The 72089-nt window shown below is 45.7% G+C and overlaps 1 protein-coding gene and 1 long non-coding RNA gene across 3 annotated transcripts; both read left to right on the top strand.

Moving 5' to 3' along the window:
* The first annotated feature begins 18249 nt into the window (after positions 1 to 18249).
* LOC135051171 (uncharacterized) lies at positions 18250 to 55194 on the top strand. The gene is made up of 5 exons (XR_010242092.1): positions 18250 to 18297; positions 21935 to 22018; positions 24325 to 24408; positions 31476 to 31696; positions 55046 to 55194. It is a non-coding gene; the product is annotated as an uncharacterized LOC135051171 (long non-coding RNA).
* A 3699-nt stretch (positions 55195 to 58893) lies between these two features.
* LOC135051169 (uncharacterized) lies at positions 58894 to 63097 on the top strand. Of its 2 annotated transcripts, none has more exons than XM_063957295.1 (2): positions 58894 to 59020; positions 62238 to 63097. In XM_063957295.1, exons 1-2 carry the CDS (start codon positions 58924 to 58926, stop codon positions 62984 to 62986), a joined length of 846 nt encoding a protein of 281 aa, XP_063813365.1. In that variant the 5' UTR covers positions 58894 to 58923; the 3' UTR covers positions 62987 to 63097. The 2 variants fall into 2 exon arrangements, with proteins under 2 accessions (XP_063813365.1, XP_063813366.1); XM_063957296.1 differs by having other exon boundaries at positions 58894 to 59037.
* The last annotated feature ends 8992 nt before the right edge of the window (positions 63098 to 72089 follow it).

Below are 72089 nucleotides of genomic sequence, written 5' to 3'. Positions count from 1 at the left end.
AACTGGACTGCGGGTGCTCCTTCCAGCACTTGCAGGGGGCATGCAAATAGTGGAAGGCGCATGCTCTTCACGTCCAGTGTTGGGAAGGTCAGGCATCGCAAACGACACAATTGGACTCTCCTTGTGGATTTGGGATTTCAAAGAACGCACAGTTCTTTGCGGTGCTTTTGCCAGCTTGAGTCTTTTCAGTTTTCTAGCGAGAGGCTGAGTGCTTCCATCCTCATGTGAAGCTGAACCACTAGCCATGAACATAGGCCAGGGCCTCAGCCGTTCCTTGCCACTCCGTGTGGTAAATGGCATATTGGCAAGTTTACGCTTCTCCTCCGACAATTTTATTTTAGGTTTTGGAGTCCTTTTTTTTCTGATATTTGGTGTTTTGGATTTGACATGCTCTGTACTATGACATTGGGCATCGGCCTTGGCAGACGACGTTGCTGGCATTTCATCGTCTCGGCCATGACTAGTGGCAGCAGCTTCAGCACGAGGTGGAAGTGGATCTTGATCTTTCCCTAATTTTGGAACCTCAACTTTTTTGTTCTCCATATTTTATAGGCAGAACTAAAAGGCACCTCAGGTAAACAATGGAGATGGATGGATTGGATACTAGTATACAATTATGGACGGACTGCCACGGTTAGGTGGTATAAAAAAACCACGGTTAGGTGGTATATATTGTAATACAATTATGGATGGACGGACTGCCTGCCGAGTGCCGACACAGAGGTAGCCACAGCCGTGAACTACCGCACTGTACACTGGTTGATAAAGAGATAGTAGTATACTCGTAACAACTAGTATGACACTATGACGGTATAAAGAATGAAAAAAAAACCACGGTTAGGTGGTATATATTATAATACAATTATGGATGGACGGACTGCCTGCCGACTGCCGACACAGAGGTAGCCACAGCCGTGAACTACCGCACTGTACACTGGTTGATAAAGAGATAGTAGTATACTCGTAACAACTAGTATGACACTATGACGGTATAAAGAATGAAAAAAAAACCACGGTTAGGTGGTATATATTATAATACAATTATGGATGGACGGACTGCCTGCCGAGTGCCGACACAGAGGTAGCCACAGCCGCGAACTACCGCACTGTACACTGGTTGATAAAGAGATAGTAGTATACTCGTAACAACTAGTATGACTGACTATGACGGTATAAAGAATGAAAAAAAAACCACGGTTAGGTGGTATATATTATAATACAATTATGGATGGACGGACTGCCTGCCGACTGCCGACACAGAGGTAGCCACAGCCGTGAACTACCGCACTGTACACTGGTTGATAAAGAGATAGTAGTATACTCGTAACAACTAGAATGACACTATGACGGTATAAAGAATAAAAAAAAAACCACGGTTAGGTGGTATATATTATAATACAATGATGGACGGACTGCCTGCCGACTGCCGACACAGAGGTAGCCACAGCCGTGAACTACCGCACTGTACACTGGTTGATAAAGAGATAGTAGTATACTCGTAACAACTAGTATGACACTATGACGGTATAAAGAATGAAAAAAAAAACCACGGTTAGGTGGTATATATTATAATAATACAATTATGGATGGACGGACTGCCTGCCGACTGCCGACACAGAGGTAGCCACAGCCGTGAACTACCGCACTGTACACTGGTTGATAAAGAGATAGTAGTATACTCGTAACAACTAGTATGACTATGACGACGGTATAAAGAAAGAAAAAAAAATACCACGGTTAGGTGGTATATAATTATACAATTATGGATGGACGGACTGCCTGCCGAGTGCCGACTGCCGACACAGAGGTAGCCACAGCCGTGAACTACCGCACTGTACTGTGTCTGCTGCTAATATAGACTGGTTGATAAAGAGATAGTATACAACAATATACTACTATACTGGTGGTCAGGCACTGGTCACCACTAGTCACACTGGCAGTGGCACTCCTGCAGCAAAAGTGTGCACTGTTTAATTTTAAATTAATATAATATTATGTACTCCTGGCTCCTGCTATAACAACCTGCAGTGCTCCCCAGTCTCCCCCACAATTATTATAAGCTTTTATACATTGATGTGCAGCACACTGGGCTGAGCTGAGTGCACACAGACTGAGTCACACTGTGTGACTGCTGTGTATCGTTTTTTTCAGGCAGAGAACGGATATAGCAGAGAACGGATATATTAAATAAAAGTTAACTTAACAACAACTGCACTGGTCACTGTGGTAAACTCTGTCTGCACAATCTCTCTCTCTCTCTCTCTCTTCTAATCTATTCTAATGGAGAGGACGCCAGCCACGTCCTCTCCCTATCAATCTCAATGCACGTGTGAAAATGGCGGCGACGCGCGGCTCCTTATATAGAATCCGAGTCTCGCGAGAATCCGACAGCGTCATGATGACGTTCGGGCGCGCTCGGGTTAACCGAGCAAGGCGGGAAGATCCGAGTCGCTCGGACCCGTGAAAAAAAAAGTGAAGTTCGTGCGGGTTCGGATTCAAAGAAACCGAACCCGCTCATCTCTACATTTTACACAGTTCCGAGGTGGACTCGAATCTTCCCGCCTTGCTTGGTTAACCCGAGCGCTCCCGAACGTCATCATCTCGCTGTCGGATTCTCTCGAGATTCGTATTCTATATAAGGAACTGCACGTCGCCGCCATTTTCACTCGTGCATTGGAGATGATAGGGAGAGGACGTGTGCAGCGTTCTCTCAGTTGTGTTCAGTGTGCTGCAAATATCTGTGCTCAGTGTGCTGCAAATATCTGTGCTCAGTGTGCTTGCAAATATTTGTGCTCAGTGTGCTGAAAATATCTATGTTCTCTGCCTGAAAAACGCTCCATATCTGTGCTCAGTGTGCTGCAAATATCTGTGCTCAGTGTGCTTTATTGTGGGGACTGGGGACCACCAGTATTATGTAGTAGGAGGACAATGCAGAGTTTTGCTGACCAGTGACCACCAGTATTATACATTCTCTGCCTGAAAAAGGCTCCATATCTATGCTGCATTGTAGTATATAGTAGAAGGACAGTGCAGAATTTTGCTGACCAGTGACCACCAGTATTATATCAGTATGGTACAGTAGTCCACTGCTCTACCTACCTCTGTGTCATCAAGTATACTATCCATCCATTCCTGTGGTGCATTTTAGTTGTTGTGCGCAGTATATATAGTAGGAGGACAGTGCATAATTTTGCGGACCACCAGTATATAATATATAGCAGTACGGTACAGTAGTCCACTGCTCTACCTACCTCTGTGTCGTCAAGTATACTATCCATCCATACCTGTGGTGCATTTTAGTTTTGCACAGTGTATATAGTAGGAGGACAGTGCATAATTTTGCTGACCACCAGTATATAATATATAGCAGTACGGTACAGTAGTCCACTGCTCTACCTACCTCTGTGTTGTCAAGTATACTGTCCATCCATACCTGTGGTGCATTTTAGTTGTTGTGCCCAGTATATATAGTAGGAGTACAGTGCATAATTTTGCTGACCACCAGTATATAATATATAGCAGTACGGTACAGTAGTCCACTGCTCTACCTACCTCTGTGTCGTCAAGTATACTCTCCATCCATACCTGTGGTGCATTTTAGTTGTTGTGCGCAGTATATATAGTAGGAGGACAGTGCAGAATTTTGCTGACCACCAGTATATAATATATAGCAGTACGGTACAGTAGTCCACTGCTATTGATATATTACTGGCATATAATTCCACACATTAAAAAATGGAGAACAAAAATGTGGAGGGTAAAATAGGGAAAGATCAAGATCCACTTCCACCTCGTGCTGAAGCTGCTGCCACTAGTCATGGCCGAGATGATGAAATGCCATCAACGTCGTCTGCCAAGGCCGATGCCCAATGTCATAGTAGAGAGCATGTAAAATCCAAAAAACAAAAGTTCAGTAAAATGACCCAAAAATCAAAATTAAAAGCGTCTGAGGAGAAGCGTAAACTTGCTAATATGCCATTTACGACACGGAGTGGCAATGAATGGCTGAGGCCCTGGCCTATGTTCATGGCTAGTGGTTCAGATTCACATGAGGATGGAAGCACTCATCCTCTCGCTAGAAAACTGCAGTGCCACTCCTAGATGGACCAGGTGTTTGTGTCGGCCACTTGGGTCGCTTAGCTTAGTCACACAGCTACCTCATTGCACCTCTTTTTTTCTTTGCATCATGTGCTGTTTGGGGACTATTTTTTAAATCTGCCTTCCTGTCTGACACTGCAGTGCCACTCCTAGATGGGCCAGGTGTTTGTGTCGGCCACTTGGGTCACTTAGCTTAGCCATCCAGCGACCTTGGTGCACCTCTTTTTTTCTTTACATCATGTGCTGTTTGGGGACTATTTTTTAAATCTGCCATCCTGTCTGACACTGCAGTGCCACTCCTAGATGGGCCAGGTGTTTATGTCAGCCACTTGGGTCGCTTAGCTTAGCCATCCAGTGACCTTGGTGCACCTCTTTTTTTCTTTGCATCATGTGCTGTTTGGGGACTATTTTTTGAAGTGCCATCCTGTCTGACACTGTAGTGCCACTCCTAGATGGGCCAGGTGTTTGTGTCGCACACTTGGGTCACTTAGCTTAGCCATCCAGCGACCTTGGTGCACCTCTTTTTTTCTTTGCATCATGTGCTGTTTGGGGACTATTTTTTGAAGTGCCATCCTGTCTGACACTGCAGTGCCACTCCTAGATGGGCCAGGTGTTTGTGTCGGCCACTTGGGTCGCTTAGCTTAGTCACACAGCTACCTCATTGCACCTCTTTTTTTCTTTGCATCATGTGCTGTTTGGGGACTATTTTTGGAAGTGACATCCTGTCTGACACTGCAGTGCCACTCCTAGATGGGCCAGGTGTTTATGTCAGCCACTTGGGTCGCTTAGCTTAGCCATCCAGTGACCTTGGTGCACCTCTTTTTTTCTTTGCATCATGTGCTGTTTGGGGACTATTTTTTAAAGTGCATCCTGTCTGACACTGCAGTGCCACTCCTAGATGGGCCAGGTGTTTGTGTCGGCCACTTTGGTCGCTTAGCTTGGCCATCCAGCGATCTTGGTGCACCTCTTTTTTTCTTTGCATCATGTGCTGTTTGGGGACAATTTTTTTAAGTGCCATCCTGTCTGACACTGCAGTGCCACTCCTAGATGGGCCAGGTGTTTGTGCCGGCCACTTGGGTCGCTTAGCTTAGTTATCCAGCGACCTCGGTGCAAATTTTAGGACTAAAAATAATAGTGTGAGGTGTTCAAAATAGACTGGAAATGAGTGGAAATTATGGTTATTGAGGTTAATAATACTATGGGATCAAAATGACCCCCAAATTCTATGATTTACGCTGATTTTGAGGGTTTTTTGTAAAAAAAATACTCGAATCCAAAACACACCCGAATCCGACAAAAAATTTTCAGGGAGGTTTTGCCAAAACGCGTCCGAATCCAAAACGCGGCCGCGGATCCGAATCCAAAACCAAAACACAAAACCCGAAAAATGTCCGGTGCACATCACTAGTTCTAAGACTGTATCGCAAATCCCCAAGGAGAGTCCAAGTGTGTCGGCGGTTGTGATGCCTGACCTTCCCAACACTGGACGGGAAGAGATGGCTCCTTCCACCATTTGCACGCCCTCTGCAATTGCTGGAAGGAGCACCCACAGTCCAGTTTCTGATATTCAAATTGAAGATGTCACTATTGAAGTACACCAGGATGAGGATATGGGTGTTGCTGGCACTGAGGAGGAAGTTGACGATGAGAATTCTGATGGTGATGTGAATTGTTTAAATCAGGCACCGGGGGAGACACCTGTTGTCCGTGGGATGAATAAGCCCATTGTGATGCCTGGGCAAAATACCAAAAAAGCCACCTCTTCGGTGTGGATTTATTTCTCCACAAAACCGGACAACAGGTGTCAAGCCATTTGTTGCCTCTGACAATCTGTAATTAGTAGGGGTAAGGACGTTAACAATCTAGGAACATCCTCCATTATACGTCACCTGCTGCACATTCATCAGAAGTCAGTGTCAAGTTGTGAAACTTTAGGTAAGAGCATAAGCAGTCCACTGACACCTAAATCCCTTCTTCCTCTTGTACCCAAGCTCCTGCAAGCCACACCACCAACTACCTCAACTTCCTCCTCAGTCAGGAACATCCGTAGTCCTGCAGGCCATGTCACTTTCAAGACTGAGGAGTACTCTTCTAACCGGGATTCCTCCGAAGAATCCTTGAGTAGTACGCCTACTGCTGGTGTTGCTGCCGCTGCTGGTGTTGATACTGGGAGTCAATCGCCATCCGAGAGGGGAAGTCAGAAGACCACTTGTACTACTTCAAGTAAGCAATTGACTTTCCAACATTCCTTTGTGAAGAAGATGAAATATGACAGCAGTCATCCTATTGTAAAGTGGATAACTGAGGCCTTGACAGCTATGTTGGTGTTATACGTGCATCCAGTATCCGCCATTAGTTCAGTGGGACTTAGCGAATTGATGGAGGTAGTGTGTCCCTGGTACCAAATCCCAACTAGGTTCCACTTCACTAGGCAGGCGATACCAAGAATGCAGAGACGTCAGAAAAAGTGTCCTCAGTGTCCCAAAAAATGCAGTTGTACCCACTGTCCACTTAACCACGGACATGTGGACAAGTGGAACAGGGCAGACTAAGGACTATATGACTGTGACAGTCCACTGGGTAGATGTATTGCCTCCCGCAGCAACAACAGCAGCTGCACCAGTAGCAGCTTCTCGCAAAGGCCAACTTGTTCTTAGGCAGGCTACGCTATTATCACAGCTTCCTGTAAGAGGCACACAGCTGACAACCTCTTACAGAAATTGAGGGACATCATCGCAGAATGGCTTTCCCCAATTAGACTCTCCTGGGGATTTGTGATATCGGACAACGCCACTAATATTGTGCGTGCATTACATCTGGGCAAATTCCAGCACATCTCATGTTTTGCACATACAATTAATTTGGTGGTGGAGAATTTTTTTTTAAATGACAGGGGCGTGCAGGAGATGCTGTCGGTGGTCCCAAAAAATTGCAGTCTACTTCTCTACATTCAGCCATCGCGTGCCGAAGACTGGAGCGTCAGCAAACCCTCCTGAACCTGCCCTGCCATCACCTGAAGCAAGAGGTGGTAACGAGGTGGAATTCAACACTCTATATGCTTCAGAGGATGGAGGACCAGCAAAAGGCCATTCAAGCCTATATATCCACCTACGATATAGGCAAAGGAGGGAGAATGCACCTGACTCAAGTGCAGTGGAGAATGATTTCTGTGTTGTGCAAGGTCTTCCAACCTTTCGAACTTGCCACACGTGAAGTCAGTTCAGACACTGCCAGCTTGAGTCAGGTCATTCCCTCATCAGGCTTTTGCAGAAGCAGCTGGATAAATTAAAGGAGGAGCGATTGCGCAAAGTATGTGGGACTTGTGGATGGAGCCCTTAATTCGCTTAACCAGGATTCAAGGGTGGTCAATCTGTTGAAATTAGAGCACTACATTTTGGCCACCTCGCTCGATCCTAGGTTTAAAGCCTACATTTTATCTCTCTTTCTGGCAGACACAAGTCTGCAGAGGTGCGAAGACCTGTTGGTGAGTAAATTGTCAACTCAAGCTGAACGTGACCCGTCAACAGCTCCTTCTTCATTTTTCCCCGCAACTGGGGTTGCGAGGAAAGGGATAAGATTTCCTAGCCCACCCGCTGGCGTTGATGCAGTGCAGTCAGGAGCGAGTGCTGACATCTGGTCTGGACTGAAGGACCTGCCAAATATTACTGACATGTCTACTGTCTGTAACTGCATATGATTCTGTCACCATTGAAAGAATGGTGGAGGATTATATGAGTCCAAGTAGGCATGTCAGACAGTCCGTATGTATACTGGCAAGAAAAAGAGGCAATTTGGATGCCCTTGCACAAACTGGCTCTATTTTACCTAAGTTGGCCCCCCTCCAGTGTGTACTCCAAAAGAGTGTTTAGTGCAGCCGGTAAACTTGTTAGCGATCGGCGTAGGAGGTTACTTCCACAAAATGTGAAGAAGATGATGTTCATCAAAATGAATGAAAATTCCTCCGAGAAGACCTTTACCAGCAATTGCCTCCTGAAAGTACACAGAGACCTGTGATGGTGGATTCCAGTAGGGACGAATTAATACTTTATGAGGAGGAAGAGGATGTACACACTGAAAGGGGTGAGGAATCGGAGGATGAGATCGACATCTTGCCAGAGCCAGTTTGTGCAAGGAGAGATTGATTTCTTCTTTTTTGGTGGGTGCCCAAACAAACCAGTCATTTCAGCCACAGTCATGTGGCAGACCCTGTCGCTGAAATGATTGGTTTGTTAAAGTGTGCATGTCCTGTTTGTGTTTATACAACATAAGGGTTGGTGGGAGGGCCCAAGGACAATTCCATCTTGCACCTCTTTTTCTTCTTTGCATCATGTGCTCTTTGGGGACTAGTTTTTTAAAGTGCCATTCTGTCTGACACTGCCGTACAACTCCTGGGGTACTGCCGTATAAGTCATGGGGTACTGCCGTATAAGTCCAGTCCAGTGTTGCTGTGTTGTGCTGCATCAGTCCAGTGGTGGTGTCCTGTGCTGTATATTATTTACTCCAAATAAAAGTTTTATATACTTTACTTATATTATTATCCAAATAAATTTACAGAGTTTGCCCTGTGTGGTGTAGGGGTACGCTCGCCTGTGCTGCATATTATTATAATAGCTCCAAATAAAAGGGTTATTATTATCCAAATTAATTTTACAGGCTTTGCCGTGTGTGTGGTTTAGGGGTATGCTCTTCTGAGCCACCAATATTGTGAGTGTATTACATCTGGGGAAATTCCAGCACGTCCCATGTTGTTTGTGCCGCACACTTGTGTTGCTTAGCTACCTCATTGCACCTCTTTTTCTTCTTTGCATAATGTGCTGTTTGGGGACTATTTTTTAAATCTTCCATACTGTCTGACACTGCAGTTCCACTCCTAGATGGGCCAGGTGTTTGTGCCGCACACTTGTGTCACTTAGCTTAGCCATTAAGCTACCTAATTGTACCCTCTTTTTCTTCTTTGCATCATGTGCTGTTTGGGGCCTATTTTTTAAATCTTCCATACTGTCTGACACTGCAGTGCCACTCCTAGATGGGCCAGGTGTTTGTGCCGCACACTTGTGTCACTTAGCTTAGTCATCCAGCCACCTCGGTGCAACCTTTTGGCCTAAAAACATTATTGTTTGGTGTAAAGTGTTCAGAGTAGACTGTAAATGAGTGGAAATGAATGTTATTGAGGTTAAAAATACAGTAGGATCAAAATTACCCCCAAATTATGTGAATTTAGCTGTTTTTATGTTCTTTTAAAAAATCATCCAGATCCAAAACCAACACCAAAACCAAACCCGAAAGGGTGGTTTTGGCAAAACCAATCCAGATCCAAAACATGAGCATGGGAGGGACCAGAACCAAAACTAATACACAAAACACGAAAAGTGCCCTCAGCACATCTTTAATAAAAATCATTACAAATTTGAAAAGGAGTCGTTGCCACATGTTGAAGGGGCGTGACTACGTTCCTTTTCCTATACTGTCAATGGAAGTTTAGAGATCCAAAGTCGGTACAGACCATAAAAAAAGGTACTGTGCCTGCCAAAAAGGTACAGTTGGAGGGTATAAGACACTGTGACCTGGCAGTGACCCCACATCTATAATACACTGCCTGATAAGCCTCATAAGGCCCAGCCTGTCTGCATGGGATTCAGTCAAAACAGAAAACCCTCCCTTTCCCCCTTCCCAGTGCAAAGCAGACAGAATGTCAGCCTTTTGTCTCTCCCTGTGGGACAATGGCATTGGTTCCCCCCTCCCCATACACACACATACAGACATACAAAGAGGGGTAAGCTGATAAGTGACCCATCAATGAGCCAGCAAATAATAGAGCAGCTCCTGAATGGGACAATACAGAATACAGATGGTTGATGTGCTCCCAGGCTGCTGGTATGTGGATGCTGGGCTCGCTGGGAGCGGGGACGTCACACACACTGGAGGGAAATGCTCTATGCTTTTGGAGGCAGAGCTGTGAGGGGAGCATGCAGCGGAAGCCACTCCCCTCACACTCACATGGGGTCCACCTCCTCCGCGGCAATACAGGAACACAACAGCCGAGCCGAGGACGTCGCTCACTCAGCTGTTGTGATAGTGGGTGGCACACAGAAACTTTAGCTCTGTGGCTCCGGCTTGAGCTGCGACGGCTGTAGTTATCTGGCATTTGGGGGAGCACGGCCACTAATGTGCGCAAGGAGGTTCAGCCCACCTGCAATCCATCCAGGCACACCGATCCGCCCGTGACCACTATCACATCTAATGCAGCAGGGAGCTCTGCCACAGCAGCTCCCTGTACAAAGCATCCCACTCCTCACTTTCTGCAGTGACCTGGCTACCTGTATTCCCCTTTCAGCTGGGACCTTGGTATGTGTGTAGAGTATGTTTGCAAGTATGTACAGTATGTGTGTGGTGTGTTAAGTACTGTATGTGTGTTATACATACCTCCCAACATGACCCTCTCCAGGAGGGACAGAATACTCTGCTTCTGGACTTCACTCTTAATTCATGATTGCCGGCACCTGTGTTGAACAGGTTAATGAATAAGAAAGGTGCCTTACCACAGGTGATGGTAATCATAAATTAAGAGAAAAGTCCAGAAGCAGAGCATTCTATCCCTCCTGGAGAGGGTCATGTTGGGAGGTATGGTTATATGTTATGTATGTGTGTGCAATGTATGTACATACCTCCCAACATGACCCTCTCCAGGAGGGACAGAATGCTCTGCTCCTGGACTTCCCTCTTAATCTATGATTGCTATCACCTGTGCAGAAACACCTTTCTTATCCATTAACCCAGTGGTTCCCAAACTGTGTGCCTAGGCACCCTGGGGTGCCTAAGCACACAGTGCCGGTGGCTGTCAATCATAGAATATGTGGACAAACACAATCATACCCTGTCCCTCACCACATAACTGACCCTAAGGATGACATATAAACACTATTTACTTCATTTAATATTTCTTTCTAAATTTATCAATCAGAAAATTTGGCCTTGGGGTGCCGTGAAAAAAATTCTGATACTCTAGGGCAGTGGTTCTCAAACTCGGTCCTCAGGACCCCACACAGTGCATGTTTTGCAGGTAACCCAGCAGGTGCACAGGTGTATTAATTACTCACTGACACATTTTAAAAGGTCCACAGGTGGAGCTAATTATGTCACTTGTGATTCTGTGAGGAGACCTGCAAAACATGCACCGTGTGGGGTCCTGAGGACCGAGTTTGAGAACCTGTGCTCTAGGGCGCCATGATTAAAAAATGTTTGAGAACCACTGCACTAACCTGTTCAAAAGTAAAACAGGTGTCGGCAATCACACATTAAGAGACGTCCAGAATTGGAGCATTCTGTCCCTCCTGGAGAGGGTCATGTCGGAAGGTACAGTATGTATGTGTGTTTGTGTGTGTGTGCAATGTGTGTGTGTGAGAGAGGGAGACATATATAGATATTAGTGATGTGCACCGGACATTTTTCGGGTTTTGTGTTTTGGTTTTGGATTCGGTTCCGCGGCCGTGTTTTGGATTCGGACGCGTTTGGCAAAACCTCCCTGAAAATTTTTTGTCGGATTCTGGTGTGTTTTGGATTCGTTTTTTTTTTACAAAAAACCCTAAAAAACAGCTTAAATCATAGAATTTGGGGGTCCTTTTGATCCCATAGTATTATCAACCTCAATAACCATAATTTACACTCATTTTCAGTCTATTCTGAACACCTCACACCTCAAGATATTATTTTTAGTCCTAAAATTTGCACCGAGGTCGCTGGATGGCTAAGCTAAGCGACACAAGTGGCCGACACAAACACCTGGCCCATCTAGGAGTGGCACTGCAGTGTCAGGCAGGATGGCACTTCAAAAAAATTGTCCCCAAACAGCACATGATGCAAAGAAAAAAAGAGGCGCACCAAGGTCGCTGTGTGACTAAGCTAAGCGACCCAAGTGGCCGACACAAACACCTGGCCCATCTAGGAGTGGCACTGCAGTGTCAGACATGATGGCAGATTAAAAAAATTGTCCCCAAACAGCACATGATGCAAAGAAAAAAAGAGGCGCAATGAGGTAGCTGTGTGACTAAGCTAAGCGACCCGAGTGGCCGACACAAACACCTGGCCCATCTAGGAGTGGCATTGCAGTGTCAGACAGGATGGCAGATTAAAAAAATTGTCCCCAAACAGCACATGATGCAAAGAAAAAAAGAGGCGCAATGAGGTAGCTGTGTGACTAAGCTAAGCGACCCGAGTGGCCGACACAAACACCTGGCCCATCTAGGAGTGGCATTGCAGTGTCAGACAGGATGGCACATCAAAAAAATTGTCCCCAAACAGCACATGATGCAAAGAAAAATAGAGGCGCACCAAGGTCGCTGTGTGACTAAGCTAAGCGACACAAGTGGCCGACACAAACACCTGGCCCATCTAGGAGTGGCACTGCAGTGTCAGGCAGGATGGCACTTCAAAAAAATTGTCCCCAAACAGCACATGATGCAAAGAAAAAAGAGGCGCACCAAGGTCGCTGTGTGACTAAGCTAAGCGACACAAGTGGCCGACACAAACACCTGGCCCATCTAGGAGTGGCACTGCAGTGTCAGGCAGGATGGCACTTCAAAAAAATTGTTCCCAAACAGCACATGATGCAAAGAAAAATTAAAGAAAAAAGAGGTGCAAGATGGAATTGTCCTTGGGCCCTCCCACCCACCCTTATGTTGTATAAACAGGACATGCACACTTTAACGAACCCATCATTTCAGCGACAGGGTCTGCCACACGACTGTGACTGAAATGACTGGTTGGTTTGGGCCCCCACCAAAAAAAGAAGCAATCAATCTCTCCTTGCACAAACTGGCTCTACAGAGGCAAGATGTCCACCTCATCATCATCCTCCGATTCCTCACCCCTTTCACTGTGTACATCCCCCTCCTCACAGATTATTAATTCGTCCCCACTGGAATCCACCATCTCAGGTCCCTGTGTACTTTCTGGAGGCAATTTCTGCTGGTGAATGTCTCCACGGAGGAATTGATTATAATTCATTTTGATGAACATCATCTTCTCCACATTTTCTGGAAGTAACCTCGTACGCCGATTGCTGACAAGGTGAGCGGCTGCACTAAACACTCTTTCGGAGTACACACTGGAGGGAGGGCAACTTAGGTAGAATAAAGCCAGTTTGTGCAAGGGCCTCCAAATTGCCTCTTTTTCCTGCCAGTATACGTACGGACTGTCTGACGTGCCTAATTGGATGCGGTCACTCATATAATCCTCCACCATTCTTTCAATGGTGAGAGAACCATATGCAGTGACAGTAGACGACATGTCAGTAATCGTTGGCAGGTCCTTCAGTCCGGACCAGATGTCAGCACTCGCTGCAGACTGCCCTGCATCACCGCCAGCGGGTGGGCTCGGAATTCTTAGCCTTTTCCTCACACCCCCAGTTGCGGGAGAATGTGAAGGAGGAGATGTTGACGGGTCACGTTCCGCTTGACTTGACAATTTTCTCACCAGCAGGTCTTTGAACCCCTGCAGACTTGTGTCTGCCGGAAAGAGAGATACAATGTAGGTTTTAAATATAGGATCGAGCACGGTGGCCAAAATGTAGTGCTCTGATTTCAACAGATTGACCACCCGTGAATCCTGGTTAAGCGAATTAAGGGCTCCATCCACAAGTCCCACATGCCTAGCGGAATCGCTCTGTTTTAGCTCCTCCTTCAATGTCTCCAGCTTCTTCTGCAAAAGGGTTGCAGAACCTTGCACAACGTTGAAATCATTCTCCACTGCGCTTGAGTCAGGTGCATTCCCCCTCCTTTGCCTATATCGTGGGCAGATGTATAGGCTTGAATGGCCTTTTGCTGCTCCTCCATCCTCTGAAGCATATAGAGGGTTGAATTCCACCTCTTGCTTCAGATGATGGCAGGGCAGGTTCAGGAATGTTTGGTGGTGCTCCAGTCTTCGGCACGCGGTGGCTGAATGCCGAAAGTGGCCCGCAATTCTTCGGGCCACCGACAGCATCTCTTGCACGCCCCTGTCGTTTTTTAAATAATTCTGCACCACCAAATTCAATGTATGTGCAAAACATGGGACGTGCTGGAGTTTGCCCAGATGTAATGCACGCACAATATTGCTGGCGTTGTCCGATGTCACAAATCCCCAGGAGAGTCCAATTGGGGTAAGCCATTCTGCGATGATCTTCCTCAGTTTCCGTAAGAGGTTGTCAGCTGTGTGCCTCTTCTGGAAAGCGGTGATACAAAGCATAGCCTGCCTAGGAACGAGTTGGCATTTGCGAGATGCTGCTACTGGTGCCGCCGCTGCTGTTCTTGCTGTGGGAGGCAATACATCTACCCAGTGGGCTGTCACAGTCATATAGTCCTGAGTCTGCCCTGCTCCACTTGTCCACATGTCCATGGTTAAGTGGACATTGGGTACAACTGCATTTTTTAGAAAACTGGTGACTCTTTTTCTGACGTCTGTGTACATTTTCGGTATCGCCTGCCTAGAGAAATGGAACCTAGATGGTATTTGGTACCGGGGACACAGTACCTCAATCAAGTCTCTAGTTGCCTCTGAATTAACGATGGATACCGGAACCACGTTTCTCACCGCCCAGGCTTCCAAGGCCTGAGTTATCTGCTTTGCAGCAGGATGACTGCTGTGATATTTCATCTTCCTCGCAAAGGACTGTTGGACAGTCAATTGCTTACTGGAAGTAGTACAAGTGGTCTTCCGACTTCCCCTCTGGGATGACGATCGACTCCCAGCAGCAGTAGGCGTTACACTCAAGGATGCATCGGAGGAATCCCAGGCAGGAGAGGACTCATCACACTTGCCAGTGACATGGCCTGCAGGACTGTTGGCTTTCCTGTGTAAGGTGGAAATTGACACTGAGGGAGTTGGTGGCATGGTTTGCAGGAGCTTGGTTACAAGAGGAAGGGATTTAGTGGTCAGTGGACTGCTTCCGCTGTCATCCAAAGTTTTTGAACTTGTCACTGACTTATGATGAATGCGCTGCAGGTGACGTATAAGGGAGGATGTTCCGAGGTGGTTAACGTCCTTACCCCTACTTATTACAGCTTGACAAAGGCAACACACGGCTTGACACCTGTTGTCCGCATTTGTGTTGAAATAATTCCACACCGAAGAGCTGATTTTTTTTGTATTTTGACCAGGCATGTCAATGGCCATATTCGTCCCACGGACAACAGGTGTCTCCCCGGGTGCCTGACTTAAACAAACCACCTCACCATCAGAATCTTCCTTGTCAATTTCCTCCCCAGCGCCAGCAACACCCATATCCTCATCCTGGTGTACATCAACAGTGACATCTTCAATTTGACTATCAGGAACTAGACTGCGGGTGCTCCTTCCAGCACTTGCAGGGGGCGTGCAAATGGTGGAAGGCGCAAGCTCTTCCCGTCCAGTGTTGGGAAGGTCAGGCATCGCAACGGACACAATTGGACTCTCCTTGGGGATTTGTGATTTAGAAGAACGCACAGTTCTTTGCTGTGCTTTTGCCAGCTTAAGTCTTTTCATTTTTCTAGCGAGAGGATGAGTGCTTTCATCCTCATGTGAATCTGAACCACTAGCCATAAACATAGGCCAGGGCCTCAGCCGTTCCTTGCTACTCTGTGTCGTAAATGGCATATTGGCAAGTTTACGCTTCTCATCAGACGCTTTCAATTTTGATTTTTGGGTCATTTTACTGAACTTTTGTTTTTTGGATTTTACATGCTCTCTACTATGACATTGGGCATCGGCCTTGGCAGACGACGTTAATGGCATTTCATCGTCTCGGCCATGACTAGTGGCAGCAGCTTCAGCACGAGGTGGAAGTGGATCTTTATCTTTCCCTATTTTAACCTCCACATTTTTGTTCTCCATTTTTTAATGTGTGGAATTATATGCCAGTATCAATAGCAATGGCCTACTACTATATATACTGCGCACAACTAAAATGCACCACAGGTATAGAATGTAGATGGATAGTATACTTTGACGACACAGAGGTAGGTACAGCAGTGGCCTTCCGTACCGTACTGCTATATATACTGGTGGTCACTGTGTCAGCAAACTGCAAAACTAAAATGCACCACAGGTATAGAATGTAGATGGATAGTATACTTGACGACACAGAGGTAGGTACAGCAGTGGCCTTCCGTACCGTACTGCTATATATACTGGTGGTCACTGTGTCAGCAAACTGCACAACTGAAATGCACCACAGGTATAGAATCTAGATGGATAGCATACTTGACGACACAGAGGTAGGTACAGCAGTGGCCTACCGTACCGTACTGCTATATATACTGGTGGTCACTGTCAGCAAACTGCAAAACTAAAATGCACCACAGGTATAGAATGTAGATGGATAGTATACTTGACGACACAGAGGTAGGTACAGCAGTGGCCTTCCGTACCGTACTGCTATATATACTGGTGGTCACTGTGTCAGCAAACTGCATAACTGAAATGCACCACAGGTATAGAATCTAGATGGATAGTATACTTGACGACACAGAGGTAGGTACAGCAGTGGCCTACCGTACCGTACTGCTATATATACTGGTGGTCACTGTCAGCAAACTGCAAAACTAAAATGCACCACAGGTATAGAATCTAGATGGATAGTATACTTGACGACACAGAGGTAGGTATAGCAGTGGCCTTCCGTACCATACTGCTATATATGCTGGTGGTCACTGTGTCAGCAAACTGCAAAACTAAAATGCACCACAGGTATATAATGTAGATGGATAGTATACTTGATGACACAAAGGTAGGTACAGCAGTGGCCTTCCGTACCGTACTGCTATATATGCTGGTGGTCACTGTGTCAGCAAACTGCAAAACTAAAATGCACCACAGGTATAGAATGTAGATGGATAGTATACTTGACAACACAGAGGTAGGTACAGCAGTGGTCTACTGTACCGTAATGCTATATATTATATACTGGTGGTCAGCAAACTGTGCAAAACTGAAATGCACCACAGGTGTGGATGGATAGTATACTTTACGACACATAGGTAGGTACAGCAGTGGCCTTCTGTACCTTACTCCTATATATTATATACTGGTGGTCAGCAAAATTATGCCCTGTACTCCTACTATATACTGTCTACAATGCAGCACAGATATGGAGTGTTTTTCAGGCAGACAACGTATACTGGTGGATACTGGTCAGCAAAACTCTGCACTGTACTCCTCCTATATAATATTATACTGGTGGTCCCCAGTCCCCACAATAAAGCAGCACACTGAGCACAGATATGGAGTGTTTTTCAGGCAGACAACGTATACTGGTGGTCACTGTCAGCAAAACTCTGCACTGTACTCCTGCTATATAATACAGCTGCTCCCCAGTCCCCACAATTAAGCAGTGTGAGCACAGATATATGCAGCACACTGAGCACAGATAAGGAGCGTTTTTTTCATGCAGAGAACGGATAAAACTGGTGGTCACTGATCAGCAAAACTCTGCACTGTACTCCTCCTATATTAATATACAGCTGCTCCCCAGTCCCCACAATTAAGCAATAAGTAAAGCAAGCACAAATATTTGCATCAACAATACACGGAGAGGATGCCAGCCACGTCCTCTCCCTAACATTTCCAATGCACGAGTGAAAATGGCGGCGACGCGCGGCTGCTTATATAGAATCCGAATCTCGCGAGAATCCGACAGCGGGATGATGACGTTCGGGCGCGCTCGGGTTAACCGAGCCATACGGGAGAATCCGAGTATGCCTCGGACCCGTGTAAAAAGGGTGAAGTTCGGGGGGGTTCGGTTTCCGAGAAACCGAACCCGCTCATCACTAATAGATATATATTTTTAGACACACACACACACACACACACACACACACACATAAAATATACATTGTACTGTAATTTATGATTGGAAGACCCCAGCACTGATTTTGCCTATTACAGTGACAATAAATATTTGAATTGGTTCTTGATCACCCCTGCAAGCGTCTATTTTTATTTTTGACATTTACCAGTGTCTGTGAAACTGATCATAGATGTGCTAAATTTAGCACATCTACGATCTGATCTGAATTAGGCCCCAGGTGCGATTTGCACCTTGTGAAATGTACAGTAAACCATGAGGGTATGAATGCTTTTGTTTGATTACTGCTGGGGACAATGGTAATGCTGTGGCCAATGTGTTTAATACAGGCACCCCTGGACCAATTCCTCCGCCGCCGGCATTTGCGGACCCGCCTCGTCCTGGTAAGACATTTTTGTTAAGTTAAGGCTCATTTCACCACTGTTTCTAAACCTTATTCCCCACCCTGTGCCTCTTATCCTACACCTCCCACTGTGCCTCAGCTTCCCCTTTAGCCTTTCCCTGCTCCTGTGGCTGAGCCTCCCCATGTCTCTGCTGTGGACCATCATGATGTCACGTAAACTGTGCTTTATAGGGTTCCTTGGGGGCCTGGTACAGTACAGTATTTACAGTCATTTATCTTTTTTCCCATAAAACAGGTACCGGCCAAGTTCCAGTGCCTATTACAGTGACAATAAATATTTGATCACCCCTGCAAGCGTCTATTTTTATTTTTGAGATTTACGGGCATTGCATAGGAGTCACTTTATAAGCGGGACATAAGGGGCACTCCTGGGGACATAAAGGGCACTACTACTGGGGGCATTTCTTTTATGGGCTCTACTGTACATAAGGGGCACTAACAGTACAGTGGCCATAGCATAAGGGGCAATACTACTGTGGGCATTGTATAAGGGGCGGTACTACTGTGGGCATTATGTGTATTAGGGGTGCTACTGCTGTGGGCTTTGTGTATGAGGGGCACTAATGTGTGTCATAACATGAATAAGGGACACCCCTACAGTACAGTATGTATGTGGAGCCTCCTTTTACACAGTATGGCAGGCGGAGCCCCCTTTTAGACATTACGGCAGGTGGAGTCCCCTTTTAGATATTACGGCAGGCAGAGCTCCCCCTTTTAGATATTATGGCAGCATTTGAAGTGACATATGATAATTTATAATATAAGGGAGCCGTGAACTTAGGCACACTGATATACAGTATGCAAGATAATATGCTGTATATCCTTTTTGCATTTGATACCCCTCATGCTGGCAACATTTATTTTAATGCAGGTGTAATAAGCCATGCACACCATCCAGGCTGCCACAACACCTGCTGCCAACTCTGATCCTGGGGTGACAGGGGCAGCCCAGCAGCAGTGATAAACTGCTGCAGCTGCTCCTCTCGGTTTATGCTCCACTGCCGCCCGCTGCCCTGATGATCAGTACCACTGCATTGTTACTCGGCAAGTAATGCTTCAGCCATTGCCAATCAGCTCCTAACTGTCATGGTACAGACTGTTTTTGAAAATTGACAGTTACTGTATGAGCTGATTTGCTGGTGCAATTTTTCACTCACAGAGAAATGTATCACAAGGAGGGCTTTCTGTTTGCTAAGAAATGTCATTTACAGTATTCTATACAGCAGGCTTTTTCAACCAGTGTGCCATGGCACACTAGTGTGCCGCGACCAGTTGCATGGTGTGCCGCGGAGCCAGAGCAGTGTCCTGCACCTTCAGAGTGAACTGTTGGCCCGGGCTCTTTTTAGAGGATCAGTCATGCTCCGGCCGTGACCTATGACTTGAAGACGCGGCGGTGTGATATCATAGGTCACTGCTGCCGCGTCTACCACCCAGCCAGCCCACTTGCCTGTTTACACATCTTCCAGTTCCCGCCTGCATACACAGCTTTCCTTGCCAACCCACATCTACACCTGCCCAACCGCCCCCTGCTCAGTATTTGCAGCACTCCACTATGAACGCCCGCAACCGAGGGACAGGGAGGAGGACAGCTGACCGGTAGGGGCTAATATGTGTTATTTTATTTCTCCTGTGGGGAACAATAAGATTTATGTGGGGAGAATAAGGATTTATATGGATTTATGGGGGGAACAATGTGAATAATTAATGTGGGGAGCAATACGATTTATGTGGGGAGAAATGTGATTGATTTATGTGTGAGCAACATGATTTATGTGGGGAGCAACTGTGTAGGCCAATGTATGTGTGGATTTTTCTTTACTGTGAGGGCCAATGTGTGTTTTTTGTTTTTTTTCTGTGGGTAACTGATGGTGTGCCCTGGGAATTTTAAAATATTGTTCGGTGTGCCGTGACTAAAAAAAGGTTGAAAATCACTGCTATACAGTATTGTATGGCTGTCCCTCCCCCCAGTCAAACACCATTTCTGCAGACACTAGTTAATCCACTTTAATCTGAATACACATTCAACTGCTGCTAATTGAACACTAGTGTCTACAGAAACAGGTTTTGACTGGGGGTCAGGGATAGCCATATTGTGAAGGACATTTCTTAAAGCAACCAAAAAGGTTACTGCATATGGAGTTTGTTCATGAATGCACCACTTCGGATACAGCATACTGTACAGTATGTCATACAGTATCTCACAGTATACTCATTATTAGGCTCACTCAAATACTGTATGTTTCGGAACGCCTATATTTCTCTAACATCCTAGAGGATGCTGCTGGCAAGTCTCCCTGCTTTGTGGGACTTAAGGGGGGTACTCACGGAGCGATCACTTAGATTTGACTAGATTGCTTAGATTTTACGCATGATCGCTCCTTGTGTACCTCCCACTGCGATAGCAATGCGCAGCTCTGCGCATCGCTATCGCTGGTGCTAGATTGGCCTGCATGCTAGATCTCGCTGCCCTGCTTAGCGTGGCTAGCAATTGCGGGGCATCCGTGAAGCCACGCCCCTTTTCATAGGCCCTATCCCCTTTTCGGGAGCACGCGGGTTCGCCACGCATGTGTCCCTCCTTAGAACATAAGAAAGTTGGGAGGTATGAAGTAGGAACCAACTTCTCATTAAGTTCCATGGCTCTGCTTCCGCTGACAGGACACCATTAGCTCCTGAGGGTACTGAACATAGCCCAAGCCTGGCCAGTGCTCACTCCCGCAGCACTGCCGCCACCCCCTAACAGAGCCAGAAGTCAGAAGAGTGGTGAGTATTCATCACTGGAGACCTTTCATATGCTGACCTGTCATGTCGACCATTTTCATGTGTCAACCATGAGTCCATGTCGACCATGTCACTGTCGACCAATAGTGGTCGACCTAATGACTGTCGACCTTAACATGGTCGCCCATCCAAACGTATTCCTCCGGGCACAATTTCTAAACTGACGTCTGGAGGAGGGGCATAGAGGGAGGGGCCAGCCCACACGTTTAAAGTCATTTAGTGCCGATGGCTCCTACAGACCTGTCTATACCCCATGGTACTAAATGGACCCCAGCATCCTCTAGGACATTAGAGAAATGTACATTACTTAAATACAGTAGTAATAATGTGCAGTACTGGACTGTACTTACTCCTCAGGGACAGCCACAGTAATTCCAGTTTCCTGGACTCCCTGGTGACCAGATCACTCCACTTCCTCTGGAGTGACCTGAGACTGCAGGACTGGCCATATTTTGCTCGGATCTCAAGGCGGGCTTTATTGTAAGCCCGCCGCTTCTCCGAGTTCGTAGTAAATGGCCGGTCCCGCCACCTAAGCAGGATCAGAAGCTCCCCTCTAACGTAGCGTCTCCCTGCCATTTTTGCCTGATGTACAGTAAGACGCCGGATGCAGTCCACAAACCGTGGATTGAATCTGTAGCCCACAATGCGTGCAAACTGAATCTGCTTCCCCACCGCCTGCAATGTGGTATACCCATAACGGATTTTATCCGGTGTCTGTGTACAAAACATAATGGAGCCCAGCGGGAAAGAAAAAAACAGACCAAACAAGTGTATTTATTTAAAAAAAAATATATAAAAATAAATTCACCAGAAAAAAATAATAATTCTGGTCTCAACAGGATTCGAACACGGGATGCACGCATTATAAGCAGACACTGTAACCATTATGCCACTGCTGACCATGTTATGAGTTGGTACTCCAGGTAAATATATGATGTGTTTTGATGTGTTGTACTATTAACGGATTTTATCCGGTGTCTGTGTACAAACCATATTTATATTAGAAGGGATTAGGTACTTGGTTTGTCTTTTTTGGAGGCACAAGTATTATTTACATATTTTTAAAAAGATTATTATTATTTTTTTTTAAATGGAATGGGTAAAACCCGAAAAAAAATGGCGTGGGGTCCCTCCTCCAAAGCATAACCAGCCTCGGGCTCTTCGAGCCGGTCCTGGTTCTAAAAATCCGGGGGGAAAACGGACAGGGGATCCCCCGTATTTTTAAAACCAGCACCGGGCTCTGCACCTGGTGCTGGTGCAAAAAATACGGGGGACAAAAAGAGTAGGGGTCCCCCGTATTTTTTACACCAGCATCGGGCTCCACTAGCTGGACAGATAATGCCACAGCCGGGGGTCACTTTTATACAGTGCCCTGCGGCCGTGGCATTAAATATCCAACTAGTCACCCCTGGCCGGGGTACCCTGGGGGAGTGGGGACCCCTTCAATCAAGGGGTCCCCCCCCAGCCACCCAAGGGCCAGGGGTGAAGCCCGAGGCTGTCCCCCCATCCAAAGGCTGCGGATGGGGGGCTGATAGCCTTCAGAAAATTGAAAGAATATTGTTTTTTCCAGTAGTACTACAAGTCCCAGCAAGCCTCCCCAGCAAGCTGGTACTTGGAGAACCACAAGTACCAGCATGCGAGAGAAAAATGGGCCCGCTGGTACCTGTAGTTCTACTGGAAAAAAAATACCCAAATAAAAACAGGAGACACACACCGTGACAGTAAAACTTTATTTCACACCTGCCGACACATACATATTTACCTATGTTGACACGCCGACTGCCACGTCTCCCTCGTCACTGTAGAATCCGGGGTACCTGTGAATAAAATTATACTCACCTGATCCAGGGTCCAGAGTATAATCCATGGACTTGTAAAAACAAACAAACCGCAATTACCCGGACCACACAGACTGAAAGGGGTCCCATGTTTACACATGGGACCCCTTTCCTCGAATGCAAAGACACCCCCATGACTGCTGTCACAGAAGTGTCTCTTCAGCCAATCAGCGAGCGCAACGTCCTTGCACTCTGCTGATTGGCTGTATGCACCTCTGAAGTGACCGAAGCGCATCGCACAACTCCCTCCATTAGTTTTAATGGTGGGAACTTTCCGGTCAGTGGTGGGGTTACCCGCGGTCAGCCGCTGACCGCGGGTGACCTCACCGCTGCCCGGAAAGTTCCCACCATTGAAAGTAATGGAGGGAGCTGTGCGATGCGCTGTCTGACCTCAGACGCGAGACAGCCAATCAGGTGAGCGCCACGAAGTAGCGCTTCCTGATTGGCTGAAGGGACCTCAGTGACAGGAGTCACGTGGGGTCCCGGCATTCGGGGAAAAGGGTCCCATGTGTCAACATGGGACCCCTTTCAGTCCGCTGGCACGGGTTTGTCGTTTCCTTTTTTTGCCAAGTACGTGGATTATCTCCCGGACCCTGGATCAGGTGAGTCTAATTTTTTTCACAGGTACCCCGGATCATCGGAGACGAGACGTGCCGGTCGGCGGGACAACATAGGTAAGTATGTATGTGTGTCGACATGTGTGAAATAAAGTTTTACTGTCACGGTGTGTGTCTCCTGTTTTTATTTGGATATTTTTTTTCCAGTAGAACTACAGGTACCAGCGGGCCTGTTTTTCTCCCACATGCTGGTACTTGTGGTTCTCCAAGTACCAGCTTGCAGGGGAGGCTTGCTGGGACTTGTAGTACTACAGGAAAAAAACAATATTCTGTCATTTTTCTCAAGGCTATCAGCCTCCCAGCCGCAGCCCTTGGATGGGGGGACAGCCTCGGGCTTCACCCCTGGCCCTTGGGTGGCTGGGGGGGGGACCCCTTGATTGAAGGGGTCCCCACTCCCCCAGGGTACCCCGGCCAGGGGAGACTAGTTGGATATTTAATGCCACGGCCGCAGGGCACTGTATAAAAGTAACCCCCGACTGTGGCATTATCTGTCCAGCTAGTGGAGCCCGATGCTGGTGTAAAAAATACGGGGGACCCCTACTCTTTTTGTCCCCCGTATTTTTTGCACCAGCACCAGGTGCAGAGCCCGGTGCTGGTTTTAAAAATACGGGGGATCCCCTGTCCGTTTCCCCCCCGGATTTTTAGAACCAGGACCGGCTCGAAGAGCCCGAGGCTGGTTATGCTTTGGAGGGGGGACCCCACGCCATTTTTTTTTTTCAATTAAAAATGACATTAAATAAATTCACAAAAAAAAAAAATGTCTGGTCTCAACAGGATTCGAACACAGGAAAAACGCATTGCAAGCGGACACTGTAACCATTATGCCACTGCTGACCACGATATGAGCAGGCTCTCCAGGTACATATATGATGTGTTCTTCTCTTCGTGAACGCGCGGCACCGTGCTTAACATGGAGCATTCGCCACCTAGCGGTGAAAATGTGTATTACATGGCGTGGGACACAACGCACGCCATAACGTTATTACAACTCGCGATTCAGGACCCTAAATAGCGCGCTATGAGCAACGGTGTATGAGGATACATCTGTATATACTATATAGTGATGTGCATCGGAAATTTTTTCGGGTTTTGTGTTTTGGATTCGGTTCCGCAGCCGTGTTTTGGATTCGGACGCGTTTTGGCAAAATCTCCCTGAAAATTTTTTGTCGGATTCGGGTGTGTTTTGGATTCCAGTGTTTTTTTACAAAAATCCCTCAAAAACAGCTTAACTCATAGAATTTGGGGGTCATTTTGATCCCTTAGTATTATTAACCCCAATAACCATAATTTCCACAGATTTCCAGTCTATTCTGGACACCTCACACCTCACAATATTATTTTTAGTCCTAAAATTTGCTAGAGATGAGCGGGTTCGGTTTCTCTGAATCCGAACCCGCCAGAACTTCATGTTTTTTTTCACGGGTCCGAGCGACTCGGATCTTCCCGCCTTGCTCGGTTAACCCGAGCGCGCCCGAACGTCATCATGACGCTGTCGGATTCTCGCGAGGCTCGGATTCTATCGCGAGACTCGGATTCTATATAAGGAGCCGCGCGTCGCCGCCATTTTCACACGTGCATTGAGATTGATAGGGAGAGGACGTGGCTGGCATCCTCTCCATTTAGATAATAAGAGACTGAGAGAGATTTACTGGAGCTGACTAGGAGGAGTACTGTTACTGTAGAAGTGTAGAGACTGAGTGGAGAGAGTTTACTAGTGAGGACAGTGCAGTTTACTTTATAATCCGTTCTCTGCCTGAAAAAAGCGATACACAGCACACAGTGACTCAGTCACATACCATATCTGTGTGCACTGCTCAGGCTCAGGCCAGTGTGCTGCATCATCTATTATCTATATATAATATTATATATATCTGTCTGACTGCTCAGCTCACACAGCTTATAATTGTGGGGGAGACTGGGGAGCACTACTGCAGTGCCAGTTATAGGTTATAGCAGGAGCCAGGAGTACATAATATATTATATAGTGAGTGACCACCAGACACACAGTGCAGTTTATTTAATATATCCGTTCTCTGCCTGAAAAAAGCGATACACACAGTGACTCAGTCAGTCACATACCATATCTGTGTGCACTGCTCAGGCTCAGGCCAGTGTGCTGCATCATCTATTATCTATATATAATATTATATATATCTGTCTGACTGCTCAGCTCACACAGCTTATAATTGTGGGGGAGACTGGGGAGCACTACTGCAGTGCCAGTTATAGGTTATAGCAGGAGCCAGGAGTACATAATATATTATATAGTGAGTGACCACCAGACACACAGTGCAGTTTATTTAATATATCCGTTCTCTGCCTGAAAAAAGCGATACACACAGTGACTCAGTCAGTCACATACCATATCTGTGTGCACTGCTCAGGCTCAGGCCAGTGTGCTGCATCATCTATTATCTATATATAATATTATATATATCTGTCTGACTGCTCAGCTCACACAGCTTATAATTGTGGGGGAGACTGGGGAGCACTACTGCAGTGCCAGTTATAGGTTATAGCAGGAGCCAGGAGTACATAATATATTATATAGTGAGTGACCACCAGACACACAGTGCAGTTTATTTAATATATCCGTTCTCTGCCTGAAAAAAGCGATACACACAGTGACTCACTCAGTCACATACCATATCTGTGTGCACTGCTCAGGCTCAGGCCAGTGTGCTGCATCATCTATATATATTATATATCTGTCTGACTGCTCAGCTCACACAGCTTATAATTGTGGGGGAGACTGGGGAGCACTACTGCAGTGCCAGTTATAGGTTATAGCAGGAGCCAGGAGTACATATTATATTAAAATTAAACAGTGCACACTTTTGCTGCAGGAGTGCCACTGCCAGTGTGACTGACCAGTGACCTGACCACACTGACCACCAGTATAGTTAGTAGTATACTTATATTGTGATTGCCTGAAAAAGTTAAACACTCGTCGTGTGACTTCACTTGTGTGTTTTTTTTTTTTTTATTCTATAAAAATAAAACTCATTCTGCTGACAGACAGTGTCCAGCAGGTCCGTCATTATATAATATATAATATATACCTGTCCGGCTGCAGTAGTGATATATATATATTTTTTATATCATTTATCATCCAGTCGCAGCAGACACAGTACAGTAGTTCACGGCTGTGGCTACCTCTGTGTCTCTGCACTCGGCAGGCAGTCCGTCCATAATTGTAATACCACCTAACCGTGGATTTTTTTCATTCTTCTTTATACATACATAGTTACATAGACATCTTATCTTTATCAACCAGTCTATATTAGCTGCAGACACAGTACAGTACGGTAGTTCACGGCTGTGGCTACCTCTGTGTCTGCACTCGGCAGGCAGTCCGTCCATAATTGTATACCACCTAACCGTGGTTTTTTTTCATTCTTCTTTATACATACATAGTTACATAGACATCTTCTCTTTATCAACCAGTCTATATTAGCTGCAGACACAGTACAGTACGGTAGTTCACGGCTGTGGCTACCTCTGTGTCTGCAGTCGGCAGGCAGTCCATAATTGTATACTAGTATCCATCTCCATTGTTTACCTGAGGTGCCTTTTAGTTGTGCCTATTAAAATATGGAGAACAAAAATGTTGAGGTTCCAAAATTAGGGAAAGATCAAGATCCACTTCCACCTCGTGCTGAAGCTGCTGCCACTAGTCATGGCCGAGACGATGAAATGCCAGCAACGTCGTCTGCCAAGGCCGATGCCCAATGTCATAGTACAGAGCATGTCAAATCCAAAACACCAAATATCAGAAAAAAAAGGACTCCAAAACCTAAAATAAAATTGTCGGAGGAGAAGCGTAAACTTGCCAATATGCCATATACCACACGGAGTGGCAAGGAACGGCTGAGGCCCTGGCCTATGTTCATGGCTAGTGGTTCAGCTTCACATGAGGATGGAAGCACTCAGCCTCTCGCTAGAAAAATGAAAAGACTCAAGCTGGCAAAAGCAGCACAGCAAAGAACTGTGCATTCTTCGAAATCCCAAATCCACAAGGAGAGTCCAATTGTGTCGGTTGCGATGCCTGACCTTCCCAACACTGGACGTGAAGAGCATGCGCCTTCCACCATTTGCACGCCCCCTGCAAGTGCTGGAAGGAGCACCCGCAGTCCAGTTCCTGATAGTCAGATTGAAGATGTCAGTGTTGAAGTACACCAGGATGAGGAGGATATGGGTGTTGCTGGCGCTGGGGAGGAAATTGACCAGGAGGATTCTGATGGTGAGGTGGTTTGTTTAAGTCAGGCACCCGGGGAGACACCTGTTGTCCGTGGGAGGAATATGGCCGTTGACATGCCAGGTGAAAATACCAAAAAAATCAGCTCTTCGGTGTGGAGGTATTTCACCAGAAATGCGGACAACAGGTGTCAAGCCGTGTGTTCCCTTTGTCAAGCTGTAATAAGTAGGGGTAAGGACGTTAACCACCTCGGAACATCCTCCCTTATACGTCACCTGCAGCGCATTCATAATAAGTCAGTGACAAGTTCAAAAACTTTGGGTGACAGCGGAAGCAGTCCACTGACCAGTAAATCCCTTCCTCTTGTAACCAAGCTCACGCAAACCACCCCACCAACTCCCTCAGTGTCAATTTCCTCCTTCCCCAGGAATGCCAATAGTCCTGCAGGCCATGTCACTGGCAATTCTGACGAGTCCTCTCCTGCCTGGGATTCCTCCGATGCATCCTTGCGTGTAACGCCTACTGCTGCTGACGCTGCTGTTGTTGCCACTGGGAGTCGATGGTCATCCCAGAGGGGAAGTCGTAAGCCCACTTGTACTACTTCCAGTAAGCAATTGACTGTTCAACAGTCCTTTGCGAGGAAGATGAAATATCACAGCAGTCATCCTACTGCAAAGCGGATAACTGAGGCCTTGACAACTATGTTGGTGTTAGACGTGCGTCCGGTATCCGCCGTTAGTTCACAGGGAACTAGACAATTTATTGAGGCAGTGTGCCCCCGTTACCAAATACCATCTAGGTTCCACTTCTCTAGGCAGGCGATACCGAGAATGTACACGGACGTCAGAAAAAGACTCACCAGTGTCCTAAAAAATGCAGTTGTACCCAATGTCCACTTAACCACGGACATGTGGACAAGTGGAGCAGGGCAGGGTCAGGACTATATGACTGTGACAGCCCACTGGGTAGATGTATGGACTCCCGCCGCAAGAACAGCAGCGGCGGCACCAGTAGCAGCATCTCGCAAACGCCAACTCTTTCCTAGGCAGGCTACGCTTTGTATCACCGCTTTCCAGAATACGCACACAGCTGAAAACCTCTTACGGCAACTGAGGAAGATCATCGCGGAATGGCTTACCCCAATTGGACTCTCCTGTGGATTTGTGGCATCGGACAACGCCAGCAATATTGTGTGTGCATTAAATATGGGCAAATTCCAGCACGTCCCATGTTTTGCACATACCTTGAATTTGGTGGTGCAGAATTTTTTAAAAAACGACAGGGGCGTGCAAGAGATGCTGTCGGTGGCCAGAAGAATTGCGGGCCACTTTCGGCGTACAGGCACCACGTACAGAAGACTGGAGCACCACCAAAAACTACTGAACCTGCCCTGCCATCATCTGAAGCAAGAAGTGGTAACGAGGTGGAATTCAACCCTCTATATGCTTCAGAGGTTGGAGGAGCAGCAAAAGGCCATTCAAGCCTATACAATTGAGCACGATATAGGAGGTGGAATGCACCTGTCTCAAGTGCAGTGGAGAATGATTTCAACGTTGTGCAAGGTTCTGATGCCCTTTGAACTTGCCACACGTGAAGTCAGTTCAGACACTGCCAGCCTGAGTCAGGTCATTCCCCTCATCAGGCTTTTGCAGAAGAAGCTGGAGGCATTGAAGAAGGAGCTAAAAGGGAGCGATTCCGCTAGGCATGTGGGACTTGTGGATGCAGCCCTTAATTCGCTTAACAAGGATTCACGGGTGGTCAATCTGTTGAAATCAGAGCACTACATTTTGGCCACCGTGCTCGATCCTAGATTTAAAGCCTACCTTGGATCTCTCTTTCCGGCAGACACAAGTCTGCTGGGGTTGAAAGACCTGGTGGTGACAAAATTGTCAAGTCAAGCGGAACGCGACCTGTCAACATCTCCTCCTTCACATTCTCCCGCAACTGGGGGTGCGAGGAAAAGGCTCAGAATTCCGAGCCCACCCGCTGGCGGTGATGCAGGGCAGTCTGGAGCGACTGCTGATGCTGACATCTGGTCCGGACTGAAGGACCTGACAACGATTACGGACATGTCGTCTACTGTCACTGCATATGATTCTCTCAACATTGATAGAATGGTGGAGGATTATATGAGTGACCGCATCCAAGTAGGCACGTCACACAGTCCGTACTTATACTGGCAGGAAAAAGAGGCAATTTGGAGGCCCTTGCACAAACTGGCTTTATTCTACCTAAGTTGCCCTCCCACAAGTGGGTACTCCGAAAGAGTGTTTAGTGCCGCCGCTCACCTTGTCAGCAATCGGCGTACGAGGTTACATCCAGAAAATGTGGAGAAGATGATGTTCATTAAAATGAATTATAATCAATTCCTCCGCGGAGACATTGACCAGCAGCAATTGCCTCCACAAAGTACACAGGGAGCTGAGATGGTGGATTCCAGTGGGGACGAATTGATAATCTGTGAGGAGGGGGATGTACACGGTGATATATCGGAGGGTGAAGATGAGGTGGACATCTTGCCTCTGTAGAGCCAGTTTGTGCAAGGAGAGATTAATTGCTTCTTTTTTGGGGGGGGGTCCAAACCAGCTACCTCATTGCGCCTCTTTTTTTCTTTGCGTCATGTGCTGTTTGGGGAGGGTTTTTTGGAAGGGCCATCCTGCGTGACACTGCAGTGCCACTCCTAGATGGGCCCGGTGTTTGTGTCGGCCACTAGGGTCGCTAATCTTACTCACACAGCTACCTCATTGCGCCTCTTTTTTTCTTTGCGTCATGTGCTGTTTGGGGAGGGTTTTTTGGAAGGGACATCCTGCGTGACACTGCAGTGCCACTCCTAGATGGGCCCGGTGTTTGTGTCGGCCACTAGGGTCGCTTATCTTACTCACACAGCAAATTTTAGGACTAAAAATAATATTGTGAGGTGTGAGGTATTCAGAATAGACTGAAAATGAGTGTAAATTATGGTTTTTGAGGTTAATAATACTTTGGGATCAAAATGACCCCCAAATTCTATGATTTAAGCTATTTTTTAGTGTTTTTTGAAAAAAACACCCGAATCCAAAACACACCCGAATCCGACAAAAAAAATTCGGTGAGGTTTTGCCAAAACGCGTTCGAACCCAAAACACGGCCGCGGAACCGAACCCAAAACCAAAACACAAAACCCGAAAAATTTCAGGCGCTCATCTCTAAAATTTGCACCGAGGTCGCTGGATGGCTAAGCTAAGCGACCCAAGTGGCCGACACAAACACCTGGCCAATCTAGGAGTGGCACTGCAGTGTCAGACAAGATGGCACTTAAAAAAATAGTCCCCAAACAGCACATGATGCAGAGATAAATATATATATAGAGAAAAGGGTCACACTCTATCCACGCTCCGTTATTTCATGATTGATCACATCCCAGTATCTCTCAGGGGTGGTGATCGTCATAAAGCACTCTTTCTAGCAGAAGCTCGGTGGATTTACCGTCTCAATACTATGTCCCCCTTGGGATTAAATGATAAGATCAACTGGAATAGTATAATGTAGTGTAGTGTACCTAGGGTCTATTTCTGCTATCGTTATACTGCTGCTATTGTTTTATGTGGGATACCATTATATGACCCTTTGCTTTTGTCTTCATCCTGTGCGTTTTATTTGTATATGCACTATAGATGTTCATGTATGGTCTCTGTGTTCTCTATTTGTATGTATTTTGTTATATTTGTATTGTCTTATTTCTTGTTAGGGCCATCGTAGAGTTGTGTGTCCTCTCCGGCTCCCTCAGCCAGCGACACGGGCTGTGAACCGCATGCGGCACCTTCCGTGGTGGACCGCATGCTTCCTAGGTTGCCATGACAATCAGGTCAAGCGAGGACCCGGAAGTAACAGACGGCGGAGAGCAGAGACGGAGACGCGGCGGGAGACGTGGAGGACGGCGTACTCGGGCCCACAGGGGTATTTTAGGGGGTAAGTTTCTGTATTTCACTTTGTATTGGTATGCCTTGAGGAAGGGGCACAGCCCCGAAACGTCGCTTCTATGTCAATACAAGCTTTCTTTTTCAATTAGCCTCTGGAGTGCCTGATTTCCACCATTTGGAATTGTATATATATACCTGACGAAGGATAATAAATCCGAAACGTTGTATTCAACCCAGGAGTGTCCGGGTTTCTTATTTGAATTAAGTCCACGAGTGCCGCCTACATACCATACTTATATATATATATATATATAAACTGGTGGTCAGCAAAATTCTGCACTGTCCTCTACTATAATACTGCGCACAACTACAATGCAGCACAGATATGGATAGTATACTTGACGACACAGAGGTAGAGCAATGGACTACTGTACCGTACAGTAGCGGAACTTGCCACGGGCAAGCAGGACTTTTGCCCAGGGCGCCGCCTTCCAGAGGGTGCCGGCGCCATCCGGAGGGCGCCGCACCATGGCAAGACCCGCTGCTGCTGTGCCTCCCGCTGCCCGGTCTGTCCCGCTGCCCCCCGCTGTGAAGGGAACTAGACGCGTAGCGTCTAGTACCCATTCGCGGAGAGGACCTTTGATGTGCGGTGCGCGATGACGTCATTGTGCACCGCACATCATTTCAGCGGCGCTCATACTGTACAGGGGGCATAACTGACCACGCCCCCTGTGTGAAGCCACACCCCTAATGCCTGCCCGGGGCGCTGCAAGTGCTCGAACCGGCCCCGGTACCGTACTGCTATATATATACTGGTGGTCAGCAAAATTCTGCACTGTCCTCCTACTATAATACTGCGCACAACTACAATGCAGCACAGATATGGATAGTATAATTGACGACAGAGGTAGAGCAATGGACTACTGTACCGTACTGCTATATATATACTGGTGGTCAGCAAAATTCTGCACTGTCCTCCTACTATAATACTGCACACAAATACAATGCAGCACAGATATGGATAGTATACTTGATGACACAGAGGTAGCGCAGTGGACTACTGTACCGTACTGCTATATATATACTGGTGGTCAGCAAAATTCTGCACTGTCCTCTTACTATAATACTGCGCACAACTACAATTCAGCACAGATATGGATAGTATACTTGACGACACATAGGTAGAGCAATGGACTACTGTACCGTACTGCTATATATATATACTGGTGGTCAGCAAAATTCTGCATTGGCCTCCTACTATATACTGCGCACAACTACAATGCAGCACAGATATGGATGCATAGTATACTTGACGACACAGAGGTAGAGCAATGGACTACTGTACCGTACCGCTATATATATATACTGGTGGTCATTAAAATTCTGCACTGTCCTACTATATACTGCGCACAACTAAAATGCAGCACAGGTATGGATGGATAGTATACTTGACGACACAGAGGTAGAGCAATGGACTACTGTACCGTACTGCTATATATATACTGGTGGTCAGCAAAATTCTGCACTGTCCTCCTACTATATACTGCACACAACTACAATGCAGCACAGGTATGGATGCATAGTATACTTGACGACACAGAGGTAGAGCAATGGATTACTGTGCCATACTGCTATATATATACTGGTGGTCAGCAAAATTCTGCACTGTCCTCCTACTATATACTGCGCACAACTAAAATGCAGCACAGGTATGGATGGATAGTATACTTGACGACACAGAGGTAGAGTAACGGACTACTGTACCGTACTGCTATATATATACTGGTGGTCAGCAAACTTCTGCGCTGTCCTCCTACTATATACTGCGCACAACTAAAATGCAGCACAGGTATGGATGGATAGTATACTTGACGACACAGAGGTAGAGCAATGGACTACTGTACCGTACTGCTATATATATATACTGGTGGTCAGCAAAATTCAGCACTGTCCTCCTACTATAATACTGCGCACAACTACAATTAAAGCAAAAATACCCTGGGGTCTGACAAACCCCTTCCAGCAGCTGTGACTATCTAGTGGGTCTATATATTTTACCTTTTGCACAACTACAATGCAGCACAGATATGGATAGTATACTTGACGACACAGAGGTAGAGCAATGGACTACTGTACCGTACTGCTATATATATACTGGTGGTTAACAAAATTTTGCACTGTCCTCCTACTATAATACTGTGCACAACTACAATACAGCACAGATATGGATAGTATACTTGACGACACAGAGGTACAGCAATGGACTACTGTACCGTACTGCTATATATATACTGGTGGTTAACAAAATTTTGCACTGTCCTCCTACTATAATACTGTGCACAACTACAATACAGCACAGATATGGATAGTATACTTGACGACACAGAGGTAGAGCAATGGACTACTGTACCGTACTGCTATATATATACTGGTGGTTAACAAAATTTTGCACTGTCCTCCTACTATAATACTGTGCACAACTACAATACAGCACAGATATGGATAGTATACTTGACGACACAGAGGTACAGCAATGGACTACTGTACCGTAATGCTATATATATACTGGTGGTCAGCAAAATTCTGCACTTTCCTCCTACTATAATACTGTGCACAACTACAATGCAGCACAGATATGGATAGTATACTTGACGACACAGAGGTAGAGCAATGGACTACTGTACCGTACTGCTATATATATACTGGTGGTCAGCAAAATTCTGCACTGTCCTCCTACTATATACTGCGCACAACTACAATGCAGCACAGATATGGATGGATAGTATACTTGATAACACAGAGGTAGAGCAATGGACTACTGTACCGTACTGCTATATATATATACTGGTGGTCAGCAAAATTCTGCACTGTCCTCCTACTGTATACTGCGCACAACTAAACTGCAGCACAGGTATGGATGGATAGTATACTTGATGACACAGAGGTAGAGCAATGGACTACTGTACCGTACTGCTATATATATACTGGTGGTCAGCAAAATTCTGCACTGTCCTCCTACTATATACTGCGCACAACTAAAATGCAGCACAGGTATGGATGGATAGTATACTTGACGACACAGAGGTAGAGCAATGGACTACTGTACCGTACTGCTATATATATTCTGGTGGTCAGCAAAATTCTGCACTGTCCTCCTACTATATACTGCGCACAACTAAAATGCAGTACAGGTATGGATGGATAGTATACTTGACGCCACAGAGGTAGAGCAATGGACTACTGTACCGTACTGCTATATATATACTGGTGTTCAGCAAAATTCTGCACTGTCCTCCTACTATATACTACAATGCAGCACAGATATGGAGCGTTTTTCAGGCAGAGAACGTAGATATTTGCAGCACACTGAGCACAGATATTTGCAGCACACTGAGCACAGATATTTGCAGCACACTGACGAACTGAACCCGCTCATCTCTAATAATTGATATATATATATATATATATATATATATATATCAGTTATCTATCTATCTATCTATCTATCTATCTATCTATCTATCTATCTATCTATACCAGTGGTTCTCAAACTCGGTCCTCAGGACCCCACACAGTGATTGTTTTGCAGGTAACCCAGCAAGTGCACAGGTGTATTTAATTTCTCACTGACACATTTTAAAAGGTCCACAGATGGAGCTAATTATGTCACTTGTGATTCTGTGAGGAGACCTGCAAAACATGCACCATGTGGGGTCCTGAGGACCAGTGACGTGCGGTGAGGTAAATGCCTGGGGAGGCACTGGCTAAACTCGCTAACTGCACAGCGGGTACTCCTCAGCTACTAGTCACACTCCCCATACCAGCACGCCTAGTCCTACAGCATACCTACGGACTGTCCCGATTTTGGCGGGACAGTCCCGTTTTTCACGGTCTGTCCCGCTGTCCCACCCGCGGGTTGCAGTGTCCTGTGGTGGGGAGGGGGGGGGCAGTTGGGAGATCCCCCTGTCACCCGCTGCTCTGAGCAGAGCAGTGGTGAATAGATGCTGTGCGCATGTGCACAGCGTCAGTAGCGGCTCTTGCCACGGGCAAGCAGGCTTTTTGCCCGGGGCGCCGCTACCCTGAGGGTGCCGCCGCCGTGACAAGAGCCGCTACTGATCCACCCTCCCTCCCCGCTCCCCGGCTGCAGCGAGCGCCGCATCGCTCACTGACGCTACAGGTCAAAATTGACCCCTAGTGTCAGTGTGGCGCTGCTATGGGAGAGACATCATGACATCTCTCCCATAGGGAAGAGCCGACGCCCGGAGACAGCGGCAGCAGCGGTCCGGAAGCAGGAGCGAGTCTCGTAAGTATTTTTTTCCCTAGGGTTTCAAAGCAGCGCTACTACAGGAGGCACATACTGGGGGCACTACTACAGGGGGCACATACAGGGGGCACCCGCACTACTACAGGGGGCACATACAGGGGGCACAGCTACAAGGGGCACAGCTACTGGAGGCAGATCTACAGGGGGCACATACTGGGGGCACTGCTACAGGGGGAACAGCTACAGGGGGCACTGCTACAGGGGGAACAGCTACTGGGGGCAAATTAACTGGGGGGCACAATTACAGGGGGCACAACTACTGGGGGCACAGCTACAGGGGGCAAATCAACTGGGGGGCACAACTACTTGGGGCAAATCTGGGGGCACAGCTACTGGGGGCATAACTGTGGCCACAACCCTCCCCTATGAAGCCATGCCCCTATTTTTCGTGAACTGTTTTGCCGGGGAGGGGGGGCACCAGTGGAAACTTTCGCACTGGGTGCCACAAGATGTAGACCCGGCCCTGCATAGTGTCTATTCTCGGCAGGGGTGTGGTATGTGAGACCGCTGGTCAGCATACTGACACTGGAATCCTGGCAGCGGAATGCCATGCGGGTGGGGTTCGAGAGCAACAATCCCCTTGTGGGCTCGCTCGACATGCTGCGGGCTCGGTGGTGACCTGCGGTAGCCACAGTTTCTATTCCCACTCTATGGATGTTGTGGACACCCACGAGTGGAAATAGTCCTTGTTGGTCGGCATGCCGACCGTCGGGATTGTGAGGGGGTGGGATGTAGGGGGAGGTCCCCCCGAGATGTAGAGGGAAGGCGGACTCCTGACCGCTGGTCACATAACTACCCCCCTCTCAGTGCCGTAACTAGACATTTTAGTGCTGTGTGCAAGAAACGGCATCGGCGCCCCCCCTTAACGGAAACCGGCGGTAGTGCGTGCCGTAGGCGCGCGTAAAAAATATAGGGCATGGCTTCACGGGAAAGGGGTGTGACCACAAAATAATACCAATTCATATAATGGTGCACAGTAGCCTCCATTATTCAAATTACGTCACACAGTAGCGCCACTACACCAGGTATAGCCCCTTTTACACCTTATGGCAGACAGCGTCCCCTTTTTACACATTACGGCAGACAGCGTCTCCTTTTTTACACATTACGGCAGAGAGTGTCTCCTTTTTTACACATTACGGCAGAGAGCGTCCCCTTTTTTACACATTACGGCAGACAGCGTCTCCTTTTTTACACATTACGGCATACAGCGTCCCCTTTTTTACACATTACAGCAGACAGCGTCCCCTTTTTACACATTACGGCAGACAGCTTCCCCTTTTTACACATTACGGCAGACAGCGTCCCCTTTTTACACGTTACGGCAGACAGCGTCTCCTTTTTTATACATTACGGCAGAGAGCGTCCCCCTTTTACACATTACAGCAGACAGAATCCACCTTTTACACGTTACGGCAGACAGCGTCCCCTTTTACACATTACAGCACACAGAGTCCCCTTTAACACAGTACGGCAGGCAGATTCCCCCTTACACACACACCCCTCCTACCCTTAGGGTGTAGTGTAGTGTAGTGTAGTGTAGTGTACTATGGTGTTGTGTACTGTAGTGAAGTGTAGTGTAATATAGTGTAGTGTAGTATAGTGTAGTCACTCACGTGCTGTTGCGTGCGGGAGGCGGGTGGCGGCGGCTTCACCGGGAAACGGGCGGGTGGGTGGCGGCTTCAGCAGCAGGAGTCTTGTGTGCGGCAGCGGCTTCCGAATTGCAGGGGAGGGGGGCCGGGCTGCCGCTGGCCCATTGAGAAGCCTGCCTGTCACACAGATGCCGCAGTGGCTTGAAAACTTCCTCTGAACTTGAAGCCGCCTGCCCGCCTGTGTCCAGCTGAAGCCGGTGGCTTCAGCTGGACACAGGCGGGTGGGCGGCGGTGGCTTCGAGTTCAGAAGAAGTTGCGGAACACAGGTGGGCGGGTGGTGGCAGCTTCAGTGGGACACAGTTGTGTCCAGGCGGGCGTGCGGTGGCTTCAGAGGGACACGGGCGGGTGGCGCCGCCGTCAGCGGGACACAGGTGGCGCCGCCTTCAGCAGTCTGGGCTCGGAGCTAGCAGGTGTGATGCCCGATGGTGCGCCCTGTGGGCAAGGCATCATCGGCACACACCTAGTTACGGCTCTGCCCCCCCTCCCCCCGTAGAGAGGGACAGGGGGCATGACCAGCGCTGTTCATGCCCCCATAATCACAAAAATGGAGGCGTGGCTTGCATTCACGGCACTTGCCGTGAGGCCACGCCCCTCACAATCGGGCCCTTGAAGAAATGGGAGGTATGCTACATTAAATGAGGCCTTGCACTTACCTGGCAGCAGTACACATCAGTATGTCTGCATCCAGAGCCAGGAGATTCACCACTCTGCACTTCCCTTCATCTCTCCACTGAGCGCCCAGCACCACGATCACTCTGCTGCCCACAAGCAGAGGGACACCAGCAGCTGCAGGGAGCTGTCAGTGGCCGGAGAGGGGGTAGGGCACTCAAGCTGCTGCAAGCCCTGCTGAACTGGAGGAGGTGAGGAGCTGCAGAAGCTCCGTGGTTAAGCTGTGTCCACAGGCAGAAGCGGCTGGTGAGTGACTGTCACGCTCCCACCTGAAGGGACTGCTGTCTGTTGGTACTTAAAATGTGGCCGCCCTGGGAGAATGGCATCTGACACTCTGCCCACCCGGCTCAGTCCACCCCTGCCATTGTCCAATCACGTCTGCCTGATTGACAGGGGTGTGCCTTGATGTGAGCTGAAGGCGCTTTTCATTCATTTTTCAATGGGCTTTTCCAGCCCGCAGCTTGGCCCCGCCCCCTTCCGCCCCCCACTCCGGCGTCTTTATTATTGTCAGTGGGAGGCAGCGCTCTCGCTGCCTCCCACATAGCTTTGGCTGCATTTTCATTCTGAAAATGATTACAATAATACAAAGTAGGATCTTTGTGTTATATTAATCATTATGACAGGGGAGGCACTGCCTCCCCTGCCTCCCCTGACTGCACGTCCCTGCTGAGGACCAAGTTTGAGAACCTGTGATCTATACTGAACAATGAGACATCACTCATTAGCAGGTGTAAAAATGGCGCAGGATCCATATAAAGTAGCATATAACACTATAACACACTCACATCCTCCTTGCACAGAAAAAGAGAGGGTCCCACGCTTAACATTCATCAGTGTGAAGACTTTATAATTCAGAGGTATAGCATATTCATAGAAAACATACAAACAGCTGTTTCAACTGATTTATGTCAGTTTTCTGTTGAAACGGCTGTTGGGCATCTGCCATTTGTTTTCTATGAATATTCTGCACCTCTGAAAAGTAGCAGAAAGCAGTAGATTTTAGTAGCGGAAAACGGGAGCTACAGTATTATTAGTAGGAAGCAGCAGATTTGGATGTTGTGGATGGGCCCACATTTTCGGCCAAACGTGCTAAGAACTTCATTTATACTCCATGTTAATTGTATAGGGTTATCAAAGTTATTTTGACTATCATTATTTGGATTGCTTAGAGTATACACCTGCCTTCTTTCTCCTTCAAAGTTAAAATGGCAGCAATGTGCTACAATTATATCAAAATGCCCAAAATGTAGTAATGCAAAATGTAATAAGTTATCCTTTAATGCAGGTCCTGTTATATGAACTGTTCAGAGAAAATGAACCATACAGCAAATAAGCAACCTCCACCCTCTCCTTCTTCACAGACCTTATGCATCTGTGTACTAGGGGCCATTTCTAGACAATCTGGCTCCCAGTGCAAACACTAAAAAAATGTGCCCCCACATATACATTTAAAAAGCCCCAATGGTATCACTGACCTGGTTTGGAAGTGTTGTGGACTCGGGGTTTCTTCCGGTGACCGGGAAGAGGAACCGCCACTGGGTCGCAGTAGAGATGGCCGAATGTAGGTTTTCCTCATGCAGGATTAGGATGGTAGGCAGAAGGCACGGGTGGACGCTTGAAGGTCTCCTGAAAGACAAGACTTGCAAAGGTGCTGATGAATTGGTGAAGAATACCATAAGCTCACTGAGAGTGATGCTGAGGTGCTAGAGGCATTGAGGTGCTAGAGGCATTGAGGTGCTAGAAGGCGCTGAAGCGCTTGGAGATGCTGAGGTGCTTGGAGGCACGGAGGTGCTGGAGGCACGGAGGTGCTTGGAGACACGGAGGTGCTGGAGGCACGGAGGTGCTTGGAGGCACGGAGGTGCTGGAGGCACGGAGGTGCTTGGAGGCACGGAGGTGCTTGGAGGCACCGAGGAAGCGCTGACGCCACAGGGATACGGGAGCTCTGGAGATCACAACTACAGCAGCAGTAACGATGATACTCAGGCGCCGGAGCTCTGCCCGGCGTCTGAATTTGTACTTCCCGCCAGCACCTGATTGGGGAAGCACCGATGACGTCCCCCGTCATCCAGTGGACGCCGGGCGCACCCGCGACGTCCACACTACGAGCGCCGGACGGAGCGCCGGGTGCCGTAGACCGCCAGAGAGGACGGCCGCCCGGAGAGCCAGCACCCCCGGAGAGGCAAGTACAGCGGCCGCGACGGCGGCATGACAGTACCCCCTCCTCTAGGAGTGGCCCCTGGACACTTTCCTGGTTTCGTAGGGTGTCTAGAATGGAAAATCCAGATTAGTCGAGGAGCCGAGACCTCAGAAGCCTTTATCCAACTTCTCTCCTCAGGGCCATACCCTTTCCATTCCACCAGATATTGCAGATTCTTGTGAAGGTAACGAGAGTCCAGAATAGTTTTGATCTCGAAGTCCGTTCCTGTTTCAGTTTCCACTGAGGTGGGGCTAGAGGACTTTGAATGAAAACGATTAAGGACGAGAGGACGAAGAAGAGAAACATGGAAGGCATTTGGTATACGTAGGTGAGAAGGTAAACCCAACTTACAGACCACGGGATTCAGGACTTGTAGCACAGGGTAAGGACCGATGAATCTTGGAGCAAACTTCATAGTAGGCACCTTCAACCGGAGATTACGTGTGGACAGCCATACCCTATCACCAACCTTGTATTGAGGAGCGGCTCGCCGTTTCTTATCTGCGAAGAACTTGTATCGGACTGAAACCTTTTTAAGACTAGCATGAATCTTACTCCAAATTTGTCTGAAGTGTAGTAGAGTGGACGTTACAGCTGGAACCTCTTGTGTCGGAAGACTTGGTAATTCCGGAACTCGTGGGTGGAACCCATAGTTGACGAAGAACGGAGACTCACCAGTGGAAGAATGAAATGAATGGTTATGGGCAATCTCCGCCCAAGGTAACAACTCCACCCAGTTGTCCTGTGAAGGGGAGAGATAAAGGCGGAGGAAAGTCTCTAGATCTTGATTGACTCGTTCCGTTTGTTCGGATGATAAGCGGATGATAAGCGGATGAAAACTTTAGTTTAATCTGCAAGGCCGAGAGCTTTCCAAAACCTTGCGGTGAACTGTACCCCTCGATCAGAGACTATTTCCTGAGGCAACCCATGCAATCGAAAATGTTCTCGGATGAATAATAGAGCTAGTTTAGGAGCTGTCGGCAGACCAGTCAATGGAACGAAGTGCGCCATCTTCGAAAAACGGTCAACGATCACCCAGACGGTGTTGCAACCTTTGGAACAGGGCAAGTCAGTGATGAAGTCCATGGAAATGTGAGTCCAGGGTTTTATAGGAATGGGCAGAGGACGAAGCAACCCAGCAGGAGGCAGGCGAGGAGATTTATGTTGTGTACACTGTGGACAAGAATTAACGTAATCCTGTACATCCTTCCTCATGGTGTCCCACCAGTAAGATCTTTGCAGAAACTTGTACATCTTCTGGGCGCCGGGATGACCGGAAAACTTGGAGATATGGGCCCACTGTAGTATTCTCGGCCAGAATTTAGCTGGTACGGACATTCTTCTAGGGGGAGGAGTTGGAGTAGTTGAGGCAGCGGAGACAGAAATTGGATTTAGAATTAAACTCCGCTCGAAAGAATCATCTTCGTCTGTGGAAGCTTGTGAATGGGACAGCGCATCCGCTTTAGTATTGAAAGTCCTGGCCCGGTACTTGATAACAAAAGAAAATCAAGTGAAGAAGAGTGCCCATCTAGCTTGGCGAGGATTCAAGCATTGTGCGGTTTTGATATACAACAAATTTTTGTGATCAGTGTAAATGGTAATCACATGTTTGGCCCCTTCTAAGAGATATCTCCACTCTTCCAAGGCAGATTTAATTGCCAAAAGTTCCTGGTCTCCAATAGTGTAATTGGAGAGAATTTACGAGAGTGGAAGCCACACGGATGTAATTTCTTATCTGAGGAGTACTGAGAGAGAACGGCCCCAACTCCGACCGAAGATGTGTCAACTTCTAGGAAGAAAGGTTCTTCGAAATTTGGTTGTTGGAGTACTGGAGCGGACTTGAAAGCTGATTTCAAGTGGGAAAAAGCCTCAATGGCTTCGGGAGGCCACAAACTCGGGTTAAAGCCCTTTCTCGTCAAGGCAGTAATGGGCGCAACAATGGTGGAGAAACCCCTAACGAATTTCCTGTAGTAATTCGCAAAGCCCAGGAATCTTTGCATTGCTTTCAAAGAGAGAGGCTAAGTCCAGTCACGAATGGCAGAGAGCTTCTCCGGATCCATGCGAAGCTCCGTCCCCGAGATGATATAACCGAGGAACGGAACCGATGTCACTTCGAAGGTACACTTGGAGAACTTAGCATAGAGACGATTCTTTCGTAAGCGGTGGAGCACCTCTTTGACCTGAGTCCTGTGTTCAACAAGATCTTTGGAAAAAATCAGTATGTCGTCTAAATATACCACAACACTTCGATATAACATGTCTCTGAAGATTTCGTTGACGAATCCCTGGAAGACGGCAGGAGCGTTACTAAGGCCAAACGGCGTCACCATGTATTCGTAATGCCCAACCCGGGTATTGAAGGCGGTCTTCCATTCATCCCCTTCTCGGATGCGTATTAGATTATAAGCTCCCCTCAAATCGAGCTTGGAGAAAACGCGGGCGCCACGAACCTTATTAAATAACTCTGTGATTAGTGGCAAGGGGTATTTATTCTTGATGGTGATATCGTTTAAGCCGCGGTAGTCAATACATGGTCTCAACCCCCCGTCCTTCTTCTTCACGAAAAAGAAGCCCGCTCCAGCAGGGGAGGAAGAGGGGAGAATGAATCCCTTGAGCAGATTGGACTAATATAGTCCGACATAGCTTGAGTCTCGGGAAGTGACAAAGGATATGTCAAGACAAGCCTACCAAATTCCTGACCCACACACATAACCTTCAATGCTTCCCTATCCAGTTACATTCCCTTTGCACAGTCCCCATAACCTCACATTTTGTCTTCCAACATTGCTGGGTGATCCTATCATACAACCCACTAAGAAGCTAGCAATCTGGGGAAACATTATGTAACAGGTTGCATCTATCCTTGTGTATCAATACCTATTTCCCTCTAGATTGTAAGCTTGCGAGCAGGGCCTTCCTACCGCTATGTCTGTCTTTGCCCTGTTTTGTTCTATAACTGTTGTTCTAATTGTAAAGCGCAACGGAATATGCTGCGCTATATAAGAAACTGCTAATAAATAAATAAATAAAATATGTGCGGCCACGGGGCGGCATCTTCCCTGGGATAAGGTCAATAGGGCAGTCCTAAGGCCTATGAGATGGTAACTGGTCAGCCGCCTGTTCCGAAAACACATCCTTGAACCCCTGATACGCCTCCGGAATATGCTCTTCATCCGACTTAGAAGAGACACGGAGCGGACAAACGGGAGTGAGACAGTTAGCATGACAAAAAGAACTCCAAGACAGAATTTGAGAGGACTTCCAGTCAATGTGGGGATTATGAATTTTGAGCCAAGGCATTCCGAGGACCAGATCATGATGCATTTCCGGAATCACCAAGAATTCCAGACATTCTTGATGTAGAGCCCCGACCTGCAGCTTAACTGGCTCCGTGCGCCACGTTATGAGACCCTTGGAAATTTTAGTACCATTGATAGCCGTCAACGAAATAGGCCGCTCGATAGGCCGTACCTTTAAATCCATGCTTTGGACACAGGAAGAAGAAACGAAGTTCCCCGCAGCTCCGGAATCCAACAGGGCCTCACAATACTTGGAGACTGACTCGGTGATTAAAGACACAGGAAGCAAACAATCCAAAATCGGAGAAGATTTAGTCGTGACCCCCAACTTGACTCCTCCAGAACAAGCTAGGCCTGCCCATTTACCGGAAGAGATTTACAAAACTTAAGGAAATTATCTGCGGCTCCATAGTAAAGGCAAAGTTTACCCTCACGACGACGCTGTCGTTCCTCCGGAGACAGTCGGGACCGGTTAATTTGCATGGGTTCGTCCGAGCTGGGCACAGCCGCCGGCCTAGGAGGAGGATGCCGGAACCTGGAACGATCTGAACGACTACGTTCTCCTCCACGCTCCTGCATCCGAAGATCCACCTTGACGCAAAGGGAGATCAACTCTTCTAATGGATCCGGCAGATCCCTAGTGACCAACTCATCTTTCAGCCGGTCGGAGAGACCGTTCCAGAAGGCAGCCCTCAGGGCGTCATTATTCCAGCGAAGTTCAGAGGCAATGGTCTGGAAATTAACCACGTACTGACCCACGGAGCGGGAGCCCTGACGAACACGGAGCAAGTCAGAAGAAGCAGTGGTCATCCTGCCGGGCTCGTCGAAGATTCTTCGAAAGGACGTAATGAAGTTGGTGTAGTTGGAAACCACGGGATCAGATCGTTCCCATAACGGAGACACCCAATCCAACGCTGACCCTTCAAGCAGGGAAATGATATACGCTACCTTAGACCGATCCGTAGGGAAATTATGAGAGAGAAGCTCGAAGTGCACCTCACACTGGTTTAGAAAATCACAGCAATTCTTGGATTCCCATTATAGCGGGAAGGAGTAGGAAGCTGAAGGCGTGACCTGGTACCGGCCGGAGGTTGGGCGTTACTAGAAACGGCAGCTGGAGCAGTTACGGGAACTGAAACCGGAATTACGGAAGCTAAAGATGCTTGAATTTGATCCAATCGGCCGGACAATTCCTGGAGATATTGCATCACCTGGCCCTGTGTCGCCTCCTGAGTCTAAACTCGGGAAGGTAAACTTTGGATGGCGCTCGACTCTGTGTTCCGATCCCCCGGGTCCATGTGGCCTGAGTATACAATCACTGACCTGGTTTGGAAGTGTTGTGGACTCTGGGTTTTTTCCGGTGACCGGGAAGAGGAACCGCCACTGGGTCGCAGTAGAGATGGCCGAATGTAGGTTTTCCTCATGCAGGATTAGGACGGTAGGCAGAAGGCACGGGTGGACGCTTGAAGGTCTCCTGAAAGACAAGACTTGCAAAGGTGCTGATGAATTGGTGAAGAATACCATAAGCTAACTGAGAGCGATGCTGAGGTGCTAGAGGCACTGAGGTGCTAGAGGCATTGAGGTGCTAGAGGCATTGAGGTGCTTGAAGGCGCTGAAGTGCTTGGAGACGCTGAGGTGCTTGGAGGCACGGAGGTGCTGGAGGCACGGAGGTGCTCGGAGGCACGGAGGTGCTGGAGGCACGGAGGTGCTTGGAGGCACGGAGGTGCTGGAGGCACGGAGGTGCTTGGAGGCACGGAGGTGCTGGAGGCACGGAGGTGCTTGGAGGCACGGAGGTGCTGGAGGCACGGAGGAAGCGCTGACGCCACAGGGATACGGGAGCTCTGGAGATCACAACTACAGCAGCAGTAACGATGATACTCAGGCGCCGGAGCTCTGCCCGGCGTCTGAATTTGTACTTTCCACCAGCACCTGATTGGGGAAGCACCGATGACATCACCCGTCCCCCAGTGGACGCCGGGCGCATCCGCGACGTCCACACTACGAGCGCCGGACGGAGCGCCGGGTGCCGGAGACCTCCAGAGAGGACGGCCGCCCGGAGAGCCAGCACCCCTGGAGAGGCAAGTACGGCGGCCGCGACAGCGGCATGACAAATGGGAGCATGGCCTTGATTTAATGGGTGTGGTTTTACGACAATGGGTGTGGCCTTGCAGGAAAAGGCTACTTTTCACCGACATAGTATAGTACACAATATCAGTGTCAGACTGGGGCATGAAGAGCCCTCCGGGAAAAGCAGCGTTTAAGGGTGTGGCCAGACTCCAGAGGGGGTGTGGCCAGCTGCCATATTGGTTTGCCTAACCATTTGAGAGTGCATGTGCTGGGACCCTTGATCTATATATATATATATATCTATATATATATATATCTATATATCTATATATATATATATATATATATATAATCAGGAATAAACGAGGCGGCACTCAGAGACTTGCAAAAGACATCAAACGTGTATTAAGTGCTGTCAACGTTTCGGGGACCCCCTCCCCTTCGTCAGGATAACTGCACAAGTGTACAAATCAAACTTATATAACAAAAAACTTACCCCCCTTGCACGATTCCCCACGCTCGTTCTCCTCTGGCAACGCCACTCGGGCGTCCCGTTCGGCGTCACCGCTCGCATCAGCGGAACCGGAAGTGACGTCGCGGCTCCCTCCTGTGTGGCCATGGAGACGCTACAAACAAAACAACATATGTAAAAACACACGTGTCTATTTAGAAGACTGCAACGTCAAATGTGTTGCAGATAAAAAGTGTACATTATCTTACCAACACAAAACCAACAACATGATTGCTAATATATAAAAATACATGATGCTGCTATCATTCATAAAAATACGTTCATCAGTATAACATACATAATCAAGCAGACGAGATCATATATATGTGCAAAGTGAATACAGATACAGTGTATAATGATAAAAAGACTGCGACACGCCAAGATCACTATAGGTATACTGTCAATAATAAAAATAAACATAAACCTACATGTGGTCAGAACACCTAAACTGTCTCTGTTTTTAACCCCCTACTACAACCATACTGAAAATATACGTGCAGGCCATATGTGTCACAAAGGGCGCTCCCTATTTATAGAAAATTAATGAGACCTAGGCTGTCATTGAGCCCACCTGGTTTAATGGTATTGAGTCTATGTATCCACATAGACTCAAGTTGAAGGAGTTTCTTACCCCTGTTACCCCCACGAGGAGACTCAGGGACATGATCTATTATACAGTGTTTAAACGTAGCCATACTATGTCTGTGTTCTACAAAATGTTTGGCTACTGGCTGTTCCCCATTACCAGATGCCAACGCATTCCTTATAGCAAGTCTGTGTTGGGCCATCCTCACCTTGAATTGGCACTCGGTCTTTCCGATGTAATAACGCCCACAAGGACAAATGATGGCATACACCACGAATTTGGAAGTGCAGGTGAGGGGCCATCTGATGTTAAATTTTTTCCCGGAGAATGGATGCGAAATGCTATCGCCAGGAGACATGTGGGTGCACGTAGTGCACCCTGTGCACTTGAAGCAGCCGTTTCTGCGGGACATTACGTGTTTAGGAGGAGGTGTCTTAAACTTGGCCATGTCAGTCTTAACTAGCATGTCTCTGATGTTTCGGCCTCTGGTGTAACTGGGCATAACCCCCTTATCTCGAAACACTTTTAAATCTGGGTCCGTGGACACTATTGGCCATAGTTGGCGCAACTTCTTGGAGTTTTGTTCGCTGTGTACATTAAATTCTTTGACCCACGGGATAACTCTAGACATGTCCCGTGTCTGAGTGGTCTTTAGTAACTCCTCCCTATTTTTGGCTGCCGCCTTTTGTCTGGCTATACGAAGGAGGTCTCGAGGATAGCCTCTTTTGGCAAACCTCTGCTCCATTTCTTCCAGCTGTGCATCTCTCACTGTGCTATTGCTATTCACCCTACAAACCCTCAGGAATTGGGAAAATGGCAGCCCCTGTACCGTCGACCTGGGGTGGAAACTATCAAACCTCAAGATTGTGTTGCGATCTGATGGTTTTTTATAAAGGCTCGTCTCAACCATCCCTGCTCTAAGGTTCAGTTGGATGTCTAGAAAGCAAATCTCAGTGCTGCTGAAACTCATAGTCAGTTTCACGGGGCTGTCCGTTGAATTATGCATCGCCACAAGATCGAGTAGATCTTGCACATCACCTCTCCAAAATAATAGCAGATCGTCTATGTACCTGTAGTAGACAAACAATCTTTGTGCTATTGAGGGATTAGTAAAGAACAGCGCCCGCTCCACCTCCCACATATACGCATTAGCGAACGAGGGTGCCACGGCCGACCCCATGGCACACCCCGTTCGCTGCCTGTAGAAGACGCCATCAAACATAAAAAATTGTGTGATAAAGTAAACCGTAATAATGAAATAAAAAAATCTACGTCAGGACCTACATATGCACTGTTTCCCACAATCAACTGCCTCACTGCCTGTAAACCCTGCTCGTGCGGTATGCACGTATACAGGCTTGTGATGTCTATAGTGGCCAAAGTGACATCATCTGGTACTTGGTTTACCTGTAACAACCTCTGTAATAACATACTCGAATCCTTCAAATGGGTAAAGGTACCCTGTATACAGGGCTGTAAATATGCATCTAGGTATATTGCTAAAGGCTCGCACAGAGAACCCCGGGCAGAAATAATTGGTCTCCCCGGGGGTCTCTGTGCGTCCTTATGCACCTTGGGGATGGTATAGAACAGAGGAATAACTGGCCACTCAGAGGATAACTTTTGTGCAATACTGGTGTTAATAATGCCGTCCTCTCTGGCCTTCTGAAGCAGCTGCGTCAATTCAGCCTGATACATCTTAGTGGGATCACGTAGGAGTGTCAGCGATTGTTATCTGACGGTGACACTTATTGCATGTTACCCAAAGATCCCACTTTATCACTTTATCACTTTATCACACAATTTTTTTATGTTTGATGGCGTCTTCTACAGGCAGCGAACGGGGTGTGCCATGGGGTCGGCCGTGGCACCCTCGTTCGCTAATGCGTATATGTGGGAGGTGGAGCGGGCGCTGTTCTTTACTAATCCCTCAATAGCACAAAGATTGTTTGTCTACTACAGGTACATAGACGATCTGCTATTATTTTGGAGAGGTGATGTGCAAGATCTACTCGATCTTGTGGCGATGCATAATTCAACGGACAGCCCCGTGAAACTGACTATGAGTTTCAGCAGCACTGAGATTTGCTTTCTAGACATCCAACTGAACCTTAGAGCAGGGATGGTTGAGACGAGCCTTTATAAAAAACCATCAGATCGCAACACAATCTTGAGGTTTGATAGTTTCCACCCCAGGTCGACGGTACAGGGGCTGCCATTTTCCCAATTCCTGAGGGTTTGTAGGGTGAATAGCAATAGCACAGTGAGAGATGCACAGCTGGAAGAAATGGAGCAGAGGTTTGTCAAAAGAGGCTATCCTCGAGACCTCCTTCGTATAGCCAGACAAAAGGCGGCAGCCAAAAATAGGGAGGAGTTACTAAAGACCACTCAGACACGGGACATGTCTAGAGTCATCCCGTGGGTCAAAGAATTTAATGTACACAGCGAACAAAACTCCAAGAAGTTGCGCCAACTATGGCCAATATTGTCCACGGACCCAGATTTAAAAGTGTTTCGAGATAAGAGGGCTATGCCCAGTTACACCAGAGGCCGAAACATCAGAGACATGCTAGTTAAGACTGACATGGCCAAGTTTAAGACACCTCCTCCTAAACACGTAATGTCCCGCAGAAACGGCTGCTTCAAGTGCACAGGGTGCACTACGTGCACCCACATGTCTCCTGGCGATAGCATTTCGCATCCATTCTCCGGGAAAAAATTTAACATCAGATGGCCCCTCACCTGCACTTCCAAATTCGTGGTGTATGCCATCATTTGTCCTTGTGGGCGTTATTACATCGGAAAGACCGAGTGCCAATTCAAGGTGAGGATGGCCCAACACAGACTTGCTATAAGGAATGCGTTGGCATCTGGTAATGGGGAACAGCCAGTAGCCAAACATTTTGTAGAACACAGACATAGTATGGCTACGTTTAAACACTGTATAATAGATCATGTCCCTGAGTCTCCTCGTGGGGGTAACAGGGGTAAGAAACTCCTTCAACTTGAGTCTATGTGGATACATAGACTCAATACCATTAAACCAGGTGGGCTCAATGACAGCCTAGGTCTCATTAATTTTCTATAAATAGGGAGCGCCCTTTGTGACACATATGGCCTGCACGTATATTTTCAGTATGGTTGTAGTAGGGGGTTAAAAACAGAGACAGTTTAGGTGTTCTGACCACATGTAGGTTTATTTTTATTTTTATTATTGACAGTATACCTATAGTGATCTTGGCGTGTCGCAGTCTTTTTATCATTATACACTGTATCTGTATTCACTTTGCACATATATATGATCTCGTCTGCTTGATTATGTATGTTATACTGATGAACGTATTTTTATGAATGATAGCAGCATCATGTATTTTTATATATTAGCAATCATGTTGTTGGTTTTGTGTTGGTAAGATAATGTACACTTTTTATCTGCAACACATTTGACGTTGCAGTCTTCTAAATAGACACGTGTGTTTTTACATATGTTGTTTTGTTTGTAGCAACTCCATGGCCACACAGGAGGGAGCCGCGACGTCACTTCCGGTTCCGCTGATGCGAGCGGTGACGCCGAACGGGACGCCCGAGTGGCGTGGCCAGAGGAGAACGAGCGTGGGGAATCGTGCAAGGGGGGTAAGTTTTTTGTTATATAAGTTTGATTTGTACACTTGTGCAGTTATCCTGACGAAGGGGAGGTGGTCCCTGAAACGTTGACAGCACTTAATACACGTTTGATGTCTTTTGCAAGTCTCTGAGTGCCGCCTCGTTTATTCCTGATTGTGTATTGGGGTGACCCCCCTGGGGGAAGGCACCTTAGCAAGTTGGTCCGGAGGGACGTCTGGAGTGCCGGAGTTAAGTATTGGTTGATATATATATATATATATATATATATATATATATACAGTCACATGCCAATCCCTCGGAATGAGGTTTAAGACAGAACCAGCACTCTGCGTAATATTCAAAACAAATTTTTACTCCACGTTGAACTTCATTCTTAGAACAGTTACATCGACATCAGCATGTATCGACAACAGCATATACTCATCGTATTGTAGTAATATTTCATCACTGGCAAACTCCCAAACAGCTGTTTTCGGTAAGTAACCTTCCTCAGGGGAATAACCAGGCAACGATAATTGCGTTTAAAGGACTTCTATCTACGAAAGGGTGAATTAACTGGACAACAGCCTACCTTCAGGGGCAGGAGTACGTTTGATCCACCACCTAGTAATGCGTCGATAGAGACATTTATGAGGTTAGTTCGTAACAAAACTTTGGCCTCAATACAGAAAGGTCGAATGCATTTTTCCAATTTGTCCAAACAGGAGTCTGAGGCCATTAAATGTTTACGAGATAATCCTGACATCATTATACGTCCTGCAGATAAGGGCGGGGCGATTGTTATAATGAATCATCAGGATTACATCGATGAGATTCTGCGTCAGTTGACTGATACGGAATGTTACAAATTTCTCCCCCTTGACCCTACTGAACGATTCAAGAAGGAAATCGACTCGATCATTTCCTTAGGACTCTCTAATGGTTGGATTGATGAATCCACCTTTGACTTTCTAGGACAGGACTTTCCGAAGATCCCCCTAATATATATTTTGCCTAAAGTGCATAAGTCGCTCATTAAACCACCTGGTAGGCCCATTATTTCTTCTCGTGGGTCTTTAGGTCAACCAATCTCTCAATTTATCGATTTCCACCTTCAACCGGTGGTTCAGGCTACCCCTCATTACATTAAGGATACTACCGATTTTCTTTGCAAACTCAAAGCTAATGGTCCGCTTTCAGAGGACTGTACACTGGTGACCATGGACATCACCAGTCTGTACACTAATATTGGGCATGCTGAGGGATTGTCTGCTGTAAAAGAGTCCGTCGCCCTTAGTCCACAGTATAAGGGTCCTCCGTTAGAATTTTTTCTTTTATTGATGGAAGTGGTGCTCCACAAAAACTACTTCCTGTTTAATAACTCATTTTATTTACAACTTAAAGGCACCGTGATGGGGTCCAATATGGCCCCATCGTAAGCCAATCTGTTCATGCATCAATATGAACAGAGACATATTATGGGTGATTTAACTTTTTCAAAAAATATTAAATTCTATGTGCGCTATATAGATGACCTGTTTATGCTGTAGACTGGGGGTGACCGGCTCTTGTCTGATTTTGTTGCTAAGCTCAATAGTATTCCGGGGTCCATCAGATTCACAAGTACCCATAATGCTTCCGTGATCAACTATCTCGATGTGTCCGTACGTGTACAGGATGGGATGTTAACAACAGGGATTTATAGGAAGCCCACTGGCAAAAATTCTCTCCTTCTTGCATCAAGCTTTCACCCCGTAGCACTGAAAAAGGGTTTACCGTACTCCCAGTTGGTCCGCGTGGCAAGAATTACCTCTAATCATGAGACATTACATGAGGCACTTATGAAGATGGGGGATAACTTTATCAACAGGGGTTATCACAGCACTGAAGTACGACAAGCCATTGATAAATGCATGTTGCTCTCACGAGATGAATTATTGAAACCTCGGCCCAAATTGGAGTCTGATCGACTGGTTTTTGCCAGTACGTATTCGATCTCCTCAAGTAATGCCCGACAATCCATCTGCAGACATTGGCATATTCTGCAAACGGACCCTGTGATGAGACGATGCTGTGAACAGTTGCCACTGTTTTGTTACCGACGCAGCCGTAACATGAAAGAAAAAGTAACCTTCTCCGACATTAGCCCACATGTGGGCAAGGGAACTCAGTGGCTGCAACTTCAAACTGGTGCTTTCAGGTGCCATGGATGTGTTAACTGCAGCTTCATGTTGACAGGCAAGATCTGTTGTCATCCGTCTAAAGGCTCAAAATACACCTTAAGACATAGGATGACCTGTGAAACTAAATTTGTGACTTACATGATTGTCTGCCCGTGTAAGAAAATCTACATAGGAAAAATGATACGAATGCTGAAGGAGAGGATTTCCATGCATAGGTCCTCGATAAAAAAGGCATACCAGAAAATTGATGGCAGTACTCCCCCTGTTGCCAGGCATTTTGTCTCTGTTGGACACAAATTGAGTGAGTTTACTTACATGCCAATTGATCACGTACCACCCTTGAGGAGGGGAGGGGACAGACACAGACTCCTACTCCAGCAAGAGTGTCGATGGATATACCAGATGGAGTCTATGGCCCCCCATGGTCTCAATGAAGAATTTTCTTTAGTTCCTTTTCTTTAAGGTACTGTGATCTGATGGATCCCGGGCATTGTTTGTGGGCACTATGAGTAATGGTGCCCTTTCTAATAATAATACGATATACTTTTCTGTATACATTGACCCTGTGTTCACATGTCTGTAAGTCCTTTTTGTCTTTCTTCATGATTTCTGATTTTTGCTGTGTGTTAGTTAGATGGTTTTTTATCCACATTCATGTACAGGACTTCTCTAACTTTTGGATCATATGAGAATACTGTTAGTTATTTAGGGTTAATGTATTTTTGATGGTATTATTCAGGTGCCCCACTATTGTAACCTTGGTGTCATTTTCGATCCTTACTGATCTTTGTCAGTCCTGCTAGAATCACTTTATTATTATTTCTGCATGGTTATTTGACAGTTATGTTTGTTACTGTATTGTTGCCAATACTACTATCAGCACAATGGGATACATACACTTGTTGCCCCGAGACGCTGTGCCCGCTAGCGCAGCACTGACGGGGGGACTTCCGCAGAGTGACACGCAGTTTGCGTTTCACGTACCGGAACTTCCGAACTCGTGGGGAGCGGCGTGCATTCCACAGCGCACGCTTCCTGATGTATGTGCAGCGGCGGGACTGGTCTCTGTGGGCGGTGATGGACTCCAGGTTCTGGTGGTGAGTAGGGCACTGTGAGCACATATAATGTGCTCACAGTGCCCTACTCACCACCAGAACCTGGAGTCCATCACCGCCCACAGAGACCAGTGCTCACAGGTGATGCAAGGGTTGCACGGCACGCAAGCACTTTCTGACATGGCAGTTTCACATTTTGCTTGGTTATTCCCCTGAGGAAGGTTACTTACCGAAAACGGCTGTTTGGGAGTTTGCCAGTGATGAAATATTACTACAATACGATGAGTATATGCTGCTGTCGATACATGCTGATGTCGATGTAACTGTTCTAAGAATGAAGTTCAACGTGGAGTAAAAATTTGTTTTGAATATTACGCAGAGTGCTGGTTCTGTCTTAAACCTCATTCCGAGGGATTGGCATGTGACTGTATTATCTTCTATTTAACCGGACACCTGCTCTTTTTCTAATGGAGAGTGTCAGTGCGGCTTCCCGGGACTTTGTTCTGTGATTTGGCTATATATATATATATATATATACTAATCCTCGATGGCACAGCACTCCAGACGGCTTGTCAGAACAAATAATACACGGCAATTTGATCAGCAACGTTTCAATGTATTGCACATTGTCCTCAGGCTTACAAATCAAACATAAAACATACTTACATATATAGAGACCTCACCAGGTGTGAAACGCCGTTGATCCGGACACGGGACAGAAAACCCGCCCAGCGGCGTGTCCGTCAGTGATGACGTCATCCATGTGCTCCCCATCACCATGACAACCTTATACACTATGCTTAAGACAACTGGTTCTGTAATGCATAAAGCAAAAAACGTCACATATCAAAATTGCTAATTCAGGAAACAGCATGCACATCATTAAACCCAATATCCAACATATGCACAATCACAGGACAAAATACAGGTAAAAGTGAGCAACCGGTTGCACGGCACTTTAGTACTGCTCGCCACCCACTGACGACAGTCCGCTATCGAATGATTGATCACATTGTGCCTTCATTGAGAGGAGGTAATCGGGGATTAAAATTACTGCAGAGGGAGGCACAGTGGATCCAACGGTTGGATACTGTGTCACCTAGAGGTTTAAATGAATATCTGGGCTTGAGTCATTTTAGATAAATATAATCCTGTGATTGTGCATATGTTGGATATTGGGTTTAATGATGTGCATGCTGTTTCCTGAATTAGCAATTTTGATATGTGACGTTTTTTGCTTTATGCATTACAGAACCAGTTGTCTTAAGCATAGTGTATAAGGTTGTCATGGTGATGGGGAGCACATGGATGACGTCATCACTGACGGACACGCCGCTGGGCGGGTTTTCTGTCCCGTGTCCGGATCAACGGCGTTTCACACCTGGTGAGGTCTCTATATATGTAAGTATGTTTTATGTTTGATTTGTAAGCCTGAGGACAAAGTGCAATACATTGAAACGTTGCTGATCAAATTGCCGTGTATTATTTGTTCTGACAAGCCGTCTGGAGTGCTGTGCCATCGAGGATTAGTGTATTACTTTCTACAACACGGGCACCCGGCGCAATATTGGAACAGTTTATGGGAGAGCCGGTACCTTTGTAGTATCTATTCTAGCTGCACCGGTGGCAGTGGTGCAGCTATCTTTACAGGGCTCCCCAACTAGTTATTGTCAGTCCGCATCCAGGCATCCATGGCTCAGCAGATTATTGCTGAATTTTAATTGTTGCACATTTTTGCACCTTTTTTTGAATATTTTGCACGATTTAACTTAGGGGAGTTTACATTGCCATCCAGCTTTTATACCCTATCTTGCACTGGCACTTTAAGCAATATTTTGGTTCGCTTTCCAAATTGCACTTCATGATGACTGCACCCACTGCAATGGATGAAAATACCAGTGGCTTCATGCCCAGGGTTAGTCCATTAGGCATAATACATATGTACTCTGAGTCTGAAGCAGAGGGGATACTATATGACGCGGTACTACAGGATCAGGCAGAAGCAAGCTCTTTGGATAATGTTTTCCGTAGATTGTTAAAATACAAACGGAAGGAGATTGACTTTTATTACCATTGCCTATCCCTCAGCGAGTATTACAGGTCTAAAAAGATACCCCGCGGACTCAGAATAAGAAATGCGCCAACGATTGGCCGACATGATCCTTCCTTCTGTAGGAAGTGGGTAGGCATCATGAACCGATGCTCTATGGACCTCATGTTGCTTATAATTGAACAAAGCACAAAAGAGATGAACTTAATGAAAGAGAAAATTGCAGAAATTGAAGCCACACACAAACCTGCCATGGAAGCTGATGAAGAGACGAAATGGTATGAGAAATTAAATAACCAACTGCAGACTTACAAGAGAGAGTTGATTAAATTCAAAGCGGAGAAAAAAAGCAAGGTGGAGCAGGATTATGAAAATAATAATGTATATCGGTGGAATGACAGTCAGCCGCACTATGGCCAAAGAAAACCATTTTTCCGTCGCCGTCAAGGTAATAGACGAAATCCGGAATCATCCACTGAATATAATTCAACTGCAAGTGAATCGGATACACATGCTTCATCGTCACAGACGAATGTCCCTTTAGGGGCAACTACAAGGGCCAAAGAACGAAGCGACCACGATGGCGAGCCCATACGCGACGGGGCCAACAATGGAAGAGGCAGAGGCCGAGGCAGAGCTGCAAAACCACCCAAGGCGAAGAAAGCTCCATAATCAATCTCTCTGATTATACATTTAATGAAGTGGAACTGCAGGTTCTATCAAAAGGACTCTCGTTCGTCCCATTATCTAAACCACAGCAGTTACAATGGAAAATTGAAAAATACAATTTGAACAGAACTTTAAGATTGAAAGAGTTTTTTGCAAAACAGCCACCTAAAGCTACCCCCAATCCAATTCCGGTAACTATGGAAGTTCCCGATAAAGTGAAGAAGTTGTTGCCAAAATCAACGTTTGATCCACAATCAACTAACGCCTCCATACGTACTTTCATGCGATTAATTGAACAAGATTGTGATCAAGTAGTGGACAAACCACCCTATGTGAGAGACAATCTTACCAAAGGCCAGCGAGAGGCCCTGACACAATTGGCTGCAAATAGAGACTTAATATTTCGACCTGCTGACAAAGGGGGTGCTCTAGTGGTGCAAAATCTCAAAGACTATAAATATGAAATTGAGTCACAGCTGGCTGATAGTTGCACGTACTGTCGACTAGCTAGTGACCCCACTGTTCAATTTTCTAGAGATTTGACTGATTGTTTGGATGCAGCAGTACAAGCTAATCTCATTCCAGTAGATGTCCGGAATGCGCTGATTCCCTCATATCCATTGGTCCCCATTTTATATACGACTCCCAAGGTCCATAAAAGTTTGGTCAAACCTCCTGGGCGACCAATTATTTCGGCTAGAGGGTCACTATTCCAGCCGGTAGCCATCTTTTTAGATGAAATATTCCAGCCGTATATACAGCGCATGCCCAGATATCTACTGGATACGAGTACACTTTTGAGACATATGGAGAGCTTACCCACCCTACCAGCTAATACATTACTCTGCACAATAGATGTGCAGAGCCTGTATACATCTATCCCCCATGAGGGAGGCTTGGTAGCGGTGGAAAAGTTCTTAAAAAATCTAAAAGATTTCAGTGGACTTGACATCACTTTATGTCTGCGTCTATTGGAGATGACACTCAGCAAAAATTATTTTCTGTACGACGGCAAATTTTATTTGCAGCGTCGGGGTTGTGCGATGGGGTCCAATGTGGCCCGATCGTACTCTAACATTTACATGTTTGACGTAGAGGAAGAATTGTTTTTTGCGGATATGGAGATATCAAAGAATGTCATTTTCTTTTGCAGGTATATAGATGATTTGCTAGTCATCTGGCAGGGTGCCAGAGAATCCTTTATTGCCATCATAGATGCACACAATAGTAGAGAACACCCTATCAAGCTTACATATTCTATTGATGCAGACACTATTCAATTCCTTGATGTACAGTTAACCATTTGTGAAGGGAAAATCACTACATCTCTTTTTTCAAAACCCACAGATAGAAATAACCTGCTACATTTCAAAAGCTGTCACCCTTTACCTCTTAAGCGGGGGCTCCCATATTCCCAATTCCTTAGGGCCAAACGCATCACATCAGATCCTGTGTTGGCAGCCAATCAGATTGACATCATATCACAAAAATTTTTGGAACGAGGCTACTGCCCTAAATTATTAAAGGAAGCCAAAAGTAAGGCCCTTGCCCTAGATAGGCAACAACTTTTATACTCACATAAGAATCGGTCACAAAGCTCCCATATACCTTGGGTGCAGGAATTTAACTCAGCCAGTAATTCCATCAAAAGCTCAGTTAAAAAACATTGGGAGCTTATACAGACGGACCCTGATTTGAAATTGGTAGATACCAGGATTATGCCCTGCTACAAAAGAACTAGAAACCTCCGAGATATTCTAGTTAGAACAGATATCTTTGACCCTACACCGCAATCAGTATTTTTTGGCATGAGAAAAGGGTGCTATAGATGTACATGCACTACATGCCAGTTCTTGATAGCAGGAGACAAATTCCAACACCCACACACAGGGAAGACATATCAAATCCAACACCTTCTAACATGTGGGTCTCGCTTTGTGGTGTACCAATTGATCTGCCCCTGTGGGCTGTCATACATTGGAAAGACAGAGAGAACTTTCAAAGAACGTATGGCAGCTCACAGGTCGGCCATTAAGGCAGCGATTAATACAGGTAAAAGTGAGCAACCGGTTGCACGGCACTTTAGTACTGCTCGCCACCCACTGACGACAGTCCGCTATCGAATGATTGATCACATTGTGCCTTCATTGAGAGGAGGTAATCGGGGATTAAAATTACTGCAGAGGGAGGCACAGTGGATCCAACGGTTGGATACTGTGTCACCTAGAGGTTTAAATGAATATCTGGGCTTGAGTCATTTTAGATAAATATAATCCTGTGATTGTGCATATGTTGGATATTGGGTTTAATGATGTGCATGCTGTTTCCTGAATTAGCAATTTTGATATGTGACGTTTTTTGCTTTATGCATTACAGAACCAGTTGTCTTAAGCATAGTGTATAAGGTTGTCATGGTGATGGGGAGCACATGGATGACGTCATCACTGACGGACACGCCGCTGGGCGGGTTTTCTGTCCCGTGTCCGGATCAACGGCGTTTCACACCTGGTGAGGTCTCTATATATGTAAGTATGTTTTATGTTTGATTTGTAAGCCTGAGGACAATGTGCAATACATTGAAACGTTGCTGATCAAATTGCCGTGTATTATTTGTTCTGACAAGCCGTCTGGAGTGCTGTGCCATCGAGGATTAGTGTATTACTTTCTACAACACGGGCACCCGGCGCAATATTGGAACAGTTTATGGGAGAGCCGGTACCTTTGTAGTATATATATATATATATATATATATATATATATATAGTAAATACTGCTAGTGCATGCATAGTAATATACCAGATTAATAACAGCAATGCACTGTAGACAATAAACCATAGTCCTGTGCAGTATAAGTTAATATGTATAATTTATAATACAGGTGCACAGTACCTGATACATAAAGTAGGCTGTGGGGACCATCGGGGGTTTCCCCTGTACCCCTGTGGAACAGTCCAATCCTGCACCATATTATGCCCCTTGCTCCATATTAAGCCATGGTAGCCACTACAGGAATGCCCTGACACCATATTATGCCCCACACAGTAATATCGACACCATATTATGCCCCACACAGTAATGCGCCTGTCGCCATATTTTGCCCCACACAGTAATGCCCTTTTCACCATATTAAGCACCCACAGTTATGCCCTTGTCACCATATTATGCCCCCACTGTAATGTCCCTGACACTATATTATGCCCCCACATACCCTTGTCACCATATTATGCCGCTAATATAGTACAGGCTGACACAGTACCTGCTCCTCGACAAGAGGTTCTGCTCATCATCAAGGGGTTCTGCTCGTTGCTGCAGCAAGTCTTTAGGGAAGCACATCGCACTGCTTGCGCTTCCCCCATTTTAAGCTATAGAAAATTACCTTCTCAAAATTGGAGGGAAATTTCCGATAGTGTTCCAGACAGAATACAAACATGCAGAATACGAACATAGCCATGCAGGCACGGCTTGCCCAGCCATAGATACGGCACTGTGATACTTAAACCATAACTAAGGTACAGGGATATGATAGAGATGAGCGCCTGAAATTTTTCGGTTTTGTGTTTTGGTTTTGGGTTCGGTTCCGCGGCCGTGTTTTGGGTTCGACCGCGTTTTGGCAAAACCTCACCGAATTTTTTTTGTCGGATTCGGGTGTGTTTTGGATTCGGGTGTTTTTTTCAAAAAACCCTAAAAAACAGCTTAAATCATAGAATTTGGGGGTCATTTTGATCCCATATTATTATTAACCTCAAAAACCATAATTTCCACTCATTTTCAGTCTATTCTGAATACACAGAGATACTGTAAGCGTATACTGTAAGATACTGTAAGCGTGAGATACTGTATTGAGCTAGGGGATTGTGACGCTCCTTCAGCATTGCCCCCTGAACTGTGAAATGTACAGTATGCCATATTGTATCTCACTCCATATCCGAGCGCTGCCACGTGCTGGGAGTTCACGGTCGGCGGCCATGTTGTCAGGTTGCTAAGCGATCCAGCTCGGTATACCGTAATGTGCATAGACCTCGCTTATCCCAATGTAATTGAGCTAGGGGATTGTGACGCTCCTTCAGCATCGCCCCGTAGCCTGCACAGCTTATGCCATTTCTCATTCCATACCCAACTGCTGCCTGCCACGAGGTGGGGGTTCAGGAGGTGGGGGTTCATGGGTAGTGGTCGTTTTGACAGTGTGCTATGCGATTGAGTCCGGTGTACCGTAATACTGTATGCAATCCTACAGTAGCTTATCCCTCCCCTGTGTATTTTGGCTAGGGGATTGTGACGCTCCTTCAGCATTGCCCCCTGAACTGTGAAATGTATGCCATATTGTATCTCACTACATATCCGAGCGCTGCCACGTGCTGGGAGTTCACGGTCGGCGGCCATTTTGTCAGGTTGCTAAGCGATCCAGCTCGGTATACCGTAATGTGCATAGACCTCGCTTATCCCAATGTAATTGAGCTAGGGGATTGTGACGCTCCTTCAGCATTGCCCCCTGAACTGTGAAATGTATGCCATACTGTATCTCACTACATATCCGAGCGCTGCCACGTGCTGGGGGTTCACGGTCGGTGGCCATTTTTAGTGTGCATAGAACTCGCTTATCCACATAGGCCCCTGTGTTTTTAACTACTATATTGAGATGCACATTTCTAGGCCTACAGTATTTAATATACAGTAAGCAGCATTGTTGTTAGGCAATAATTGAAGAATTTACATACAGTACTGACATGTACTGTATGTAATGCTTGTACATCATGTCAGTCGACCCTTATGCTGTACACTACTGTAAGTCTCACAGGGCCCATGCACTTCCAAGGAGGGTTATTTACTGTACTGTATCTGTTTCATACAGGAAACTAATTGCAGTCCATAACACTAATATTAAGCCCACTCCATTATCCACTCCTCCCCTGTGTATTAAACACCCCCTACCACCCTGGAAGTCATGTACCAGGGCCCCTTCATTCAGCACAATGCCCCCTTCTACAGTTTAGTGTTCTCCTTCCTGCCCCATCTGTGCAGTAAAGGAATAATTAGCAGAAATTATTTCTCCAGGTCCTACTGTACATACTGAGCGAAAGATAGAACCCCCCCTATCCCCCGCGGAGCATCAAAGCTGCCGCTGATAGCTCCCCCCACCCCTTCCGCTGGTGAGTGGGTAGGGGCCCCAGTGCATTGCTGTGTCCAGGGGCCCACACTGCTGTTAAGATGGCTCTAGTAATTGAGCTAGGGGATTGTGACGCTCCTTCAGCATTGCCCCTGGACTGTACCATACTGTATCTCACTCCATATCCAAGCGCTGCCACGTGCTGGGAGTTCACGGTCGGTGGCCATTTTGTCAGGTTGCTAAGCGATCCAGCTCGGTATAACGTAATGTACATAGACCTTGCTTATCCCGGTGTACTACAGGTATGTGCAGTAGTACTGAATGATTGCTATCACTTGTGGTGAAACACCTATCTTATCAAATACAGTAACTACTGTACAGTATAGTTGTTCGCACAGGTGATGGTAATCATACTGTATATTTAAACTGAAGTCCGTAACAGAGCATTCTGTCCCTCCTGCAGAGGTTCTTGTTGGGAGGCACAGGGAAAAAAGGCAAATACTGTACAGTACTGTATTTGCACTTTACTGTTGTGCACTTTATTTGAAAATGTACAGTTGTTTGCTATTTTTAGCATGCTGTGCTTTACATGTTTTCTTATTGTGGTTTTTATATTTTTAGACAAAAGACAAAGAATGCAGACTACCAGATTTTACGGGAGTGCCAAAACCCACCCATCAGTGGCACAGAAACTTGCTGCAGTAGTCCCACAAAAGAAGAAGAAAACTGCCAAGGCGGCTCAGAAAGAAAATGTGGTGAAACCACGAAAAAATGCCAAGGCAAAGAATAATACGTTGGAGCTGATATGTGGTGTGGCAAATGATGTAATTGTTCCATCTCCTGCAGATCACAGTGTTCAGCCAATGAATCTGGAAATACCGGTGCTAGAGGACGTGACAAACACGCTGCATCAGGAAGCTTCTTTTTTGGACCATGTAGCCACCCCTGGACAAGAAGACATGACACATTCACCACGAAGAAGGTTGCATTTCACAGATGTGAACACCAAAGTGCAGGACTGCCAGTGTACCTGTCCTGTTTTACTAAAGGAGCTACTCAGTAAGGTGACCAATATGGAGTCAGAAGTTGGTGGACAGGTCAATCAGCTGCAGACCGATGTGGCTGGCCTTAAAGAAGGCATAAAGGAACAGATGGTAGAAGCCATGAAGAAAGTCATTGAACAAACGAGGGAAGAATGGCAAGTTGGAGTTTGCCGCACCATCATTGCAACACACCACCAAGCGGTTCAAGTCAGCGGCCTGGACGACCGAGGCCTGGAGGACCGCAGAGGAGGCCTGGAGGACCGCAGCGGACTGGACGAAGTCAGCGGCATGGACGACCACAGAGGCCCTAGGCTACGGAGCAAGTAATAGTCCAGATTGTACAGACTATGGGGCAATGCTGAAGGAGCGTCACAATCCCCTAGCTAAAATACACAGTATGCATATTATGGTACACCGGACTCGATGACATACTGTAGCACACTGGCAAAATGGCCGCCGCCCCTGAACCCTTGTGCAGGTTATGGGGCAATGCTGAAGGAGCGTCACAATCCCCTAGCCAAAATACACAGGGGAGGGATAAGCTACTGTAGGATTGCATACAGTATTACGGTACACCGGACTCAATCGCATAGCACACTGTCAAAACGACCACTTTGTGCAGGGTACGGGGCAATGCTGAAGGAGCGTCACAATCCCCTAGCTACAATACACAGGGGTGATAGAGATAATCGAGTGGCTGGAGGGGGGTCCCCTTGATTTAAGGGGCCCCCACTCCTCCAGGGTACTCCGGCCAGGTGTGACTAGTTGGGTATTTAATTCCATGGCCGCAGGGACCGGTATAAAAGTCTCCCCCGGCTGTGCATTATCTGTCCAGCTAGTGGAGCCCAGTGCTGATTCAAAAAATATGGGGAACCCCTACGCTTTTTTTGTCCCCCTTATTTTTTGCACCAGGACCAGGCGCAGAGCCCGGTGCTGGTTCTAAAAAGATGGGGGATCCCGTGTCCATTTTTTCCGTATTCCTGCCGGAATTCGACTGCAATTGCATATACAGTACTGTACCCCTTAATGTCACTGCTTACAGTATACAGTATTTAGACATGAGCTTGTGTACAGTATCTGTCATGAGGTGCTTTTTTCACTGACACTATAACTTTTTTCTATTGTGATATACTGTACAGAGGCGGCAAACTAGCGAAACGGGAATAATCAGCTTCTGCAGAATAAAATGAGATGCTACAGTACATGCCTATATTCTGTGAGTGACTGCGGCTCTATGAAATTAAATCAGAAAATTTAAATATGAAATGCATTACTAATGTGTGGCATTACTGTACTGTATGTGTACTGTATAAGGTGTACTACAATATTTTCTGGTGTAACATAAGGAAAGGGCACTACTGCATGGTCTAATGCAGTGGTTCTCAAACTTGGTCCTCAGGACCCCACACAGTGCATGTTTTGCAGGTAAACCAGCAAGTGCACAGATGTATTCATTACTAACTGACACATTTTAGAAGGTCCATACAGTAGGTGGAGCTAATTTTTTCACTTGTGATTCTGTGAGACCTGCAAAACCTGCACTGTGTGGGGTCCTGAGGACTGAGTTTGAGAACCTGTGGTCTAATGTAAATAAAGATGAATGTGGTGGGGTGTAATGTGAATAAGGGGCATTACTGTTAGGAGTAATGTGGTACTATGATATGATGTCATGAGAATAAGAGACACCACTGCATGATATAATGTGAATAAAGTTGCAGTACTGTGTTGTGTCATTTCTTCTTCGGGTATTATTGTGTTACCATGCCCCTTCCCAGCAAGAACATACTGTACACTGTTTTGGGCTGGCACTAAATGTGCACATTGTTCTTATTTAGATTATAGGGGGTAGGAGCGCCAAAATGGGTGATGGTGCTGGGAAAGGGGTGCAGGGTTAGAGGCGGAACTACGTAGCATCTGTGCAAGAGGGCATCAGCCAAAATCTAGCCTAGGGCATCATGTTGGTCAGGTTTGGCTCTGATAATACTGTATACTGTACTCTTACTGTACTTTGCATTCAATACAGATACTGTTTGCACACAGGTTTTACATGAATCATTGGCAATGCTGCAGGAGTGTCTCATTAGGCAATCTAAAATATACCACGACTATGGGTGGGGATACAGTAGGGAAGTTCTGTCACCATAAGCTGTCTGCTGTGTATAGCATATTTCCATCTGAGATGCATTTGTGTGTTTGTAATAAGAAAAAAACATTTTACTGTACATTTAGTGGATACAGTATTTCTCCCCCATAATGACGTATCATACTGTACAGGTACCCTCATGTACTGTACCGTACCATACTGTAAAATTGAATATTTATTGGAAAAACATCAATATTAATGTAAAAATAAAGTATTACAACATCCGATTCCATGTACTGCACTGATCAAAATGTACAGTACTCTTATTCAGGACTTATAAAACTGAAAATAACTGTTCATACAGTACACATCAATAACATTACTACTGTATAATATTCTACATTAGTTTATGCAATAATCAGACAAAGGCAATTTTATCATTTTTTTTAATAATGCACCAATTTAAAATTTTAAACAGAAAATACAGAACTACATATTTGTGGCTTGACCATTTCTTTCAACTACAACAGGTAATACTTTATACAGGTGATTTATATAATTATTACAATGTTCAGGTGTGAGTACTTCTAGCCAAAATTTCTTTATCCCATCCACCAGTTGCTGTTTTGTTGTTGGCTTTGCAACACTCCTAACGTACCTCTTCAATTGAGCCCACACTAATTCGATTGGGTTCATGTCTGGTGATCTAATTAAAAAAAAAAAAAAAGCGTATAGAAAAAATTAATTACATTACAGTAAATAGAGAAAATTAAACATACAATATTGTACTGTTTATTAAACAAAAATTTTTTTTACAGTACTAGAGTGCTATCCAAAATTTTACTTGTACACTGTTGAAAGAATACTCACTCTGGTGGTGTGCGTTCCCAATTCATACCTTTCTCTTCCATAAATTTGGCTGAGGCGGAGTGTTTAGGATCATTGTCTTGGAATATCCTATGGTGAGTTGGGTAATATTTATTCACAAATGGCACCATACATTTCTCTACTATTGTTTCTTGGAAATATTTCTTATCCATGATTCCTACAGAAATCAAAAAATGTTGTTCATTAATAAGCAACTCCTTTTATTGTGCAGTTACACGTACTCTACAGTACAACATGTATTTTTACAGAACACAGGCACAGAATAAAGTATAGTACTGTACTGTACCTTCGAAAAATAATAGGGGACCAGCTCCTAATCGTGATATGCCTCCCCATACATGGATTTTCAATGGATGCTTTGGGCGTGGTTTTAAAGAGATATGGTTACGTTTCCTGAATGACATTCTGGAGAACCGCTCAAGGGCAACAGACGATTCATCTGTGAAAATGACATCATCAAATGTTTCACCACTCTCAATCCATCGCCGTGCCTGTTCCACTCTCTTTTCTTTATTCACATCTCTTATCATTGGAGATATCCTGTGAAGAGCCAAAAATAATGAAATCAGATACAGTTATGAAATTACAGATTTACAGATTACTGTATATACAGTAGACTGTATGTGCAGTATACTGTATTATATACCTACTGTATACATTAAACTGTACATACAGTACATTAAGTTACATACAGAGTAATATATATATACATACTGTACATACACACAAACACACACACACAGTATACAGTATGTAATCATCACAATAAGCCGGCAATGCTTCATTGCTGTCTCTGAGTGCCTATACAGTAGGTATCTCTTTTGGGATAGAATACTGTATATACAGTATATACACACACACATACTGTATATAGTATAAAGTACACACTCTGTATAATGATTTATGGCATTATTATATCACGTATCAAGGGATTATTAACAGTGCATTTACTGTATGGTTTATACTGCTTTCAGTATTTTACCTTGTTGCGCCAAAGGTCCATCCCATTTTCCGTCGCATCCTTCTGATGCTGGTGGCCGATATGTCCAGGTCATACTTGGAATGGAGAATTCGTTTTATTTGCAGAGCAGTACGCTCATCATCCTCACGAGTTAGTTCCTCCACAATTTGTTGCACTCTCCTACAGTACAATACAGTATGAAAAATATGAATTCATGAACAGCACAATCACAGTTACAATTGATGAAGTTTTTATTTTATTTCAAAAAAATTGTTTATGGTATAAAGCAAGTCATTTAAACATTACAGTAGTGTACAGTACGTACCATGTGCATTTTGTAGGAAATACAAATCTGGGCGTTGTTCTCTCGAATGCATGATAGCGCACCGTTTCTAAAGTGACTATAATGCCACTTTCCTTGAGCCATGCATGGATCTCTTTGATGGTTTTATTTTCTTTTTTCATGTTGGCGATTATCTTGCTCATCGTTTTGTTGATAGTTACTGGCATGTTGTCCAACTATAATTCCTGTATGGAGAGAAAACATTTGTGAATACTGTAGTCTAAAATTTACACATCTGAAAATGCATAAGAGTTTTATGATAGAAGTTAATACTGTACATGTTTACTATCCAGTACCTGATGTTCAAATTTAAGTATTGTATACTGTACAGTACTGAAAATACAACTTCAGTGTTATGGACTGCAATTAGTTTCCTGTATGAAACAGATACAGTACAGTAAATAACCCTCCTTGGAAGTGCATGGGCCCTGTGAGACTTACAGTAGTGTACAGCATAAGGGTCGACTGACATGATGTACAAGCATTACATACAGTACATGTCAGTACTGTATGTAAATTCTTCAATTCTTCATTACCCCGCACCACCACCACAAAAAAATAAATTATAAAAATGTTAAAGTTGATATTGTTACTGTATTTGTGCTGTTACCTTTTGATTAAAGTACCGTACAGTATGTGTGATGTTGGCTTTATTACAATACAGTACAGTATGTGTGATGTTACATGTTCCAAATGACTTTGTCCGTAAATAAAGTGTTTCTTAAAATAAACATGACGTGGTTTCCAATGTTTGTATTCCCAACTTCCTGTACTGTATAAATTAGTACTACTGTATGATGGGAATTCAATTAAGAGTGGTATACTGTATGTAAAACAACTTGGTTAGGCATCTTGCATTTCATATTTTAATAAAAACCACAGGAAACTTCTATTTTTAAAAGTTTATTGAAGAAAAAAAAGGTGTTTTTTTTTTTAAATAAAGTTTGAAAGTTAATTAAAACAAAAAAGTAGTTTGTTCTTCGTTACATTCTTTTCTTGTGTATATAGATATCTGTGGGGAAAAAAAAAAAAAAAGTATTAAAGTAAAGACACTCATGTTCATTTGTTTTCCAAGAAAATTTGTGGAACCACACAGCCCAGCAATAAGTCATGCTGGGCTGTGTGGTTCCACAAAAGGCATGCGGTACAAAGTGAAATAGTGGTGTCAGTGGTCAGCACTTTGACACGCTAACATTTGTGGAACCACACAGCAATGGCTGACACACATAAAATGGCTGACACACACAAAATGCCTGACACACACAAAATGCCTGACACACACAAAATGCCTGACACACACATGCTGGAGTGAAAACACATGTTTGCCAAACAGTCGACAGCACATGTCGGCAAGATGGCCGACCAAACTTGCTCCAAATCACCCCAAACTGGCCAGAAAGCACCCCAGCACACTCAGGAGGTACTGTACACCACAGCTAAATTAGGAGAGAATTTCATTACAAACAGCCAGATCTTGCAGATTATCTGCCAGATAATTGTATGGTGTACAGTATGCCTATCTTATACAGTAGAAAAAGATACTATACAATGGAGTACAAGAACAAAAATTTTTATTAAATAAAATTAAATAAAACTTAATAAAATATTAAAATAGTGGTCCACTAGGAGGTGGACCACCACCCGCTGGAGCTGGATGGCACGCTGCAACTGTTCTGTGGGAAAAAAAGGACAGTATTACAAAACAAATACTGAATACTTTACAGTGTAGTAATGGCAATACAGTACTGTACTTTACTCTATATTAGACAATATTGTTATTTACAATGTACAGTACTGTATTGTCAGTACAGTAAATCAAACACTACTGTATGCTGTCGAGGTAATTTAAACATTGCTTTAGTTTACCTCTTGTATAAGTGGGCTGCTGCCTGCCCGCTTCTGGGCCAGCCCACCTATCTTGCCCCTGTCTGGGGCCCCCATAAATAATTGGCACTATATTGGAGAAAAAAAAAACATTTAGTCACATTCAAATAGTAAACAATTATTACTGTATACTGTAGGTACAGTATTATACTGTATTGCTGGTATTCAAAATATAAAGTACTGTACAAGAGTTTAGCTTCAATAGGTCATAAACAAATTGTCAAAGGAATTAAACACCACAGTACAAATACTGTAGACATTTACTGTATGTATTAGCAGTCATGACATTTCATGACCGCTTCAGAAAAAAGAGGGTTACAGTACTGTAGGTGGTGTTGTAGGGAGTACTATCCATAATAGTGGACTGTACTCAGAGCCAGCCATAAATAATATGATTCCCTAGTCAAGTTTTTGGATGCTGCCCCCTTGCACAGATGCTATTTCCGCCTCTGAGCCTGTACCCCTTTCCCAGCACCATCACCCCTCAACCATAGCAGTCGTCATTTTGGTGCTCCTCCAACTTACTGTACTGTATGTTTAAAATAGCAACAGTGTGCACATTCGGTGTGCATCCCAAAACGGTGCATGTTCTTGCTGGGAAGGGGCAAGGCCACACAGTAATTCCCCAATCTGAAATGACGCCACACAGTACTGCAACTTTATTCACAACATATCATGCAATAGTGTCTCTTTTTCTCGTTACATCATATGATAGTACCACATTACTCCTCAAAGTATTCCCACTTATTCACATTGCATCACATCATATTGCTCTTTGTTCACATTAGACCACACAGTAGTGCCCTTGCTACAGTATATGTTACACAACAAAGTACTGTATACACATAATGCTGCACATTAGTAATGCATTTTGTATGCACAGAATATACTGTAGGCATGCTGCATATCATATTAATCAGCAGAAGCTGCTTGTGCCCCTGGGCATTTGGCAAGTATGCCTATGCCTAGGGCAGGCTCAGTTTGTACAGTTTGTACTGTAAGGTTATGTCAGAGGGTGTGAAGATGATCAGCTCAGTGTTATACATGTTACAGTAAGTTAGAATACAGTACAGTGCATTATGTATTTCTATTTTATTACCAGGTGTCTCCTCCACTGGTTGGCGACGGACTGTAAAAAGATAATACAGTACAGTTAGTCATATCAGTTTGACTTAAAATAATGTTGGAGAAAAAAAAATACTGTAATTACAGTACCAACTATTGCTACTGTACAGTATATTTACCAAAAATGTATTCTGGCTCGTCGTCTGTGGGTAAAAGAGAAGAATATTATAAGATACAGTATACAGTAAAAAGTATAGTAATAGTACACTAGTGTCCAGGCCCAGTGTCAGGTGGGTAAAAAAAGGTATGCTTGTGACAGGCATGGTGATTCCAAGGGACCCCACCGAGACCATCAGAAAATTTGTGAGTGACCCGTATGCCGGTGATTATGACTAGAATAAGGTACAGTAGCAACTCTTTTTTCTTTTGAATTATGTATACTGTACAGTACTGTACTGTATGTGCATATTGTACAGTACACTTAAAATATTTAGCAGTTACTGTTGTGGTAATTTTTGGGATGACAGTATTAGCATACTGTAAGCATCCAACTGAGGCCCCCAAACAGATGCCGCCACTAGGTACAGTACGTGCCTCTCGTGCCTAATGGGAAATTCATCACTGACAGTATCTAGAGAGATGAATGGAGAGACAGTGACAAGGGGTGAGAGAGAGAGAGAGAGAGAGAGAAATTGAGTAAGATGGGTGTTTTTTTTAGAACAGGATGTTGTCCATACAGTAGCAACCAATCAAATATTACCTACTGTACTGTATTATCGTCTGTAAGTGTAACTAGATACTGTAAATGTTAATGTGGGATGTGATCGGTTGCTACTGTATGGGCAATATCACCAGTTCAAACAAAAACAATTTTCATCCGATTTCTACGCATTTGCCAGAAAAATCTGATGAAAAGTGCTACTCTGATGGCATCAGATCAATGTCAGTAATAATTCTTACCACTAAATGCAGCAGCATCATCATCATCCTCCTCCTCCTCCGTGGCCTGTTCCAGTGTAGGGCCTGTGAAAAAAAACATTAATGTGAAAAAAAAAAAAGGTTAATTCCAGGAAATACACATACCCTCCAACATGGTACAAAATGCTCTGGTTCTGGACTTCCCTCTTAATTTATTATTGCCATCACCTGTGAAGAAACAGCTTTCTTATCATATAACTAGTTCAACACAGGTGATGGAAATCATAAATTAAGAGGGAAGTCTAGAAACAGAGCAGTGCGGCGGGTCATGTTGGAGGGTCTGCATACAGAAACATAGAATTTGATGACAAATACTGTAAGAACCACTACAGGAGGCAGAGATATATTCATAATACAGTAGGAGCAGAATGACTGTCCAGCGGTAGGGGACATACAGTACTGTATTTAAAAGACCTGCTGTCTGGATCCCGACATTCAGAATGCAGAGTGTGGATTCAGAGTATGATTGGAGGGTTAGGCTAGTGGAGGGTGGGTCGGATGCACAATTTTGGGCACCATAATACAAAATGGATATCGTGGAACTACAAAAGGTTTAGAGGCGGGCGACCAAAGTGATGAAGTGGATTGAGAAGATGGAATACAAGGAAAGGCAGGCTAGGCATGTTTACATTGGAAAAGAGGAGATTAAGAGGGGACATGATTAACCTTTACAAATATACTGTATACAGTAAGGGGACAATACACAGGAACGGTTTTTGATAAGATGGACACAGAGGACACGTGCACAGTAACTCTTGTTGAAGTAGAGGCGATTTCGCACAGAGGCGAAAAGGGGTCTTCACAGTGAGGGAAATACTGTACAGTACATGTTTGGAATTCCCTGCCTGAAAAGTAATAAAAGTGGACTTGGTCAATACTTTTAAGAATGGGCTTGAGAAAATCCTACTGTACTTACTATAATCTGGCTCCTCTTCCCCCGAATCAATGGGAATGAGCTCCTCCTCTGTATCAATTACGAGGCGGTCTGTGTGTAAAAGATGACAAGTATTGTAAAATACAAAAATTACAGTAATACTGTAGGAAACTAGTGTGTCTGTAACAAAAAGTAATTATTACCACTTCCGGAGCTCTCGGATGCAGCAGCAGGTGGTGGTGGTGGTGGTGTTGGTACTGTGGGAAAAAAAATAACAGTACTGTAAGTGAAGCTGTCAATTTGAAACATGTACTGTACAGTATCCAGGACACATGTACAGTAGTGTAACAACGA

This window comes from Pseudophryne corroboree, chromosome 2, assembly GCF_028390025.1.
Source record: "Pseudophryne corroboree isolate aPseCor3 chromosome 2, aPseCor3.hap2, whole genome shotgun sequence".
Taxonomy (NCBI): domain Eukaryota; kingdom Metazoa; phylum Chordata; class Amphibia; order Anura; family Myobatrachidae; genus Pseudophryne; species Pseudophryne corroboree.
The sequence above is the reverse complement of the archived record's forward strand: the minus strand, read 5'-3'. Positions and strand labels throughout refer to the sequence as shown.

What these genes read in the sequence shown, in the direction of transcription:
- LOC135051169 (XM_063957295.1), top strand. Translation starts at nt 58,924, where the DNA reads ATGGTGATGGGGAGCACATGGATGACGTCATCACTGACGGACACGCCG. An exon ending in TCAACGGCGTTTCACACCTG is followed by an intron (nt 59,021 to 62,237) that starts GTGAGGTCTCTA and finishes TTATATTTTTAG; the next exon opens with ACAAAAGACAAAGAATGCAG.